Below are 72,089 nucleotides of genomic sequence, written 5' to 3'. Positions count from 1 at the left end.
AAGAAAAGAGAATCCAAGTATATATTAAAATACATTGCTTTACATAAAAATTATTCTTTGATTCTGCTGATGTTCTTTATCAGGATCTATGCAAACTAAATATTTTTAAAGTATTTATACATGAAGATTAAATATTTCTCAAGTACAGTTTATAAAATAAAATAAAAAAAGCACCGCACCTTCCTCTTGCTGTTCCTTTCATACTCTAAATTTATAGCTAATTTTCACGAGTTATAAAGTTCTGGATTACACATCCCCCACCCATGACACCTCCCAGCTTTTAAAAGAGATTAACAATTTATTATAGCAATTTAGCAAAAGTACTGCTGTTTCCTGTCAGAATTTACTGGCATCTTTGCTCACAAACGGGACGTAAAATATGTCAATGTGACCCTTTTCAGTATCCTTGATGCGTGACATTCAGTGCACACTTCCTTTCTTCTGAGCTTATGTGCATGTTTGGTAGATCGGACAAACCTGGAAGAGCCTTCAGTTATAACAAAATTTTCCAATTTGTGGAAAACAAATTCCTATTAGGAGAATAGTAGTGAGAAAAAAAACAGAAAAACTTCATAGAGACAATTTTTATGACCTGTGAAAAGATAACAAATGTTAAACCATATTTGATAATCACAACTGACTTTAAGCCAAGTAATTGATAATTATAGTAAAAGTATACAACAGAATTTAGGAGAGTGCTTCCTCAAAGAAAAGTGACTTGTTTGCTATCATTATGTAGGGCACTTCCTATTTCTTTCACTAGGTCCTCCAAGAATACCAATAGGGCATTCTTTCCATCCCCCTCACTCACCTTTGTTTCCCATGCAAAGATGTGGACCCCAGTGGGAATTAATACCTAAGACCAACAATGTCTTAACAGTGTGTTCACAGTACTATAAATGAAAACTCTTCCAAAGAATATTAACATCTGTGCCCATTAACTTTTTATCATGATTTGCATGATCTGATAGGATTTAGAAGCCCAGTGGCTGCTGCTGCTTTTGTCCCTCTGCTTAATAACCTCACATGACATTAGCATCAATGGTTTTCACTATTTACATGCCAGTAAAACTCATATCAGGAAGTTTATGCTCTCAAGAAAATATTGTATCAAATAAGTGTTGATATATTGGGAAATAATTTTAAAGTAATGAGAAAGTTATCTTAACCATTTTGAAAGCAAATATTTTTACAGTCATTAATATTTATCTGAAAAGTTTAAAGTATACTTTATTAAAAGAGTGGTATAATATTTTTCTTTTATTATTTATTTGTGTAATTTAATTTCAGACTTGAAAAACTCAAACTAATATAGAGCAAATTTAGTTACAAATATGAGAAGAATCCTAGCTTGTTTGAGGGAAGCATTTATACAACAGAAATGCATGTCTCAGTATATATATATATATATATACACACACACATATAAATATATATTTATACAAACACTAACCAATACATATAAGGGTGTGTCTTGAAACGTAATTCTCTGAGAGACTGATTTAATTAAATAATATATTAAGTTTTGACTGTCCTAAATTGTCTATTAGGTAAGAATTTTCCAAACATTACTTATATTATCAGAGACCGGTTTAATTTACAATTTGTAATTATTTTACTTTTAAATGTAACAAAATTCAAACCTTATCTATACAATTTCAAATGTTATAAAAGGCACACGGTGTATTACAAGAGGAGCCAATCATTCTGTTTCTAGGTTGGAAGTATTTATTTTTCTTACTAAGACTTGGATTCTCATTAAATAATACCTTTTATACAGAAGGGTCATGCCCTGACCACAGCAAGCACACACCCACACTGTGAAGCCCTGTGCACTCTCAGCCGTCTTCCTCATTCCCACTGGGCTGTGTTTTTTGTATTCGGTAACACCACAACAGTGAGCATAGGAAGTACATTGTTTATGCTCTTCCTTTGTTCTCACATAATGTATCGAAAGTGACTTTAGTTTTTAAAATATAATTTCATGCTATCTTTTATCTATATTCCTACAGAATATGCTTGGTCCATATACTTGTGTTATTGAAGGCAGAACAGGTTAAACTTCTTTTAGGACTAAATATATGTGACCACTACTTTTCAAGCACTATTTTTCTTAAGTCATTTTTCTTGGCTAGAAGCTATCTAACTTACATTAGGATCATTCCTTTTCAACTAACCACGTTTATTTCTAGTGAAAAATTAAATATTTGTGTTCTGTTTTCTAGAATTAGCGGGATTATAAAATGTGTATTTTCAAAAAATGTTACAAGAAATTGAAAATATCCTTAAGTTAGTACTTTAACAAAAACATTTTGTCCAAATGTCATGGAATAGGTATTAAATCCCATCAATATTAAACTTTAGGAAATATTTGAAGCCTTCGACATTGAAATGTAAACCAGGAGAGCTAAACTAATGACTAAGCAACAGAATTGAACCTAAAATCAATCAATCAATTAATCAATAAACAAACTAAATAAACAATAGATCAATTTAACCAATAGATACAGATAACTAACTCCTGATTCAAAAATCAGCAAATCGAAATCAATAATTTATGGTACGAAAATAAGTAAAACTTATTATGCTTGAATGAAATTATAAGTTGAGAGTAGGAAATTTAAATTAATTAAAGACCTTTTATGAGGAAACTGTACTGCTAACATTGCAGTATTTTGCAAGCTGTTCAATGGAACACAAGGTATTGTAAAAACAGTTGTTAATGTGTTTTATAATTTTATCACTGACGTGGACTCTTAAAGAAAAATGAAGAATGGCTTTAAAAAGCATTTGGAATAGTTGGTTAGGTATTGCGAAAGAAAAATAAGTTTAGATTCTCTATGATATTTACACAATATAAAAAAACTAGAAAAATCATTGGTCTTTCTTTTGTTCCTTTGAAAAAAAGAAGCAAATGTTTAAATCCCATGAATTTTATTTTAAAATTTAGGAAATCCTCAGTTTCCCACATTAAAATTTACATTAGCATAGGGCGCCTGGGTGGCTCAGTTGGTTAAGTCTGCCTTCGGCTCAGGCCCTGGTGTCAGGGTCCTGGGATCGAGCCCCATGTCAGGCTCTCTGCTCAGTGGGAAGTCTGCTTCTCCCTCTCACTCCCCCTTTGTGTTCTCCCTCTCTCTCAAATAAATTAAAAAATTCTTTTTAAAAAATTTACATTAGCAGAGATAATCTAATTAAAAACAGCAAAATCAAAACTAAAAGAGTCTTTAGGCCACTCTTTTCCCTTGAATAAAATGTTTTATTTTTAAAAGTTTTAATACACATTCAAAGAAAAAAAATATTTTAAGTGATGCACTTATTTGAAAATATTTACTGAGTGCTTACCATCCACCAAGTGAATTCTAGCTCCTGGAGATAAAGTAGTGAAAAGTTGTCCACTTTCTTGAAGCATAATTCTAACATGGGAGGAAATAATTAAACAAAATAAATAAGAAAGAATAGTATGATTAACAAAGATCAAATAATTAATAGGGGTCAGGATCCCACAGGGTCTTGTGAGTCAAAATAGGGACTTTGGGTTTTACTGGAGTGAAAATCCACCAACTGAGCCACCCAGGCATCCTTAAATAAGTAAATCTTAAAAAAAAGGTAAAATTATATTGTAACTTTAGTCAAAAATTATATGTTTTTTTTAAAGTATAAATAATCTGTAGTATTTAAACCTATTTCTGACTCTATAATTGGGATTTAAAAGCAACATTTAGTTACCTTAGAACATTAATATTTTATAAAATAGTTTTTCTAATTTTCTGAAGTATTGATGAAAGTTAATTCCTACAGAGATTTTTCTTTTAACATTCTAGGAAGCTATTGTTCCTCAACAAATACAACATAGGGACATTTTAAGGGTTATAAACATGTCACAGACTTTATATTGGACATTAGAAAATCCGAATGCTATGATTCATATAAAATAATAAATTCTTAGTTATATAAAGATAAAATTATTTTATACTACGCTTTATGAAAGTGATAATATTACAAAAAGAAAATACAGTTGTGCCTTCTCTTTGACACAACGCCATTCATTAACATAGGATATTTGCTATACAGTTTTATCTTTCTACTCATTATCTACTGGCTGCTTGTAATTTATTTCCCCTGACATTTTCTACAAGTCACATCTCTTTTCCTCCATTAAAATGCATTTGTTACTGTATATTAAATGCATAATAATGGAAGAGCAAATCAGTATTGCATATCACAGAAGCTAGCAACTTATACTCTGCATAATATTCCTCAAACCAAAAGGAAAATTGCTTCTCTCAATATTAATATTGATAATGACCAATGTTGGTTAATTGAATGTCATGTGTTAGGTACCATACTAGAACTCATTCTATTTCTTTTTCCTCTTAATAACTTTATGAGACTGTCCACTGTATTTATTTTGTGTATATTTCTTTTCATTTGAACAAAATATTTTAATTTGGTTTACCAACTAAAACATTGAAATATTATCAATCCTCAAGACTGTATTTTAGTGACCTACAATATAGATGTCCTTTATGAAGTAACTTAAATAGTTCATATGAGCTTTCTTTTCCCTAGCTTAACAAAAGTTGCTTGTTTCCAAATTGATGACATCTTAGGATCAAATAACAAATAGCACAGCAGTAAAATTATTTAATGCATCTTCATAGTTAATATTATCAGACTAAGATGGATGCAGTTTCTTAAAGAGAAGGATCTTGTTTGCAATGAATTATAGAATATGGAAAGAATTTTTCACTTGATTTTGAATGCAGATTTGCTGGTTTCAGAGTCACATTTCTTAAAAACATTATATTCCAAAAAAAAGTATAGGCAGAACCATACTTAAGCAATCTATGTATAATTATATATATTATACATTTCAGTTATATATGTACATGTACATAATATATATATATGCACGTACATATATATATAATTGAAAAGAAGGTTGCTCAATTTTAATTTTTTTCTTTTTATTTAAATTCAATTAGCTGTTATGCCTGGCTGGCTCAGTCAGTTAAAGGTCTGCCTTCGGCTCAGATCATGATCCCAGGGTTCTGGGGTCGAGTCCCCCCATCAGGGTCCCTGCTCAGCGGGAAGCCTGCTTCTCCCTCTGCCCACCCCTCCCCCGGCTCGTGCTCCCTCTCTCTCTCTGACGAACAAACAAATAAATAAATAAATCTTAAAAGAAATTCAATTAGCCAACTTCTGTTATTTTTTTTTTTTGCTAACACAGCAATGAGCTATTATTAATGGAATAATTACCTAGAAGTCATAAAACAAAAAGCATTGTTTATTACCAAGGTGTTAGAAAATTCAGTCAGAAAAATTGGGTCAATGATGATTTAAATTTGACAATAAGTTTAAAGGACTTTGTAAACTATAAAAATCATATAAATGAGGGGTTTGAATAAATATATTACAGTTCTTGATAGTTCAATGGTCAGAAATGTAGGGTTTCAGCACACTGTCAAGAAGTAGTCTTTTAAGCTGGCATCTCTTATGGACCCTCTCGCACAAATGCTCCTCACGTGAACACAGACCTACCGATTTGTTGAGACTGAGTCCCCTGCAAGGCTCTGGCTTGATTCGTTGACAGATTTGCCTTAGAACTTTAGAACCAAAGTGATTATAAATAAGGGTGAAAAATAAGGTCAAACAAGAAGAAACAACTAAGAAAACAAGAAAAAACTCAGTGAAGCTATTTGATAATGAATGGATAATTGTTAAGGTTTTTTTCACATCTGCTGGTAATTCTATATCCACAGAGAAAACTTTAAAAAGGGGTATATAGGGGCATCTGGGTGGTGCAGTCGTTAAGCGTCTGCCTTCGGCTCAGGGCGTGATCCTGGCGTTCTGGGATCAAGCCCCACATCAGGCTCCTCCGCTAGGAGCCTGCTTCTTCCTCTCCCACTCCCCCTGCTTGTGTTCCCTCTCTCGCTGGCTGTCTCTCTGTGTCAAATAGATAAATAAAATCTTAAAAAAAAAAGGGGGGGGTATATATTTTATATATATGAGGTTCTTGAAGCTGGTACTTATAGCCAAGGACTTTGTTTTCAACATAAGTGCTTTTTAGGCAGTTTATTTTCTATTAGAGTTGACCCTTAAACAGCATGGATTTGAACTATACAGGTCCAATACAGTACGGTAGTATAAATGTATGTTTTCTTTCTTATGATTTTCTGAATAACAGTTTCTTTCCTCTAGCTTACTTTGTTATAAGAATGCAGTGTATAATACATATACAAAATCTGTGTTAATCTACTATGTTATCAGTAAGGCTTCTAGTCAACAGTAGGCTACTTGTAGCTAAGTTTTGGGGAAGTCAAGAGTTACGGGAGGCTTTTCAACTGTTTGGTGGGGAAGGTGGGTTGGCTCCCCTAAGACCTATGCTGTTTAAGAGTCAACTATAGTTTTGTGGTAGGCAGCTCTGCTATGGAATAAAATAATGTAGTAATAATAAAATTATCCCTTCTTGAAAAATGGCTCTATTCTTGCCTATTTAACTTTATGCAGCAAAATGAAGTTCACTGCTCTTTCCCATTAAATTAATGCTGGGGGCGCCTGGGTGGCTCAGTCATTAAGCGTCTGCCTTCAGCTCAGGGCGTGATCCCGGCTTCTGGGATCGAACCCCACATCAGGCTCCTCCGCTAGGAGCCTGCTTCTTCCTCTCCCGCTCCCCCTGCTTGTGTTCCCTCTCTCGCTGGCTGTCTCTCTCTCTGTCGAATAAATAAATAAAATCTTTAAAAAAATTAATGCTGGCACTGTATTATTATTATTAATGCTGTGAAAATTTGTATTTTGGCTTTCTTTTTTTTTAAGATTTATTTATTTATTTTAGAAAGAGAGAGAGAAAGCACAAGTGGGGGCAGGGGCAGACAGAGAGAGGGAATCTCAAGTAGACTGCCTGCTGAGCCTGGAGCCAACACAGGCCTGATCTCACAACCCCGTGACCATGACTGGAGCCAAATTATTATTATTATTGGCTTTCTTAGAAACGTTTGTGCTTATAATTTAGATACAACCAAATAAACGTACAGAATATGCCACTTCCATGGGGCGCCTGGGTGGCACAGCGGTTGGGCGTCTGCCTTCGGCTCAGGGCGTGATCCCGGCGTTATGGGATCGAGCCCCACGTCAGGCTCCTCTGCTATTAGCCTGCTTCTTCCTCTCCCACTCCCCCTGCTTGTGTTCCCTCTCTCGCTGGCTGTCTCTATCAAATAAATAAATAAAATCTTTAAAAAAAAAAAAAAAAGAATATGCCACTTCCTTTCCCTTTTGTTGTCTTCTTACCAGACCATGATTAGTTTCTCTTCTCTCCAATTCCTTTCTTTTGTTTACTCTTTTTTGCATTTCTGCACATTTCCAACATTAGTATTGTGAAGATCAAATATGCAGCTAAACTACATAAATAGGAATAATTAAAATATAGTTGAATATTTTTACAAACACTATCTCTTTAATTAATTTTGTAATTATCTTATATATCATCAAGTGTCTTTCAGATACACAACAAAAAACCAATGGTGTGCTAGGCTTTCTGTCTAATTGCATTAGAATCATACAAAATTCTTGTAATAAATACAAATAAATTGGCACAAATCCAGACTTAAGAAATCAAAATTTCCAAAAGAAGAAAAAACCAAGAATATGCATCGAAAATGTCTCCCTCGGGTGATTCTGATATGACATGTGAGACAAGTTTAGAATACACAGGAAAATTACCTCACTTTCCTCAAAATAATTATGGGAAATGTTGCAAAAAGAGCAATTATAAAGAGTCTGGGGGCGCCAGGGTGGTACATTCTGTTAAGTCACTGACTGTTGGCTTTGGCTAAGGTCATGATCTCAGGGTCATGAGATCAAGTCATGTGTCAGGCTCTCCGCTCAGCGCGGAGTCTGCTTTCTCCTTCCCTTGCCCCTACCACTCATGCTCTCTGTCTCTCAAATAAATAAACAAATCTTTTTTAAAAAAATGAAAAGTCTGAATGTTTGGCTGACAAAAGTGGTAGAATATGGTAAGATTCTGCCTAATACAAGAAAACATATCAATTTATTAAGGTAGGCAGGTGTTTCAAACCAACCTCACTGTAGTTGCTGAGCTTCATTTTCATAGGAGAAATAATAATATGGTCACTGCAGTGATTGACAATGAGTAGACTTCTCTCATTTGTCACCTTTCCCTAAGTTACATTTTACAGTTCAGTTCTGCTAAGTAGTCTTCCCTGATCACATTCATGATGTATTCTGGATTTTGTGTTTTTTGTTTCGTTTTGTTTTACTTTCTGTCTGGAATGCCATTTTCAAATTTCTTAGCCTGCTAAGTCATTCTTGTCACTAAGGACCCAGATTGAGTTACTTCTCTTACAATATTGCTTGACTAGCTAAGCTTGCCTATTAATGCCTAATGCTGTATCTGCTTTGACCATTATACTTATTACATAATATTGAAGCTACGGTTTGCATATCTCTTTCAATGCAAAATATGCTCCTCAAGGTATAAGTGGTATGATTTTCCTCGCTTAAGTTGTAGCATATTGTCTCATGTGTGATAAGCTTCAATAAACACTTGCCTAATCATTGAATGACACAAGATAACAGGCACAATTAATTTTCATAGACGAGACTACTGATAGATTAAAGAGACCAAAGAGACCTAGGTGACAGTAATTTGAGTGCCAAGAAAATATTATTACCATAGTGAACATTGTTGTCAAATACTAATAGATTATCCATCAATCTTAATTATTGCAATTGTTTATTTGGTTAGTGTGAAGTCATTCATCATTAAACGTAAAATATTTCCTAGTCAATGCTGCAAACAAAGAAAATGCAATAAATGCATTCTTTGCCACTATTTTTATTGTCTTTATGCATATTTTTCTTTTGCTATAAGGTTTTATGTGTCAAGTGACCAGATAAACTTTAATTTTGCATTGCTTCTATATTCGTTTTCTCAATGTGATTTGAGATTTGCCTCATTGATGAGATTTGGGAATTGCTTTAGTTGAATCAGTAACACATTTACATACTATCTCTAGGGGCAGAAAAATTCTACATATGGTTAATCACATATGTTGTGGTGATTTTAGTAGCTTCAGTCTCAGATCTTGTCCTTAGTGTGTGAGCGTAAACCATGAAGTAAATTTATTAGTTAAGATACATAATGATAAGATTGTATAGTCCTAAACTTCGTTCAGTAAGCTTAAAGGTAAAACAATCAAAATACAATTTATCTTATATTTCACAAACAGAATAGACTTCCAAAACTAACATTTATTGTATCATTAGCTTCTCTGAAAACCTCCATTATCTGCAGATCTGTATTTGATATCCATGGCTATGCAGGCAACTTGTCTTCAATTTAACAAAATTATATTCCTTGTTTACAAAAATGCCCTGATCTAGTGCGATTAGTTTCTGTGCCTCTTCCCATACCCACTCTATTTATATTTATTCCTGCCTACAAATCTTGGCTCCCTTGCTTTTCTGTCATGCCCCTAACTTCTTTGATGATACAAATACACAAATAAATTTATGCTGTCTTAATTTCCATCATTCCCAAAATGGCTCTACCTATGAAATGCCAAGATTTTTTTTTTTAAAAGAAAGGACAGGAAAGTTTTCATGAAGTATGATAAATGTTTAAGTGGATATTGAATGTTCCTACAGTCCATGCAAAATCACAACAAATACTTTAGAAATTATGATGGATGTAGATTGCTTATTTTAAAGTGTATTTTTATTGCTATAAGTTCTGGGATTAAATGTTGTAAGAGTAATCTGTGCTGTTTACAGAAAATTTAGATATCCAGAAAATCAGAGGGAAAAAAATGCCATACACATTGTATTGCTATAAGATACTCAGTGCTGTGGCACAATTCATCCCAGCATTATTGTCATGATTTTTTTTTTTTTTAGGATTTTATTTATTTATTTGACAGAGAGAGAGGAAGTGAGAGAAAGCACAAGCAGGGGGAGCAGCAGGCAGAGGGAGAGGCAGGCTCCCACTGAGCAAGAAGCCCGATATGGAACTGGATCCCAGGACCCTGGGATCATGGCCTGAGCTGAAGGCAAGCACTCAACTGACTGAGCCACCCAGGTATCCTGCCATGGATTTTTTTTTAACCTAATATTGACTTTATACTACATATCACATTGCATATACAATGTAGTATTATAGTATTTATTTCTAAATTTTGACAAATTTGTGTGTATGTGTTATATAAGTTTAAATAATGTGGATGAGAGAGAGGAGAGATTGATTTATATAATGCAGGCTTTTTTCACTTTTCATTTGATCAATAAATTTATGCCCCTGAGTAAATATAGATGAAAGATATTATTCTAGATTTCCTTCAGACAGTCTCCTGTTCCATGTGCCTATCATTGAATATGATTCTAATGTTAAACTACATGTATTTATTATGAAACATGTCCTTAAAGGAGAAATCATTTACACTTGATGTTCAATCAAATAAACAGCAATCTGTTCTAATGCTAGAGGAACAGCAGACTGTGTTGGACTCTTATGAAATGATATGTGTGAATACAGTACTTTAGGGGCTATTTAATTTTTTAAGGGGATATGTGAGTACATATCATTTGAATTTTATGTTATGAATCTAGGATTTAACCCTTATAAACCATATGTTTTCATTGTATTGAATGTTTGAAATATTATTTTGTGTGTGTAAAAATATTTCGAAGTCACCATAGAAAGTTGAAGACTACATTGTCTTTTAAAGATAATGAATATTATATAATAAAATGATATTAAAAATGAAATTGTTGGTGTAGTTCTTTCCAGTATCTGTTGTATATTACACATTTGACTTTTTTTTTTTTTTGGGCAAACAATTTGCTGTATCTACCCTAGGTTCTGTGTCAAGAATGGAATTCAAGGAGTGAATAAAACAGACATGGTTTCAGACCTCAAGAAATCCACATTAGGTCATCTATCTGTATATTTAACAATGATAACTCAAAATAAAGATTTCATAAGAAGTTTATAAAGGATGACATAAGTAATAGAATTATGGGAAATAAATCATTATTACCAACCTGCTTTGTAGTTGCCACAAAAGTTTGGTGTCTATCCCAAATAGGTTTCCTTAGAGTTCAAAACATTCATGGTTTTCCATCCTAGTGCATGGTAGCAGTAGACATCTACCAACTGCTGAGATATTTATGATTTTGAATTTAATTAGTTTCTCACAGCAGTTTTTGAAGATGATTACAGCTATTTTCATTTTTAAAAATTAGTAAAATTTAGAAGTGCTTAAGTAACCTGCTAAATGCCATTCAGTTAGTTAATTACAAAACAAGCGGTTAAGTTACAATCCTCTGAACCCAAATTCAAACTTGCCTTATTACAGTGCAACGGCAGCACTTTTTGAGGAAAGACACTTCTACTCTCTTATTAGTACTATGTATAAAGTATTTATTTCCTCTAGAAATAATGCATGAATAAAAACATAAATATGTGGGTAATTAGCTTCATTACTTGAAGAAATTAATGAGGCCACAGGCTAATTGTGTACAGATCGCTAGTCTTTGAGTGCCAATAATAATATTCTTCCTAAGTCACAGAGAAGATCTATTTAAAAAAAAGAAAGTATATGAACGAGAAAAATAATTGTCACTTGGTTTAATGAGTATCATCAGAAGCAATGAAAAGGATACATTTATAATTAAAGTTGAGAAATATAATGGTTTAAATGTATGATAACAAATAACACATTACCTTGTTAGTTAAATAAAAATTGTTACAAAATTTTAAATAGAAGAAAAAATACCTAGGGATAATAATGTGCTTAAACAGCTTTGTGGCAAGTATAGAAAGTATGGTATAATAGAAAAGGAGTCATCTAAGCATTTTTAAACAATTTAGTACCATTTCATTTATCTTTACATATTTAAAAGTGTAAGTGGATTTCTCATATTAGGAAACATCCTTTAATGAAACCCAGATTAGAATATTACATTACCAGAGAAGAACTCTTATTGTAAAAAAGAAACTGGAAGATAACTCCAAAAGACGTAAAAACTATTTTATCTTCATACCTACTAACACTTTGCTCATTAACATTAAAAAATGTTGAAGATATTTAAAATGATCTTTAAATGATTAATGACATTTGAGGTATTTCTTTTTCCTTTGAAAACAATATTTAAATCTTAATTCCAAAAAAGTAAACTTTACAAGCAATATTAACAACATGTAAAGTGTAATTAAAGTATTAAAAATGTATTAAAATATAGAGCTTGGGAAAAAGTGAGGAAACATTCAGCTGCACAAAACAGCACATGCAAAATTAAGAAAGCTGCTAAGAATGTTTAAAGTACATTTTCAACTAGAGTCTGATGCCTGCCATAAATAAAGTCCTTCTCATTAAAACACAAACTGTTCATGGAAAAAAAAATACATGTTATATTAGGGAATAATCAACATAATTTTTCTTCTTGAGTACTTGTGCTTGGAAATTTTATTGTCTCTCCTTTTATGTCCATATGCCCTTGATAATTTCTTTTATAGTTTTTTTCCTCTAAACTGATTTCCCTAGGGAAGTACAGGTTGTTACACCACGGGTATCATTCACTATCAAAGCCATACAGCACAGTGAATGTTACATATAGAATATAATTGGAGTCTTAAGAACATCAGATATTAGTAAATAAATAAATAAAGGCTCAAATATGTTTTCTATGAAGTGAAATCATTACTATGATTTTTTTAATATGCTGATGAAAATGTCTTGTCCTCTTACCATACTAAAAGCCATGTCTGGTGGCCACAGACAAACAAGTTTTAAAAGTAAGGAAAAGAAAACTCAGAGCAGAACAGTCTGAATTCATTTCACAGACAAGAGAGTGCATAAACTATCGTTCAGATTCTACCCTGGCACGTTCAAGGAGTTAGTGTGCAAGTATTCCAGAGGTGTGACTAACCATATTCTCTTTCCTTTTCCCAGCTACAAAACCTGAGGTAGTTTTGGACTCATCCTCACAACCGTGGATAATAGTGCACGAATAGGAGATGTCCTAAAAATTTGTCCCTACAGTATAAAGGAAGAGATTTATATTAGTCCTCTGAGTGATTTTAGACTGGGCCTTACCAGTTAAGAGACAGTTAAGACCCACTGAACGTTATTCATGTTGACTATCTTCATTATCAAATTACAAGATTGTTGCTTCATTTTAAGCTTGAAGGCAGGCTTAGTCTGATTATAAAGTCCTAAAATTTTCAGCATTAACATCACAGAAAGTCCTGTATCTACCTCTGTTTCATGTTTATTGCAGAAAATTTCTTTCCAGGAAATTATGGCAGGGATTTGTACAGCAAAGTATCCAGAGAGCTTTAAAATGGCAATTACAGCTTTCACGACACAGGCGAACAATGGCACTGCCACGTTTACATCAGCTGTTCTAATGTCTTCTTTGTGATATTGTGTTTGTCTTCCAATTTCACCATCTGCCTCCTGGTTTTAGTTAGGTCTTTTCTCGTACAGCTCTATGATATGATTTTGACATGATTTCTCATACAGCTCTATGATAGGATTTTGATGTCCGTACGTAATAACGAATATGATTCCTAACAGTTCTTTCCACAATCTTTTTCAACATAAGTCTTTCAAAATTCAACATCTACTAATGTGTGTCCTTCTGGCATGGTATGTGCAGCTGAAGGAAAGTTCCAGTTGATGGATTTCATTTTAGCACAATATCCTTAAATGCTACTGAAATTGACAAGATGTGAGAGTAGAGGCAAGCACAGTAAATTGGGCAAACATAGGCAAAACACAAAATACCGGGTTTTTCTTCAGCCCCTTACAATTAATTGTAGAATTATTTTTCCTTTTGTCATTTTAGTTTTGACAAGCTAGAACTCTAAAATGTTGGAGATGAATAGAAGATGACTGATAGGGGCGCCTGGGTGGCACAGCGGTTAAGCGTCTGCCTTCGGCTCAGGGCGTGATCCCGGCGTTGTGGGATCGAGCCCCACATCAGGCTCCTCTGCTATGAGCCTGCTTCTTCCTCTCCCACTCCCCCTGCTTGTGTTCCCTCTCTCGCTGGCTGTCTCTGTCTCTGTCAAATAAATAAATAAAATCTTTAAAAAAAAAAAAAAAAGAAGATGACTGATAGCTCAAATAATCAGTTGAGTTGAACTTAACTTCTGAAATTGTTTAAAGTCCATTTAGATAGTTATAATTATTACCATGCCAAGAGGAACCAGAAGCCCACATCTGTTTATTACAGGCGGTTTGGGGGAAATTTTAGTCTCTGTGTGTGATAGTTCCTTGTGGAGAAATAGGAAGTGATAATAGTCCCCAGAAAAAGGTCATGAGGAAGCATTGAATATCATTCATTCTATTTTTTTTAAGAATTTATTTATTTATTTGACAGAGAGGGCACAAGCAGGGGAAACAGGCAGAGGGAGAGGGAGAAGCCGGCTCCCCGCTGTGCAGGGAGCCTGATGCAGGACTTGATCCCAGGATCCTGGGATCGTGACCTGAGCCAAAGACAGATGCTTAACCTCCTGAGCCACCCAGGCATCCCTCATTTGTTCTATTTTGAAATTAAGAAAATAGTTTGAAATTCTATAGCAAGGAGCCAAAAGAATTGACTGAAATGGTAATTTTAAGAGAGTGACATGCCTAAATTTTGTTATTGTCATTGATGAGGGATTGGATGCCAGATCTTCTAGTGCTGATTCTGGAATGAGTACCCTCATTTCCTTGGAAACAAGTTTCTAGATTGAGAATGTCATTTACCTTCTGCAACTGAATTCTGACTCTTTGCTTGGGAGTTTACTTCTTCCTTTTAATCTTGAATCGCCCCTTTACTACAGGTATCAATCAGGCTTATTTTATTCATTTAGTAAACTTCATTTAATGTGTATCATATACCATGCCTTGTTATAGGACCTGGGGTATAAGTGAAAAATGAAGACAAAGGTTCCGCCCTCAGGAAGCTTTCATCAAAGTGACAGATGATAGAAAGAAAAAAAGGAAAACAGCCATGTTATGTCAGTGGTGCTAAGTGCTGTGAAGTAGAATAAATTCATAAAAGGGAGAAAGGATGTGGTAGGGGTTGCAGTTTGACACACAGTGATCAGGAAAGTCCTGCCTATCTGGTGTGAAAATATTTGAACAAGCACCTGAGGGACATGAGAATGGTATTAATTATGACATTTACAGAAGCACATTTCAGGCAGAAGGAGAGAAAAGTGAAGGAATGGTGGGAGGGTGTTTGGTGTATGTAAAGAACAATGAGGAGGTTAGTGGGGTGGAATGGAACGGGTTGTGTACGAGGAGATTAAGTTATAGATGTCCTGGGGGAAGACTCATAAGAGGTCATGTCATGTAGGATTATTCCCATTTTTGGTCTCCTTAGATGCCTTTTCACATTTATAACCGAGGATTCTTGTCATGATGGTCTCTTCAGTTTTTAGAACTCCAAACTCTGCTTGCTCCTCTCAATAATTTAGTTTTCTGAAACTAAAGTCTCATTCTCTCATTCATCATGCATGTCTTAATTGTTGTTAGATTAAATGAAAACTTTTCTTTGCAAGAGGAGGGATTATATTGAAATGAGAAAAGGTATAACATAGTTATGTAAATTTATTTTATTAATTATTAACAAATTATGAGGAGGGAGGAGGGATAGCCTACTCAAATAAAAAGTAGTTAAAACTAGGGGCACCTGGGTGGCTCGGTCAAGTAGCCAGCTCTTGGTTTTGGCTCAGGTCATGATCTCAGGGTCCTAGGACTGAGTCCCTCAGTGGGATCCATGCTCAGTGGAGAATCTGCTTCAGGATTCCCTCTCTCCTTCTGCCCCTCCTCCTACTCGGTGCCACTCTCTCTTTCTCTCTCTAAAATAAATAAATCTTTAAAAAATATAAAAGTAGTTAAAACTATGAAACTGAAGACTGAGACAAGAGATAGTTTAGAGTGCTTAATGCAGGACATCCACTAAGGAATAAAGAGAAACTGAAAATCTTCCCAAGTGATAGTACCTCAAGGAAATCTCAAAGCATAACATTTGAGGAGGCCATGAATTTCCACACGCATTTTGTTTAATTATAGCTAACAGTTTTCAATCTGGTAAGAAAAGCGGAGTAACCAGTGAGTGAACATGCAATCAGTTCTGAGAATAGGCTCTAGTGTAGCCAAGATGTTGAAATATCGAGTGGGGTATGAAGAAATGGGCGGATTGTAATCTCAGTATAGAGAGAGTGATGTTTGTTGAAACCTGGATATTATACAATATGCAGATAGTTTCTGCAAATTATCTGCAGAAGTCTAGGCAGCAGAAATCAACTTGTCAAAACTACCCCATCATCAGTATCATTTGCTTGGGTTGAACATTCTCAGTATTAGGCACTTTAAATAGGAAACAGGCCTATTTAATACACACAAAGGAATGTTACAGAGGTAGCCAGAAACAAATTCAGATATTAGAATTTGAATACAACATTGTGAGTTTAATGTCTAAGAAATAACAGTGATGATAATAGAGCTAAAATGACAAGCAGAAGAATGTTTATAGTACTAAAGTAATAAAGAACAATGTCAAGGGCCAATGGTTCATCAATAAAGTTATCTAGGGGTGCCTACATGGCTCAGTCAGTGGAGCATGCGACTCTTGATCTCTGGGTTGTGAGTTCGAGTCCCATGCCTGATGTAGAGATTACTTAAAAATAAAACATTGGAAAAAAGATATCTAGAAGTCAGAGTCACTTTTCTCATTTCTTAATGAATTCAGTTAGCAAGGTTGATATTTATATGGCTAAATGTTTTTACGTCTGTTATTTTCACTCATTTAAGTTTTATAACAGTGTGGATTCATGTATAATACTATGTTTTGAAAAGGCACATTTCCTTAAAAAGAAGATCAATTTTAATAATTTAAATATTGAATATGAACATAGTAAATCTTCCCCAATTTCCCTAGACTATTAGGATCTCTTCCTCTTTCTTCTATTACTGTCAATGGGAGAAGAGAGAGAGAGAGAGTATTCATTGCATATTCTACATATGTTATACATAATTTACTATGTGAGTATGTCTTTCCCTAGAACATGCTCTCTTTAAAGAAAGAATGCATTTGATATACACAGATATACATATACATATATATTCAAACAACACAATTACCATCCTACTTTATATTTCATATTCTGAGTGATGCTTTCTTAATGGTTTTAAGGCACACAGGTCTCTTTGTTGGCCTTTTTTTCTTTCAGTTTCTCACAGTACCAAGAGATGCATAGCTTGAGATTCAATGATCTAATTACAGGCACTCATCAATAATTTCAAAGTAATATAAGTATTTTGTAATACTATCATGACCTTGGTGACAGGGTTACATGTCATTGCTAATGTTATTACACATACTTAGGCCAAGTGTATTAACACCCATGAAGAGGATGGAGTTCTTAAAGTACTCTTATATATTAAGAAAGAGGGAGCCTAGAGCAGAGGTATGAGTCATAATAACATTTAAGAAACAAAGAAAGAAGAAGGTGAATAAGAAGTAAAGTAAGAGAAAAATCAGAGTATTTAGTGAGACGGAAGAAAGAAGAGTTATAATTTAGCTGGAAGAGAACTGTCAGATGTATGAAACATTGATGAGAGTCAAGCAAGATGAAATCTGAAAGCTCCTATTCAATTTAATGTCATGGAAGTCACTGGGATTTTAAGAGAACTCCTTTGGTGGATTGGTAAGAGTTGTAACAATGATTGCAATGTGTTGTGTAATGAATGGAAGATAAGGAAAAGGAGAGGTTTTGTTTAAGCACAAAACCTGATAAATAGTTTGTGAAGGGATAGAATGGGTAATATCCAAGCAAGAAATGTTTTGTCCATTAACAAAGATATCAATATCTAAGTAAGAATGGATAGATTTAAAGATTTGGAGATTGAATTTGTTACTGGATCATGGATTTTAAATTTTTATATGAAGTAGGAGATTAGGTCATATACTCAGAGTGATAGAGGCTGGGAGATTAGAGATTTGAGATGTAGAGGAGTTTTGAAATAGTAATTTTAGAAATTTGAAGAAAATGATGACTAGGGAAAAAAAGAATTGTGGAGGAATATTGAGAGCCCAGTGTGAATCTGCCCAGTTATATGATACTGTCTGGAAACGCTAAGCATCTTGGGTCAAATTTGAAAGGACTATCCATTATTGCTTGGAACATAGGGACTATAAGGGTCATTTCTATTGCTTATAACATAAGGCATAAAAATAGCACTTATGGTCACTTAATCCCTTATCATTGTCCCTAATGCAATTTTACACTTGAATGATCTTGAGAGAATAGCTGTTCTTTCACTAGAGTATGATGCTTTCCTAATGAACACCTGTGCATGATATAATAAATGATTCATTGAATTGCCCACACCAGAAATCAAATTCTGATCTATGGGAACTATTTCACAATCAACCAACCTCTACTAAAATATGTATTGTTGCCTGTCTTATGGAACTAAAATAAAACAAAAAAAAAAAAAGAAAACTGATTTTTTTTCCTTTTAGTGAAGTACTGAGAACTAACATGAATATTCAGTATGAGAAATATACTGCCATTTTATTGTTTGTCCCTTCTTTGGTTGTCATGGAGATCTAGATAAGGTTGGTATATAATTAAACAAATATTTGTGTATATATATTTTAGACATAGAAGTAGTAAAAGAAGTAAGAATGACAAAATGTCATCAAGGTATACTTGGAAAGTAATATAATCCTTCTCTTTATGCAAATGGTTCTTAATTTTTAATTTATATAAGAATCACTTTCAGAGTATTTTAGGAATACAGAAACTTCGACTCCAGTTACTTGGGAGAAGAGGAAGAGGAATCTGCATTTTAAATTATCACACCAGTTTGTACTGATGCAGTAGTACAGAAATTATACTTAGAGAAACAGAATGTCAAAGAGCTATTTAAAATATTTTATGGTATGCCATACTTTATTATTTTATTTTTATTATGTTTTAAGTTATATGAACTATATTTGGGTAATGTATTAAGTCAGAAAGTACAGAAACAGTGATTTCTTTCTATTCCACCCAAACCTCTCTCAAAACCTTTCTTGGATAAACAGTGTTAATAATCTGATATGTATCTTTTAGTATTATTATCTATACACACACATATACCAATCATATTTTACAAAAATGACTATGCTTACACACATTCTCGTATGATATCTATCATGAAAAAGCCGTAAACATATGGCAATCTATGCAGATAGAGACAGGACACCAACAGCTCAATGACTCTCATGATAATAGAAATATGTGGAAATGCAAATGGAAGACAAAGAAACACATGTCTACCCAGACATCTAGTAAATTCTATTCTCACCACTGGTCTTTCAGCAGGAACTGAAAAATTAAGAGGGTAATCTGCAGCCTGTAACTCACCAGGAGTGCTAAGGGACAGATAATTGATAGACAGGTTTTCCAAATATTCAAGATGGAATCACCCTTATTGGACAAGGCACTGCACTATTACCTGTCTACTAGAAATAATATTCAAAATGATCAAGACAGGTGAAAAAGAGAAAAGAAAGAGACTGTCCAGATGAAATGGGAGGTGGGTAATAACGGAGGACTATCTCAACAAGTATTAGACCATGTTTGAACGCATAATGAAAACAAAAGACATTTCTAGACCTGTGAAACTAGAAAAGCTATTCAGGAAAGGCTAATGACCCGACACTAAAAGTATAGCAAAGATTTATTGTATTTCAAATGGCTAATGAAAAAAAATCATAGTTGCATCTCTTATTAGTGACAAGTCACTTCTTTCTCGCTGTTTTCAAGAAGCTCTCTTTGCCATTGACTTTTGAAAATTTGAATATAATGTATTTGAATGTGGAACTCTTTGAGACCCTCCTAGTGGGAGTTTTTCCAGTTTCTTGGATGTTTATATTCATGTCTTTCATGACGTTTACGGAAGTTTTTAGCCATTATTTCTTCAAATATTCTGTCTTTCCTTGTTCTCTCCCTTCTCCTTCTGAGACTCCCACAACGTATATGATGGTGCCCCAAAGATCTCTTAATTCATATTTCAGTTTTGCTCAGACATCACTTTTTTTTTTTTTTTTAACTTTCTCCACATCTTCCTTTAGCTCTTTGAGCATCTTTAAAACAGTTGTTTTAAAGTCTTTATGAAATAGATTGGGCATCAAGTCCGTATTATGGACAATTTCTGTTGACTTATTTTTTCTTTCTGAATGGGCCATACTTTTTCTTTGTGTACCTTGTGATTTTTTTTTTGTTTAAAATTGGACATTTAAATCTAATAATATGGTAACTCTAAAAATTAGCTTATTCTTCTTTCCCGGGGTTTACTGGTTTTTGTTGCTGCTGTTTTGTTTTGTTTTTTATTCTTGTAGTCTGATTCTGTGCCTAGCATCAGTCAGTGTAAACTTAAGATTTCCTCAGGTCTTTTCTGACCTTGTACCTTACCCTGGGCATGTGTGGTTACTTTCTAATTTTCCTTATACATGAAGTTTATTTTGAATGTCCTAGTCTTTAAAATGTCTGATGCCCAAAAAAAGATAAAAAGAGGGTGAAAAAGTGGGGGACAGAGGGTGGAAGAAAAAGCACACTGGCCCTTTAAGTCTGGGGGAAATTCCATAACAATGACTGTGACCTCTTTGGTTGCACTTTGAACAGAAGCATCAATCAAGAATCAGAGCACAGTTTCCTGGTATTTGGAGGACAGAGTTCATTTTGCTCACCTTGGCTCCAGCAAACCCTATTGTTCTGGGAACCTACATGCAGCTATCTGCAAAGGTTCTGCACCAGGCAAGAATGGGTAGTTGCTACTGAAATTGACCATAATTTATCATCAAGTTTTCCTCTAGAAGTTGCAAGCCTTTAGTAGATTCCACAGTTCCAAAACAATTACTCAGATTCTACCAGTTCAATTTTTGTCTAGATAAGGAAGGATGTTCCTGGTGCTTCCCATTCTGGCACCTTTCCAGAATCCTCTGGGATAATATGAATTTATGTTTTGTTTTGATTATATATATATATATATATATATATATATATATATATATATATGTATATATATGTATATATATCACACTTTATACACTATGTATAAAATCTATATATACCCTAAATATAAACGTGTAAAATATGTACTTCTTATGTTTTACACACATAAAACCTCAGAAATATTTAACATCTGTAATTAGATCTATTAGAATATTTAAGGACTTATAGAAACGTTTTTACTAAATACATACTTTTCACTATAATAATCCACATTATTTTGTTATTAAAACATACAAAACATTTGTATTATGTTCACTAATTTATTCTTCACAATCTGAGAAGTATACACAGAAAGCTTTAATGTCTTCATCTTTAAAGTGAAGATATCAGAATGCAAGGTTTTACAGATGAGGACCAGGGCCTCAGAAAGTCAAAGTACTTCGAGGCCACTGAAAATTAACTGGCAGTCATAAGTTTGACATGACAAGAGAAAGTTGATATTCTTACGCCATGTGTCAGGCTTGCCCTCTCTCCCTCCTCTGGCTGTAGTGGAATATGGCAGCACCAGTTTGTTTATGCCTTCTCATTTAAGAAGAATTTGACACAGATGTAGTCCATTGGTGATCACTGCAAAAGGTAAAAGATAAGACCAAAAATTTTGACTTGTTATAAATATTTCTACTTTCACATATATAAAAATTATTTATTCAGAGTCATGTAATTTAAATATTTGCAAGTAATAAGGCTACCCTTTCATTTTCAAAATATATTTGTTTTCTAGTTACCTTTAATATTTTCAAAATCCTTAAGAACCATAAGATTTCTCAACTATCAAAAATGATGTCACTTTAAAATCCCCTGTGGATTTATTTTTATTTGTAATCAGTATGATCAAATTTTATCTCCATTTAAAAATACCGAAGCATTCATTCATTTCCATCACTCAAATTGATTTGTTTTAATACAGAAGTGTCCTATTTATTTGAAATCTAGTAAGTGACTTATCTCAATATTATATATGTAATATGAAGATAGATGAGAGAATCTTTCTTTAAGTTTTGTATTGCTACTAGTGTCAACTACATTGTTGTAAAACATCTTACATTTCACAATAATATAATTATTGTTAAACATTATTGTAAAACATCATAAAAATGAACTCAAATGTTTGGACATATGTTTACATATTGTGAATGAAATATGCCATAAAAATTTAATATCAGTAAAAACTTTGTAAATATAACTCTACCAAAGGTTTTCTCAAACATCCTCTCTAAGAAATGCCTGGTAAAATGTAAATTGTTCATATTTATAATATTTAACCAATAGTCTTTCTTTCTGGGAACTGTAACAAAATTTGATGCAAATATCAATAAAAACAGCTTATGAACCAGTTATAATAATTGAAGTGATTGTGAAGACCTTCCATTTGTCAATATCTATATAGAAATGAAGACACAGTAACTCTGTTTGCTAAGAGGACATCATTTTTAGTAATGATAGTATTTATTATATTTTAGAGAATTTAAAATCCACACAATATGATTATCAATGAAAGGTACTGCCTATTGATTGGTCTTAACCCCAATGAGATATAAAATAGCAAATGGTCTTAATATTTTTAAAGATGATTTATATTAGGATATTGCTTACTTAATATGCTCTAGGCAAAGAATAATTTTTTTGGCCTTTGTATTATTATGTGTCTTAAAGATTATAAAACTTGCCATGGATAAATAAATTAAGAAATTAAAATACTTAAGGGGCACCTGGGTGGCTCAGTCTGTTAAGTGTCTGCCTTTGGCTCAGGTCATGATCCCAGGGTCCTGGCATGGAGCCCCGAGCAGGGTTCCCTGCTCAGGGGGCGGGGGGAGGAGAGACTGCTTCTTCGTCTTCCTCTGCCCCTCCTCTTGCTCACGTTCCCTCTCTCTCTCACACTCTCTCTCTCTGTTAAATAAATAAATAAAATCTTTTTTAAAAAAAGAAAGTAAAGTATTTAAAAGATATTCAAAGTGAAAAAGTTTAAAAGGGTAAGATATTTGATAAGAGAAGACAAAATCAACATTATAATATTATTTTAGGGGCTTAAATTCTTTCCAATATGAGTCCAGTTTTATAAAATTGACATTTTAGACTGGAGGGTATAGGTGAGTTTCCATTATTCTCTCCAGTTGCCACAAACAGTGTTACTTTTTCTGAATTACAGTATTTCTTCATTTTCATTCAATTTGCTATGGAAGATGCAAAAACCAAAATTATAACCATTCCCAAATCTCTGTGTACTAATAATTTCCTCCTTAAATGCCTCATTAATATGATGAAGTGCATCTTTTAGGTTATAAGGTTTCCAATAAATGTGCATTGTATTTCCTTTCTATGTATACCTTTACTTTGTATTCCTAATTGAATTTCTGGCATAAAAATCCAGCCTCCTGCTATTTCATCTCTGTTTCTAGAAAGTAGATTATTTTGAGATTTCCATAACCCTTTATACAGAGTTGCAAAGGTTGAATAGCACTTACATCTTTAAAAAGGAAGATAGTCTGCGTAGAGTGATGAGTGTGTATAAGGGCCTGGGTGCAGATATTATATAACAAGCTTCCTTGACATCAGATTAGCACCTGGTAGAGTGACTGGCATATTGCGATGTTCAAAATTATTTGTTTAATAAATAAATGATTTGGGGAATAGTGCTTAAATTTCAAGTATGGCAACTTTCAAAGGTGTGCCTAGAAAGATAAACAAGAAATCAGTCTTTGAAGACCTGAAACTTGCACCAATGTTTATAGCAGTGTGTTTACAATAGCCAAATTATGGAAAGAGCTCAAGTGACCATTGATTAAAGAATGGATAGGATGTAGTGTGTATACACACACACACACACACACACACACACACACACTCAACCATTAGAAAGAATGAAATCTTGCCATTGCAATGACATGGATGTATTATGCTAAGCAAAATAAGTCAGTTAGGGAAAGATAAACACATATGATTTCACTTATATGTGAAATTTAAGAAACGACAAATGAGCAAAGGGAAAAAAGAGAGAGAGAGGCAAACCAAGAAACAAACTCTTAACTATAGAGAACAAGCTGATGGTGACCAGAGAGGAGATGGGTGAGGGGGGATGGGTGAAATAGGTAATAGAAATTAAGGGGTGCACTCATGATGAGGACTGGGTGGTGTATGGAGGTGTTGAATCATTATATTGTACACCTGAAACTAACATTACACTGTATGTTAACTAAATGGAATTTAAATAAAAACAAAAACAAACAAACAAAAACCTCTTCATGTCACACCAAGATTTTTTTTTCCCCATCTGTGAAAATGAGGGACTATTAAGGATGGTCAGTAATAGCAGGAAAAAAAAAGGGGGGTTAACATAACTTGGTAGAACAGAAATTTCAAGTAAAAATAGGTTAAAAGAAACAGAAATGGAGCAACTTAGGAAATTTAAGAAAACTAAGGCAAAATAAGTCAGAAACCAGAGACAGAGAAATTCAAATCGCTATTTCATTGAGGGAAGGCTCATGTACTTGACTTAAGAAGTTTGGCCAAGCTTCTTCACATATCATTTGTCCATATTCTGAAGGAATAAGAGGAGCAAGGAAGGTGTTCTTTGCCCTGGGACTAAGATCTTCTGAGACTTCCTTCTTTGTATCATCAGAGGTTAAGAAAGTTCCCTAAACATCAATCCCTTTTTGAACTCTAACCTTCATAACTGCATACCATCATCTTCCTTGCAGTCCCCATTATGCCACTTTTCCCTGTGTGTGCAGATCTCTATAAAGGACCCATAATGTCAAGTGACTCATCATTTTCAACACTAATTCACATAAAGCTTTGAGCAACCCCTGATTAGTTTCTTTCTCCCAACGCCACCACATTCTGAAACCTTCCACTCTGGAAGCTAAGGGCCCGTTATCAGGCAAATTTTGCATAACTCCAAATCGCCTCTAAATGTTTATTTCAGCTACCTGTTATAATAGAAATCTGCCTATCCATTGAGGCCACTGGTCTTCCTGTATGTTCTATAAGTGAGTGTTCTTTTCTTCCATATATGAAAGTATTAACCTTCTTTGCCACTGTTGTTTTCCCACCATTTTCCTTAGCTTTCCTTAATCTCATGCCATCTTATTTTATCACCTATTTACCGTATTACTCCTATAATAGCACAATGATTTTGTTTTGCAAAAGTTACCTCTCTTACATTTTCACCAACGTTTATCTTATTCCAGTTCTGGGGCTTGTCTCCAAGCATAACCCATACCGATGGCCCGGGCACTGATTCAAAAATAGCCAAGTAACCAATCAGAGTCCATATGATTGACCTGGATTGGAATTTTAAAGACAGAGATGCATATTGTCTTCCCCAGGTCATGGTGGTTAAGGACAGGAGATCTGTAGCTCCAATAATCATTTACCGTCATGTGGGAAACTGGCTTGTGGGAAAGATGGAAGCATAGGTACTGAAATTTCCTATCAAGCCAAGCCTAAAATAGAACCTACATCTTTTTTTAAAGTGCATAATATAGATTTTTCAATTTTTGCTTAAAACTATTTGGTTTAAGATTTTTGTTACTTGTAACAAAGATTCTTAATTTTGATATGGTTATGACAGGAAGGAAAACCATTCTGTGAAGCTAGAGGGAGCACGTAGTCCAAAGCCTTTTTGTTTGTGGACTTAGTCTGCTTTGTTTCCTTAGGGTAGGATATAGTTGGCATAAGTGAAAATGAGAAAATAGAGAAAGGATGAACATGCAGAAGATTGATGGGATTCTTAATATAGTTGAGTATACAAGGGAGTAAATAGAAAGAATGGAAAGGAAGGAGCTAAGATATCACTTTGGTCTGAATCATTCATATCCTTTTTGGCCCTATTTTTATTATGAATATTTCAAGCTCATTGAACAGAATCCATGCCTACCTATTGAGTTGTGTGCAGTGCCAAGCGCATTTTCTATGCTCAATAAATGTTAAACCATAATATCACTGAAGAAAGGCATGAAATAAGGAAGAACACTCTAGGAGGAAAACTAAGCATTTGTAGTACTACTATAAGTTAACTCCTTCTTTTGAATAATTTCTCTATTATTTTCCACTTTTCTTGTTAGGTAAATAGTATCTTCATTCATCAAATATATATTCAATGTCAGGGAGCTACCCCTCTAAGAGGCAGGATGATACAAATAGGTCTCTAAAATCAATCTAGGAAATTAAACATATGAAATGCCTTTCACAGTTCCATGGACTAGTGAATAATACATTCATAAGTGTAGACAGATGTTGAATTACATAGTCATTTAGAGTAGGAACAATAACACTTTTGCCTGGAGTGCTTAAAAATGGGTTTTTGGAATAAGCAAGATTTAAGCTAGCTAGAGCTTGAAGGGTAGGGTAGAATTTAGAGAGGGAAAAATATGGGGGAAAGAATCAGTTTTACATAAAAGGGTAATGGTGTGATAAAAGAATAGTAGTGGAAAATAGTAGTGGAAATGAAAAAATAGTAGTGGAAAATAGTAGTGGAAATGAACATTTTATGTATCAAGTAGTATAGTTTGACTGAAGTAAATTCTCTATGTAGGAGAAAATATGGAAGGTAAGCTTGGGAGGTTGGTATTTTCTAGGGCTTTGAATTCAATGTTGTAGTATTAACATTTTCTTTGACACTAGGATCCATTAAAAATTCTGAGAGGAAAAGCTATAAGGGAAATGTGGTTTTAGAAATTAAAAAATGAGACTGGTTCAGCCATAAAAAAGAATGAAATCTTGCCATTTGCAATGACATGGATGGAGCTGGAGAGTATTATGCTAAGCAAAATAAGTCAGTCAGAGAAAGAAAAATACCATATGATTTCACTCATATTTAAGAAACAAAACAAACAAGCAAAGGAAAAGAAAAGAGAGAAAAAAACCACAAAACAGACTCTTAACTATAGAGAACAAACTGATGGAGACCAGAGGGGAGGTAGGTGAGGGGGGGATGGGTGAAATAGGTGATGGGGATTAAGAAGTGCACTTCTAATGAGCACTGAGCGTTGTATGGAGGTGTTGAATCACTACATTGCACACCTGAAACTAATATTACACTGTATGTTAACTATGCTGGAATTAAAATAAAATAAAAAATGTCCACAAAATGAAATTGATTGTTAAGTTCAGGATAAATGGGAGAGGGTTAGGTTAGATGCAATGAAACTTCCGTTATGGTCATAGTCTAGACATGAGGAAGTAGGATTAAAATAAACTGTAGAGTTGGTGAGAATCAAAAGAAACTGCAGATTTGACATAGGCAAACATATGTGGAGGATAAAGGACTGAGCACTTGGTGATTGCTTTGATAGGGTCTGTGGGGTGGGACGGGAAATGGAGATGACCCTCATAAAATGGTAGTCCTCTTAAGATATTATTTTAGCACAAGTACTCAACAAATTAGCTTTTCAATTTCTACATTTTTAACCCATTACAAATGAATATTGACTAACAATTACATACCTTATTTAAAGGACAGACCTTTTAAAGAAATGTTTGGACTAAGGCTTAAGGGAAAGGAAAAGCAAGAAAAGAAAAGTCAGAAACTCTCAATACCTTTCACATATCTATGATTTTGAAACTTAGGAGATCAGTTTCATATTCAGGTAGGTTTATTTTCATACAGTTACAAAACAGGGAAACATAGTAGTGGAAACATACTAAATCATCTCTGTAGTTTTCAGCACAATAGTGCAGTACACTAAACTTTTAAAAGCCATTTTGTATATTAAAAAATAACCTGACAACTCTGTACATTAAAGGGAGAAAAAAGGAATTTATATCATACAATTTCAGAAAAAATTTATCAGTTTTGATGAATAACCTCTGAGGAGAATGAGGCTGTCATAGGTGTACTATAAAACATTTGGTTTCAATAAGAATGATTGCAACCTGGAAATAAATATAGCACTTGGTTTATTATCATAGAGAAAAAATAAAGGAAAGTTCTTCAGTTAATTGGGACTGAATAATATTAAAGATTTATATGTAGCTATTATAGACAGAGCCTGGAGCAATATTTTGCTACTAAGTTAAAATTAAATTATACTGGAGGCAATAGAATGTTTAACAAATTGAACAAAACAATACAATGTTCTTTGGTCTCTGTGGTCACGACCACTAAACATTAAACATTTCAAGAAACCACTTCTCCATAACCATTTTCTTTTAAATTTTACTTGGAACAACTGTATTCTGAAGGGAAATCTAGTGTAGGTTCTATGCTATAGGAAAACAATTTAATCAGTGATACAAATACATTAAACAGAGAATGATACTGCATACAATAGAAATATTTCTTCCTTGGAAAAGTGTACTATTTAAGCTAATGAGATGTACATTTTTTACTTATACTTGCATTTATTTTTACATTTATTCCTAATATGATCATGATTCAAGTGAATACCATGATGAGGTTTGTGAGCTGCAAACAACATTTTTTTTTCATGTTGGTTTTCAAAACAGCAGTAATGTGATTAAAAAAAAAAAACAACACGTACACACACTGGTCAAAAGTAACAGAGGTGTAGAGTCAGTCTTTAACTTCCCATCTTCCCTTGGACAACTACTAGAACTATCCCAAGCTTTCTTCCATTACTTTAGGACAGGGTAAATCTTATATTTTTCATTGGGTTAAGATTAATTTCAGAAAATATCCATATGTACTAATTAAGATGGTATTTTTGCATATAAAGTGACTCAATAAATATTCTTATTATTACCATACTGAAATTAACAAATTTTAAAAATAAAAGAGAATGGTTTATAATTATAAAAGCAAAAAATCTCCCAAAGAATAAATCCACAAGGACCACACCTTAAATTAGTAATACTCCCTTAGGAGACATATGTACTTATTTTAATAATTGGATTCAAAAGAAAGTGATTTTGAATTAAAATAATGTATCTTATTAAAATCTTATTTTATATGTAAATATTTTGATTATATAGTATAGTAAATATACTAAATATAAAATATTTATAGTATATTTCATATTAAAGTACTATGCTGAGTATTAGTTTATTTTAATCTATTAATTCACTTTGAGACATGTATATCAAATATAATATAAACCTTTTTTAATGAAAATAAGAAAACATAATCAATTTAAAAATTAAGAAATTATATTCATCTTTCAATGTAGTATCTCTACTTACAACTTCCTCACTAGAATCAGAATTTAGTTTTATGTCAAGTAATTTATTTTTAATTTTTTAATTTTAATTTTAATTTTTTTAGATTTATTTATTTTGAGAGAGATAGAGAGCGTGCACGCCGAAGTGGGGGGAGGGGTGGGGCAGAGGGAGAGGGACGAGGGAAAGGGAGAATCTCTAGTGGACTCCCTGTTAAGCTTGGAGCCTGGGGAGGGGCTTGATCCCATGACCTTGAGATCATGACCTGAGCCAAAATCAAGAGTCCAGTGTTCAACCAAGCTACCCAGTGCCCCTCAAGTAATACTTGAAAATTTATTCTTACCCTCAATTAGTATATAGACATTGCTCACTTATGATAACTGAATAAAAAATGTGTTGTCTTTATATGTATGTTTGTACCTTCCATGTTCACCTCGAGATGTATTCTCCATCCTTCATCTTGCTCTGTACAGTGAGAAGCTGATGCTTGTGGATTGAAACACTACTTCCCCCTGCCTTTGGTTCAAGTTCAGTTGAGCCAGTAGGAGTCAGCAGCCAGGAATTGGGGGTGAGAGAAGAATGTATTTGACCCAAGAAATCAATATTAAGATAAATGTTAGTCCTGGCATTAGGTTCTTCTCTGTTTTATTTTGTTTTGTATTTTTTTCTCAAGGTTTATTATTGCCTATGCTGCTTTTGTTGTAACAAAGTTTTCAGTTCCACATCAGTTTCACTGGAGCACATTCCCTTCCACATGAAATGATGCTGATTTTGATTTATGGTACACTCTCATTCTTAGTGATGGAGAAAATTAGCATAGTCAAGATGGATATTTTCTCAGCATGAGATACGACTTTGCATATTTCTGTTCCATTTTTATACAAGAAGGCTCTGCAGAGTTGTTTTAATTTTTATAAACAGAGGAAAGGCTGAGGAACCTTATTACAATTCAGCCTCGGAAATGTTACACGTTACTTTAAACAACACCTCATCTCCACAATCTCACATCACTTTTAGCAACCTATGCCCCGTACTGTACAATAATTGTGGACATAAATGTGAAAACCATATTCTCATAGTTCTGAAGAAGATTAAATGCCATAAGATATGTGGGCCATTTGAAACAGTTTCAGACATAGTATATGCTATATAAAATGCTTGTTATATTTATTAATAGAGCATACTTGAAAATATTCAAACAATGTATATTTTGCAAACTATTTCTCTAAACTTTGCAACCCCTGTATTTGGTAATTAAAAGCACACATACTATAATTAATGAGTTAAAGAAGAAATCATAATATAAAAAACCTACTTAGAACTAATGGATAAAGGAATCACTACACATTAAAAAAAGTTGTGATACAGTAACTGTGTTAAATAAAGGGAAATTTGTAATATTAAATTCTCATATTAGGAAAGTTATAAGAGAGAAACTAATATCTTGAATGTCAAATTTAAATATTTGCAAAATGAATCATAATATATATAGATACTTATTAACTATGGATTCATTCAAAATATATCAGGCTATTACTCAAAAAATAAGTAATTTTATACTAATATATGATGTGCAACAATACAAGCAGAATTTGATCTAGCTGGTAAAATTGTATGATTCTCTTTTTTGCACTAATTGTGGAGTTCTTGCTGGGGTGATCAAAATTTTATTTTGCTAGGCACATTTTCACCTTCTCCAATATTTTTTTTTATATATATTGTCAGTAAAAGCCTTTCTTTTCTGCTTCAGGTTATTATGTAGCTGCATTTTATGCTCTGTTTAAAATGGCATGACTAATAAAAATCAGCAATTTATTGACAAAACAAATGACTACTGTATACACTGTAAGCAGAGTTAATAAAATGCTTTATTGATAGAATTTATTTATCCCATCTGAGTAAGGTATAAGGGTAAAAATCTTTCCTTGAAACCTGCCAATATTGCAAAATTTAGATCACTTGGGAGAAATCAAACACAATCAAATCACTTTCTAAACTGTTTTCATGGCTTTTATGTCCTGGAAATAATTGAAATAAGATTATTATAAGGGAACAAAGAGATTAGTTATAAGGGGAAGTGTATATGGCTAGAAGAGTTTAAACAAAGCTTTGCTTTGACTTTTTATTTCTTGTGAATTTTTATTCATTCATTCATTCCCAAATTATCTATTGAGCCAGGATAAGTGGCATTGACCCTGTCAACCTAAGGCTTGTGAAGAAATTCCAGAAAAGAGACATATACTGAAGACACTACAATTGGTTGTAATACAGTAACTAGGATATATGTGCACGTGTACACACACATGAATACGACATGGTGAAGCTGATAGGTTAATACATTTTAGCTCTGCCTCTAAAAATCACTGACTGCATTAAATAGACTTGTTCAAAGTTGAAAAATAATTTAACAAATAAATAGGAGAGTATTTTATTTTTATGTGAGATAGACTTATGAATTTTATTTTGGTGGTAATTTCAAAGATTATACTCCTGGACAATTATATTTAAGTTTTATAATAAGAGAGTGAGGCCATAAAGAAATACCTTAATTTTTTCCTACCAGAGTACCTCAAATGGGAAAGGAGTTTAATTATGTAAGTCTTCCTTTTCTACAATGGGTCTGGGATCACAGCCGTGAGGTCTGCTGTTATTGTTGTTTTAGAATTGAATGTGCTTTCTCTTAAATGTCCATGTAATGTTTATGTTATGCACAAGACAGTTTTGTTTGGGAATAAGATAATTTCATTTTACTTACTTCTTGCCATATTCTTTGAGTAATATTTTATTCCATATTATTCCCATAGTCCTTGAGTAAGCATCTGAGTGGAGAATGACCCAATATGTTTGTCCTTCAATTCAGTATTCTCACATTGTGGAAATTGGACATGTCATGTGAATTGGACTGAATTTTACCCATGATTAATCCTTCCAGTACAATATATCTACTTGTTGGTTTTCTCTATGGTTATATCAGTGTTTTCTGATTCTTATTATGTCTGTTCACACTAAATCTTTAATTTTTTTTTTTTTAATCAGAGAGAGAGAGAGAGCACAAGCAAGGGGAGTGGCAGGCGGAGGGAGAAACAGGCTTCCCACTGAGCAAGGACCGTGATGCTGAACATGATCCCAGGACCTTAGAGTCATACCTGAGCTGAAGGCAGCCACTTAACTGGCTGAGCCACCCAGGCTTTCCTAGACTAAATCTTTATTGAAATTTTGGACTAATATTTAGTTTCATCTTTCCATTTACTTTCTCTTCCACTTCAATATTCAGCCTATACTTAATTCAGTATCTCTCTTTTTTTTTTTTTTTTTTTTAGTGCTAACTTTAGAATTTACAGTAACCACTGTGATATTTTACCTTATTAGACCCATCCTATTTGGGATATTATAAATATTATTCATTTCAAATAGTGTGTCAAATCTATTGCCATTATTTATCCCCAAATTTAATTATCTTTTTGTACATCTTTATCAAAATCATTGGAAGAAATATCTATTGAGTTTGCTAAATAACTATTTGGTTCTACTGTATGCCGCTAAGAGCTTTTTCTCCAGGATGGCATTAAAATAATAATCAATATTCTTTGCCTCAATTATACATATAGGTCTACATACACTAAATTTAATAACGCCTTAGTCTACTTTTTCCACTTTGTTAAAAATAATATTATGAAAAGTTTAGTTATCTCATTTTCTGAAAGTGATCATCTGAGAGTAAATTTATCAAGGGAGAAAATTTTACATTGCATGCCTTATTCTTAGCAAAGCCATCTTAACCTCTGGGAATCAATTTCCTTTCTAAGTGCTCCCTCATCATTTGTCACAAGTAAGTGAAAAATTATTTTCTGTTTAAACATAGCAAGCTTTGTATTGTATTATAACTTAACAAAGTCTAACTTTTAAAATATTTTGAACAATTCTATTTCAAATTTGCAAGTGTAGTGACAATCTCAAATTTTGACATGTTTTGAAACTAGCTAGTTTTAATGAAAATGACAATCACTTCCAAGTCATTTATTGTAACTGTTCCGATCTGAAAGTAGGCATAGAGTAGTGCCAGATGTCAACACCTTTCATTTATTTTCAGAACAATAAACACAATTTTGAAAAGTCATAAATATAGCAGGCTAGGAAGAAATCTAAGAGAACAACATAAGTTTTTGGAGCACTGATTAGTTTCAAACATAAACTAACTTTCCTGTTTGTTTGGTTTTTTTCTTCCCCTCCCCCTACCCAGGAATTTACATATTAGAAGCTACCCCAAGAGGCTTTCTGAACTCCTAGGGTTCTATGGATACTTGTGGTGGCAGCTTTACCATTAAGTGCCATTTAATGTTATAACGTTTAATTTTGAAAGAGGACTTACTTTAGAGAAGAAAAGACAGGAAATTATTTTTCCAAAAATATTCACCTTAATTAACTTGAGATTAAATCTTCTCTACACCTTTTCTTATATATATATCAATATTCTGTATACAAAAGTGTTGCTTTCTACTTTCTCCCCTCCACTATTCTTTCTGTTCTTTCCCATCTTTTTCAGTAGGTAGATTGGATGAACTATTCTTTTTTCTAAGTGAGGTGGTCTTATGGGATACAAAGGTTGAAGAAAAATATTTTTATTCCTCCAACAAGAAGTTATGAAAGTTAGTGAAACTTTGATTAGACATTCACTAATTTTGTCTTTTCTAATCATGACAACAACCTAAAATAGTTCTTATTGTACTGTAACCTAGATCCCCTCTTGAATATAACATCTTGGATAGAGTAGCATTAGTCACTATAAACATTTCCTCACTCACTCTCAAACACACACATGGCACATCAGCCTTAACACATTCATTTGCATACATTTGTACATGTATTTATCTTCCTGCTCTGACTTGCATTATTAATGTTTTGAATCTGGAAAGAGATCGGGGTAACATAAACAGAATATTTCAAACAGACACTCAACAAAAATTGAAGATATTCAAGGAAAAACAGATAATAGGCGTAATGAACATATGAATATTATATCAGTTATAGGAAGCAGAATAGGGATATTGTAGCTTGTAATTTCATAGGAGCAGCATTTTGGGATGTTGATGAGCTTAAGATAAGTTCATAATTGTAGAAACCTAAAAGAGTAGAAATGATTATCATTGCTGTTGAGAAAAAGAAATTACTATATTCTGGTGTTGATTAAGGCATCTAATATTTGGTTTAAAATTTCTTTTGAGGTAGATTTGCACTGTATCGGTTTAGGAAACATTTCCTAGAATTCTCTTCTTTGCATAGTCTCAGGTTATCATGGGGGAATAGGTCACAAGGGACAGTTTGTGTAAGAATCTCAGGGCACAAGAGAAGCAGCAGCTGCCTTCCCTTTGCACTAGAAGGTGTGTACAGGGCATGAGGGGCTGTTGCAGCTCACACATGATGTCATTATTTATCTCCTGGCTCACGTTGTTGTTGTGGGAAGCAATAGGGCCCACAGCAATTCCATCTCTTGAATTCCCTGCTTCAATTTCTTGAATCCTGATCCAGCTTCATGATGAAAGGCTCCATGTTGTGTTGGAGGATACTTCCATTGGAAGGAGGAGGCTTGGCAGCAGTGAGGTTCAGATTTAATTCCTTCTTGTGGGCTCCACCCTTATGGGTTGTGGAATTTTCTTGCTTTCCACACTTATGTCCATGTGCCTTATCAATTGCATGTTCTGCACTGAAACAATAACCTCACAAAAAATGTGTATTTAGCCCTATAATTATGCTGGAAAGAATCTATGGCATAGGTCTTACCTATTTGTATATATGTGTGTACACAAGGATTTCGGTTGACTGTGTGTCCCTAGGTTTACAATCCCTGAAATTCCAAATAAACACTTTTGGTTGCAACAAGCCTCATTATCTTCTTGGTCAACACATGCCACTTCAAAATTCAATGTGAGAAATTTTAGTTTTCTAGCTCTACTTTTTTTTTTCTGATTATCTAATTTATTAACATTTGACAATTTAACTCACAGTATTTTATTCTGTTGACCTCTGTTGCTCCCAGTTATAAAGCTTCCCCCATTTCTTACAGCACTACTTCAGTGATGGTATATCATTGCTTCATCTGACAGAGGTCTCACTAGGTTTTTCAAGTTAATGAAGTGTCCTATCAAGTAATTCATTTACATTGGGTAACTAAGGATCTCTATGGTGTGTGCTATTTTTATATAATCTTATTTTAGAATTGTTTCTATGTAACAATGACTTCTTTGCTGTTGTCGATTTCCCTCTACACTGCCACAGTAATTCCAGTGTTTCCAGCCTTGTTGGTCTAGTTTCACCTTTAAAATATTTGCGTGCGTGCGTGTGTGTGTGTGTGTGTGTGTGTGTGTGTATGTTTGATGACACCTATATTCTGAAATTTCATCTGACACTATTTCTGAAATTTCATCACCTTGACTTTTTCATCTCTTTTTCTATGACCTCTTGTTAATTAATCTATTCATGTATGTGTTAAGGCTTCAAACAGGGGTAAAAACTACATTAACAAATTGCAAGTGTGGTTTATCACTGGCTATTGTTTAAACCCATAATATAATTGGCTGTAGATAATGCAGGAAGGCACAGCACAGTGCTCACAGCAAAACAGCCTGATGGGTTGTTCTGTTTAATTCGAATGCTTAAACATAAGTTTTATTACTCCATCCTATGCATGTATCCCCCTGCAAACAGCAAGTAATTAACATTACTTTAGATCAATTTGTTTCAGATATCAAGGCAATAATATATGCATTCAATTCTAGTTCAGATATCAGGGAGAACTTCAGATAACCTCTTGCATGCAACCAAAGGGACTGTATCAGTTTGTTTCATCTTCCCAATCACTTGTGAAGAGCTAGTTACATACAAGTAGAGAGAAACTTTGTTACAAACAAATGGGACAATCAAAAGAGGCACTGGTTGTGGCTATTTTAAAAAAGGAGTCATTTCAAAGATTGTATCCATGCCTCTGAACAGAGGAAATTTCAGGAAGAGAATTTGGTAATGGTACTATGACTGCTATAAATATTGTTTCCAGCTAGCTTGTATGGAGTTATTAACATGAGATAGGCAGAATGCTTTATATTATATGTGTTAGCTCTTTTAATATAGGTAAAATTCTAAATGAACTCTAAGAGTACAACAAATTAAATGCAGTAAAATTCTATTTGAATGAATTGGTAAAATGGTATCCTCAGATCAGGAATAAAAGACCCCAAGTTTTCTAAGTATGTTTACCAAATTTTGTAATTTATTTTTAAACTTTCCTTGGATGTTGGGTTTTTGTTTTGGGTTTTTTTTGGGGGGGGTATTTTAATTTATTTTTTAGACAACTGATTATTTATTTAAATGGCTGATTTAAGCATCTGCAAAGGTGACTTCAACCTCCACTTCTGGCTCAATATTGATGGAAGTAATTTGCTTAACAATCTCAGAAGGACTGTGCAAATCAATGAGTCGCTTGTGGATCCTCATCTGAAAACGATCCCAAGTCTTTGAAACTTCACAACCGGCTTTTCTTACAGTTTTCTCAGAATCTTGGTAGGCATCTGCACTGGCCCTTCTACTTTGAGATTCTTTTCCTTTATGTCTCTGAGTAAATCAGCACATCCTTTCTCCAAAGATTTTATGCTGTGGCCAGTTAGAGTAATTCTAATTTGGCGAATCACCACCTCTGGTTCCACGATGTCTTCCGAGTGTCTTCGAAAGCGGTGGCCATGGTCGCTGCCTGCTCTACTTGCTCCTTGGGGAGAGCAAACAGAGGGGGGTGAGGAGCAGTAGTGGGCTGTCCGGAGCTCTGCTGTGGCTGCCCCTGAGTCCTCCTCAAAGATCTTTTAGTCATTTTTACATGAATATTTTTCTTTTTAGAGAACGAATACCTTCTTAGTACTGACCCCTAGTTTGATAGGAGGGAGAAAAAAGATTTTTTTAAATTAAATAATGTGACGGCGTCTAGGTGGCTCAGTCAGTTAGCTTGGGACTCTTGGTTTTGGCTCAGATCATGATCTTGGAGTCCTGGGATCAATCCCCACGTTGATTTCTGTGCTCACTGTGGAGTCTGTTGGAGATTCTCTCTCTCATTCTTTCCCTCTGCTCCGCCCCCTGCTCTCCTGCTCTCTCTCTCTAAAATCTTTTTGAAAAAAATTAATTAACTGGTTAATTAATTGATTGAATCATGTCTTTACTTTCACCTTGTATTTTAATTTTTATTATTTTTAAACAATATTTTATTTATTTATTTGACAGAGAAAGACAGCCAGCAAGAGAGGGAACACAAGCAGGGAGAGTGGGAGAGGGAGAAGCAGGCTCCCTGCAGAGGAGCCTGATGCAGGTCTTGATCCCAGGACCCCAGGATCATGACCTGAACTGAAGGCAGACACTTAATGACTGAGCCACCCAGGCGCCCCTACTTTCACCTTGTATTTTTAAAAGAACCTTAGCTACATATTCTTATGGCATTCATAATACAATGTACGGAATTTAGTGTGGGTGGTATTATTATCCCTATTTGATATACAAGATAAATGAGAGACAAAAATTTTTGATTGGTCCAAAATCACATAGTAACTTTGTGATCTATACACTAGCCACCATCTGAGACTCAAGCATTTAGAAAGTTCATGTAGAGGCACTTCACTAATCCTGTTTTCTGTTTTTCTTATATCCCATGGAAAATTCTGATAAATTCTAAATTGAAAGGGAAATAATTTTTTTTGTGCTATGTGATCTATCAATTTAGTAAACAACTAACAAATATTATATGCAAAATATGGAAATTTCATCAGATTAAAGTACATCAAAGAGACATTATTTTCATATTTTGGATATAAATCAGTATTTTGAAATCTGCTATTTTTAGAAAACTTAAAAATTTTGCATTAATTTTTCATGTGAAATTCTGACAAGTAGTGTGCTTTATCTTTCAAAGGTATTTGTAAAAGATTGTAAAAGAAAGTATTTCCTGTATAATTGTGTTCTTTGTGGTCATACAGGCATGGGTGGGTTTGATTTAAAAATTTTACATCATACTTTTTAATGTATTTATTAATTGTTATACTTGGGTTATAACCCATCACTTACTAATCTAATTTTTCCCATGTAAGAAGATTCTTAAATAATAAAAGTAAAATTAGTGTCACTCTTCACTATTCATGAATCATAACACTTTGTTGTGCAAAAAAACCCCAAAACAACACATAGATAGGTATGTGATAGTTAATGTCTATACCTGGGAAGAAGAGAAATAATGGAATCTATAGAATCTATAGAAATAATGGCAATTGCAGTTCACAGTACATCAATTGATCAATGTTTAGTTTTGTTTAGGTTCATTTTGTTTTATTTTGCTTTATATATGTTAGCCACATTGTTTGCGTTAGTGACAAAATGTTAGCTTTCTGGAACTTCAGTCAGAACTTCTAAGAACACCCTAATAATTAGTTCAAGTGTTCACAGAATTAACTAGATTTTAATTTGTATTTTAATGGTTAGGAAAAATGTATAATAGAAATAATCTTTGTTATGTCTATTCATTTAGTTGCAATTTAACTTTACCTATATTTAAGCTTATTGATGTTCTTTAGTGTAAGGACAATATCTTACTCTGGATTAGTAGATCCAAAGTGCCTATAAACAGTATTTATTTGAAACATATTGACAATTAATAAAAGCAAGGTATTAATTTGCTAATAGCTCATTCTCCTGGGGGCAGTATTTTCCAATCAAAGAATCTTATTTACACCAATGGACATTTACATGTATGCTAGGTTGTTTTATGTTAATTAATTATATTAATTAATATTCCAATTATCTTTGGAATTTTCCCATATGAGAGTCTCTGGAATAATTAACTATCATATCTTTTGATCTAAAGTTCCTTTTTTATTATAATTTATGATTTTTTTACTCTTCTTTGTTCAGTTGACTGAAAATAAAATAAATGCATTCAAATTGATATTCATGCTTCATTTAAATTGAGAGTGTACTTAAATTTAATTTCCCATAATACCGAACATTGTTTAATACAAAATTCAAAGAATCAAAGCAATCCTAATGTTGCCATTTTTTTTGCATTTTCCTTCAACTTAAAATTATATTTATCTTATTTTTTGAAATATATAACTCTTGTTAAATATTATCTCCTAACTCAAAACAAAGTAAAGCAATAAAGAAAACATTAAAGAGAAGTTGTTTCTTATTAAATTAAGTATATTTATAAATAAGATCAACCATGTAAGGTGGGAAATAATAATTTAGGTAAATCTTTGGTGATGTATGTGTCTATATGTGTAAGAATCTTGTCCAAGAAGGACAAGATATGTTGATGTCTAAGATCCATTTATTTTTTATTCGTAAAATGGAAAAAAAAAGGTTTATCAATTAACAAACATTGCCTAATAAACTGAAAAACAAAAATATGTTGATATTAATTACCTATATTTTATCAACATTTTAAATACTTTTTATTTGTACTTATTCACTAAAATCTGAATATGCTGGCAAAAAATCTCCTAAATTTTAAGCTTATTTATAGAAAATTATGATCTGAATTCCATATTCCCACAATCATGAACAGATGTTGGTATTTTCCCCCTCAGAGGTGAAAATTATGCATGATGATATATAAAATAGGAAAAAAAAAGATTTATGTGGTTTGGTTAAATCAATGAGTCAAAAAATGCAGACTACGTAGAAAATACTTAAAGAATTAATGCCCCATTCATAGAAGTACTCTTTAAAATAATCAATAACTTTTGAGAGATGAGCAGATTACACCTAAAGTATATTTTTAAATCTTGGCAACTGCCATGAAAAGGAGTATTGAGAAACAGAAGTGGATTAAGCATTCTGTGAACTACTGGAAACGTTAGCCCTGAATCTAACTCCAACTGTCTAGGAAAATGGAAAAGAGGAGATGTTGGGGTGATATGATTAACTTCATATATTTGAATGTCTGTCATGCTGAAAATTATTAGAGCATTTATTTTGATCTCAAGGTAGGTCTGTCTGAGAACAAGGGTGACAGTGTCTTTGGTGCTTGAAATGCAAACAAAGGCCGTTGACCTTCATTCAGTGATCTTCAGTACCTTTTAAATGTGAGAGAGCAATGTGGCATAGAGAGTGCAGGCATACCTCAGAGATACTGGAAGTTTGGTTCCAGACCAGTGCAATAATGCCAGTCAAAGGAATTTTTTGGTTTCATAGTGCATATAAAACTTATGTTTACATGATGTTGTAGTGTATTGTGTACAATAGTATTGCATCTAAAATAACAATGTGCATAATTTAATTAAAAATATTACTAAGAAGTGCTAACCATCATTTGAGCTTTCAGCGAGTCATAATCATTAATCATAGATCATCGTAACAAATGCAGTGATAATGAAAAAGTTCAAAATATTGTGAGAATTACCAAAATTACCATGAAATGGTATGAAGAGACATGAAGTGACCAGATGCTGTTGGAAAAATGTTACCGGTGGGATTGCTGGATGTACGATTTGCCACAAACCTTCAACTTGTAAAAACACAATTATCTGCAAAACGCAATAAAGCAAAGCACAATAAAACGAGGTATGCCTGTATGTTACATTTTGTGTCTGAAAATTCAGATCATAGACATAATAAATATGTGGATTTAGGAAAGTTATTTATGTGTCTGAGGATCATTACCTTGTATAACAATAAGTGGCTTATTCATAGGTTATTAGGATTAAATAATGTAAGTGAAATGGCTGACACATAACAGTTTCTTAGTCAAGTTCTTATATTTACACAATTCAACACTTCAATAGGTGTATGATATTAATGAAAGGTGAGCTTTAATATTTTAAGAAAATAATTTTATTACAGTTAAAATTATTACTTGAAGTACATTCTTATATTCCCCAAATATCATTGCAATATGAATTTAGAAGGTTGACATGTAAAGAATTACAAGCCTCTCTAGTTGAACAAATTTTCTATAAATTTGCTCATTCATGCAAGAAAATATATCACACCAATCAGATTTCAGATATAATAATGAAAAAGCAAAATTGTGCTGTGAGTTTTGAACATCTCTTTAATTCGACAGCAGTTACCTGACTAGAGATGAAATAGACAGAATTATTTACAACTGCAGAAATTGCTGCTGGGTTGAAATTGACATTGAAGAAACTTACCCTTTGGCAATCTCCCTTGGCAATAGTGCCACCATGTCACTGTAAATAACCCTGCTGGGATCAGTTATCATGACCCCAAGGGACCCTGTTGTCTATAATATCACAAAAAAGTAATGAGAGGAAAGATTTTCTGCTAGAACATGAGTCATTTCTAAGCATTAAACTAACAAAGCTTGAACTAAGTCAGATGAGAAATACGCTGTGGGAAATTGCATGGAAGCTTGCACATCAGCAAAATGTCTTGGCAGGAAATGGCTGGACATATAGAAGTACAATCACTGTCTTATTTATTTGCCACTCTTGGGAACACTAATATGAAAGTGACTAATATGATATAATAGTTCCCAGAACCAATTAATTAATCATAGCATGCCATTAATAGATACATTCCTTGGGGGGGAGTATTTCATGCTCAGGGAAATTAAACTACTTTATAATGATAAAGTTTTCCCAGTCAAAAGTACTTCAAATTTACATTCTCACACTGTTAACGAGGTGGGGATTTCCTAAATGAAGGAATTATTTTCGTATGGACAAATAGTGATTTCTGGAGAAAATTAACTTAAGTGCCCATGAGGAGTAAAATTAGAGATAGGTTCTTTTTGGTCTTTTTCTTAATTGAGGCTATTTAAAGCATTTTTTCCATTTTTGAAAACCAATTGTGATCAATTCAACTTTCCTTTAAAATGCAGTCCAATATCTGCTTTTCATTTCAAACAAAAGGGACAGAGGCCCAGTTTAATTGAAAAGTTTGATATTTGGTTAGCTAGTTTATAACTATTGCAAAAATGTTAGCCATTTTTTTTTTAAGTTACACTGGTCCCTTAAAATAAGGCAAAAGCTTTCAAGAGCTCGACTTTGTTCCTATTATTGCAAATTTCAATTGTTTCACTGATAGTAATATTAAATATCTAAGCAAGTGCACAAAGTACACCAAGTTTATTTTCTTTATTTCTTCCTCCCTGAAACATATGTCCTTATGAAACAACCATTTTTCACTATCCCCAGTGCAATGCATCACCTACTTAAACAGTGTCCAACACTCTCAACCTCATTCATGAAAACAATATTGAAGTTAAAGTTTTCTTAGTTTGTAGTTTGCACACACTTTTTCGTTAAAAGGAGAAGTTATTTTTTAATGTTTATCTTTCTGTAGGACTCAGTCTACAGATTACCAAGGGTCTACTCTAGTCCTCAATTATACCATATGGTATATAGTTATTTTTTTATGGCATTTCTCCTTCTTATTTACCTCTGGATATTAACCTCTGAGCTGATTATCTAGGTCAGTGATTATTCCCCATAATCTATAGCCTCAGTGGTCATTACTTACAACCTTTAAATATGTAATAGGAAATACTGTTTCTCTTAGACTTTCTCTTCTAACCACTTAGAAACTATTTTTCCTCTCCCACGCCTGTCACACTAATGGGCAGGATAGTTCCTGTGATCAGAGGCAAACATGTTATGCACACAGGTGGCATGATAATGCTAAACCATTACCAGGAAAAAATTCTCAGAGTGAAGAAAAGAGAGACTTCAGAGTATGGGAATGAAACTGGTTTGGGGTGCATATTATGAATTTCTCATCAGAAACTGGTGGTGCTCAAGAACTGAATCTTTTCCATCCAAACTCTATTCTCCTTAAGGCAATGGCTAGTGTAGGGGAAGAAAAATAATTTTCCTTCCATTGTTGTAAGTTCTTAGTTGAGACTCCCCTTTAATAGAAGACAATAGTTGAGATTCCCCTTTAATAGAAGACAAACTAACAGAGAAAAATGAGGAAGTTTAATGACATATTTATAACAAGGGGGGAAGAAAACAAAACAAAAAATCTTAATATGTTGGACTCCATGTTGCTTCTATTTCCCTTATAGAAATAGAAGGGAAAATTAGAAAATTCTGCTTGACCCTGCATGTAGACATATTCATCATCAAAGGGATTTTGCATATAGTTAAGATTTGCAAAAACCACTCTACCCAAAACCTACCTCACAGAGGAGATAGGAAAGTAGCCAGAGAAGTCATTATCCCAATTCCTTCAAGATTGAAGAATGATCATAACTCAGATGGGTTTAAAACCACGCCCCATAGGATTAATGAATTTAAAACTAGCAGAAAATTTAAAACTTGTGTTTCAGAGAACTGTTTCTGCCTAATCAGCTCTTGTATCTTTTCAAACTCCACTAACAAATCCACTAGCTGTCTCTGTGGAAGCTTGGATTCAAAGTCAGCTTAAATGGTTCCAGTCCATGAACAAGGAAGGCCCTGCATTACTTACCTGAGATAATGAGCCCAAGACCCCACCCAGTTTAGACCAGGTCTCAGAGCATTCTCATAGCCTTTTCTCCTTGTCCTAAAATAATCCTGAGGTCAGGATTATAAAATGTCTTTTTTCATTTTATGTCTAAGAACTGTGGTCCTGGAAGCTGTAGTTATCTATAAAAATGGCATAATCTTACTAAAGACAGCTAGAATTCCAACAGCCATTATGGGGAATGTTCCATTTAAATAAGGTTATTTTTAAAATGCACTTGAATTCAAGGATTCCCAAATTAAAGAAACAGAATGGGATACCTATTTTAATTGGCATGCAAAAGCCTCCAAAATTTTTCAAAATTTCAAAATAGATTTATTGAAAGATTCATTGCAAAAAATTAATAAAGAGATAACTTAATAAAAAGAGATAAAAATTACCAAAACCAAGAAATTATAAAGCTGACATAAGATGGACTTAACTCTCATGGCTCCCCTCTATCCTTTGAGTACTCATTCTGGTAATCTTTTTGTTGCAGGATTTCTTTTCCTTTAGTGCCCTTTGTTCTTGGCCATGCTGCTTCAAAGAATGAAGAGGTAGACCAAACCAAGAATGGTGGGCAGTTCAAAGCAAAGTTTATTGGGCGATAAAGCTTATTGAGCAATAGTATAAAGCTCCTGAAAAGGGAAGGGACCTTAGAGGGTTACCACCGGAGTTTCTAAGTCTAGGGGGTTTTATGGGCTTGTTCCTGGGCTGTTTTAATCTGATTAACCCTCTCTGAGCCTGTCACCCAATCAGGTTTTTGTCACCTACCTATTAGAGAAGGATGAGAAAGGGTGGAGGGCTCCTTCCAGGGTACTGTAAAATCATTTTAAAGGTGGTTTCCTCTTAGGGCAGGAACCCCTTGTCCCTGACTGTCTTTCTTTCCAACAATCCTTCATTACGTTGAATTGCCTTCCACTCTAAAGAGACTCCTAAGCATTGTCCTTTTAAAATAAAACGACGAGAGGCTACAGTCCATTCTTTACAGGTACTTTCACTCATTGGTCAAAGGCCAAACTAAGGGCCATAGTTTAAAATTTCTTAAACCCAGTGAGGATCCTCAAAAGTTATTGTAGATAGATTACCTCCTGAAGCTAGTAGAGAGAGGGAAATAAAATTTTACATTGTCCCTTCCTTTCCACATCCAAACCAATTGGTTATTGATCCCTTCTTGCTCAGGGATAGCTACTACCTTCTTGCTTGTCTCATTTTTCCATCCTAAGAATTTGGCTTGGCTTTTTGCCTGCCTGGAACATGCAGGTTGTCAATTTTTTCTTTTGGATCTCTTTGGGAGTTCGTCTAGATCTGGAGAAAGATAAGATATTTTGTACTTTTTTTTTTTTTTTTTGGAGGATGTCTCTTGGGTCCATGTGGTTGTTTAAAACTGCCAGAAGTATTTACAGTTTGTTCCAGTTAAAACCTGACAGGATATTTTTAAAAAATTTAATAACTTAATGATCAAAACTTGGCCAAATTGGAAGGTGATATTCAGAACCTGATAAGAATGTTTTTAGGCTTTCTGTCCTAAGTTAAATGTACCCAGAGGGAAAGAAAAATATTCTAACATAAGTGAATGGGTGTATCAGTCCTTTGGTATAAATAAGGTGGAAATTCTTTGAGAAATCAAAGACAGCTGTTCTTGTTTTACAAATCACAGGATCAGAAGTGTAGCTTCAGAAACAAATCAAAGTCCACCAATTCTTTTTACCAATCCCAAAACCTTCTCTATTTATCTCAAAAGGCTTTAGATATTGGCCTTACATAATCAAAATCCTTCTTGGAGGAACTTGGACTTTTTATCTGTGACCTTGAGATGTAAATATTCCATAGGGTTTTGTCCAGAACTCTTATCTAGTCCATCTCTTCAACATGCAAACTTCAGGGGGGTAATTGTTAGTAGAAGGAGAATAAAAGGAGGAAAGGTTATTTGAAAAATCCAACTGCTTTTATAAAATAGTGAGTTTTGCATTATACCCATTTCATGGCAGAAACATAAAAGATGGGAATTCCAAAGTTTCTCTTTGTATCTGTCTCTGTGTTCAAGTGTGTCTATGATTATGTGTATTGTGTGTGTGGTATTTCCTATGTCCAGGTGATATTGCCAGTTATTTTTGCAAAAGAGGTATATTTAATTGTAAAGAAAATTAAGTTCTTATATAAATTAAATTCTCAGAAATGTAATAGAAATTTAATTCAAATGAATTTCATGTTCATGGGATCTGGGAAAATATTCGGTATTAAAGCTAGTTTAAGCTTGTTGATTTAATTAAAACAGGCATGTCTTTAGAGTTATCAGCAGTAATACTTTCATTCTACCTAGGCTTACTGAAGGTCAAATGAGGTCATGTTATCTCTTATAGAATTTGTCAAAAAAGATAAGATGATAACTATTTAATGTCTCATGAAATTTTAATGACCAACTTAATAATTAAGAAGTGAATTAAATAGATGTGTATAAGATAAAAGTTTATAAAGAAACTTTTCAGCAATATTTATGTCTGAAGTAGTTTCCCTAAATCTTTTTGGTAACTTAAAACTTTAGAGTTTTGCTAAGTTACACTAGTTGATGGATAGTCATTAAATATCTAGATCATTTCCAAATAAGAAAAAATACTGAAATAGTCATTACTGAACATAGGTTTTTTTTCACTTTCAACTTCTTATTATAGGGAAACTAAAAGATATTTGACTGCTTTAGTGCTACATTGAAAAATTGAAAAAGGCATATGTTCTAGAATTTATGAACTGTATTCATAAATTTGTCAATCTAAAGAATGCTGTATAACACCTCACAATTGCTTATTTAATTTTCATTAAAAATTACAGTTTCTAAGTGTTAAGAATTCTAATTAATTATGAAACTAAAGCTTTTAAAATAATAAGGGAAACATCTCTATATGCAAAGTATATAAAATGTATGTTTTGTTAAGGAAATGAAAAGTTGTCAAAGGTTTGTGGAATAGGAATCTTTGGAAAGGATTTGTGTGTGTGTGTGTTCAGGACTAGCTAAGGTGGGAATAAATTTGAGTAAGTGGAAGAGTTTTAATATCAAAAGTAAGATGGTACAAAACTAAAATTTGATTTTTTCTTTGTTTGTAGGAAGCATCTTTCAAATGACAGCCGTCTGGCTGTGGTCAAGATATCACTTGTAGACCAAATTTTCTCTGCTTCATGGCTCTCTCACAATTTGCCATTTTGGCATGTGGATTATTTTGAACTAAATACATCTGAGACCCCAAGGACTCAAGAGAAACTTTTCTTCCTCTCTTAACCACCACATAGAAGAATCTAAATTGAAGTTCTTTCACTGAATCAGGGTTAAGAGAAGTAAGTATTATTTGAGTGACTCATCTGTATGGTAGAGCAAACATCTAATTATCAAACATCTGCTCTTCTTTCTGCCCCGTGAAGTGCATTCCTTTCCTCTGATGCCCGAAACCCCTACCCTCTTCTTCTTAGTTCAGGATGACATATATATCTCATTTTTCCTGACTGTTTTTGGAATTGTCAAGTCAATGTGGATTCCCTGTATGTAAGCCTATTAAATTTGATTTCCTCCTGTTATTCTGTCTCATGTCAATTTGATTCCTGGTCTAGCGAGAAGAACCTTTGAGGCAACAAGAGTTCTTGCTCCCCAGTAGTAGTTTATCCATTATATAAGGACACACATTAGGAAATTAACATATATGGCAACAGGATAGATTTTATTTTTATGTATTATTTTACATAATAATTATCAGAATATTACAAAATATAAAGCATGGTGTAATGATAGGGTAGATTCTACAACTGAAATGCTTAAACCTATGGAAAAATAAAAACCCTTTATCAGACAAAATGTTTATGCATTTCAAAGGCTGCTTATATTAAAAGGGCATAATTGTCTTTCTTAGGAATAGTTGTATTTCCAGGGCTATCTCTGTTTACTTCAGCAATTAACCCTGGAGGAAATCTTAATACTTCTCTTCAATACTCAAAAGAATGTTCCAAAGAAAAATTGAGATGTGAAATTTTGCTGAAGGTTTTACCATGTGGGGAGATTTCACAGCATATAGTTGTGTGGCAATTTATACCCAAATACCATTTTACTATTTCTTCCCCCCAAATGTCTTCTTCTCCTATGCTTCCTTTGTCCATGTTTTTCCTGGCCTCCCATGTGAAGAATCTGTAATACTGGCGAAGGGAATTTAGGAATGCGATAAACTAGTGTTGGAATCCTGTAACTGTCACTTACTCTGAGTCGGTTGTTTAACCTCCGTTAACTCTGGTAATAAAACCTACCCCACAAGGTTAAGATGAGGATTAAATAATATGTTCGTAAGGTGTTTGGCACAACATCTAGCTCGCTGTATTGATTGTAACAATGGTGACAAAGATGGCCGAAGACAAACAGAGAGGAAATCTTTTCACATAATCCACATTATTCTTACAATAAATAGAATGTAATATACAATGTAATTAGAAATGGGATTAATACAGGCTTACCTTCCAATCAATTTGCCCATTCCTAAGTTCCTCTGCTCATACAGACAGTTTTATAAAAAAGGACTCCAAATCCTGGCTCAAGTGTCTTTTCTTCTGGGTCATCATTCTCCTGAGGTTGTTCTCATATTTCTTTTTCACTAACATCCTAGAGAATACACTAGCCTTCTGATTATGTTTTAACTTGATTTATCTGTCAAGGTGCTTTTGGTCAGTACATTAACCAGCAAGAGATTTCAGGGACTATTTATATCCATGCTCACTTATTAGTAGATGTGGTTATGACAAATGGTTTTCCATCTATAGACTCATGCAGGATCCCTAGATGCTTCAGGTTTATTTTTAATGCTTATTCTACAAATTTGTGTATAATATTCTGCAAACATTTTTGACTGTCATAAGAAAGTGCAAATAAGTTAGCATAAATCAAAATTTAAAGATTTCTTAACCTGCCTCCAAGCTTTACATGAAAATATTCCTTGACTTTTTAGGCATTTAAGTAGATATTTTTAAGTGAAGTTTATGAGGGCTTTTTAATGCTGTAAGGTCCTTTAGGTATAAAAAATAAATAATAAACGTTCATCAATTGCCAACAGAGAATATTCTCCTTGTTGTTAGGTAGTCCAAGAAAAAATATCAAATACTTCTGTTATATTAAAAATCATTGTAAATGCCCAAGAGGATATAATATAGTAAGTATATTTTTTAAGTCACTATAGACTATTTCATTGAAGTGAATCTTGCAGTTCTAATCTAAAGGACATTTCAGAATAATCTATCTTTGTCGTATGTCAGGTACTGATTTCGTTTCTGGCATTAGAGAGTAAACACAATAATCAAAAATCCCTAAGTTCATGGAATTTATATGCTAGAAAATTAAGAGACAATACACAATCTATATGTAAAATATATAGTATACCAGATCATTCATAGGCAAAAAATCAGCAAAGAAAAGAAATTGGGAGCACTTAGAGAAGTTAGTTGAAACCTTTAGTAATATAGTTAGGTAAGGCAACACTTTAAAGACATTTGAGTAAAATGATGAAGAAGGTAAACTCGTGACCGATTTGGCTATCTGCAGAAAGAACATTTCATTTATAGAAGAAAGTACAAGACAGGGAGTCTTCTCAGTTTGAAAAAATATCACCAAACAAAAACAATAACAAGAAGTAAATAAATAAACAAAACCAAGGGAGAGCTTGGAATGGAACAAATGAGCAGAAAATTTTGAGTCAGGGCAGTTAGGTAATGGAATATGGACTACATTAGATTGTGAAAGGTCTATGGGTCTTTGGATGGATGTTAGATTTTACTTTGAGTGAGGTGGGAACCAAATGGAGGATACTGAGCAAAGGAATGCCCCATTACTCTCCTCTCTTTGTTTATAACTGATTGAGATGAGTCAGTGTGAAAGTGATGAGATATGAGATAAATCCAAGTTAGGGATGATGGTGGCTTGGAACATGGGGTAAATGTAGATGTAGAGAGAAAAAAAATTAGACTTAGGGCAATTTTGGATTAACAGGATTTCTCAAAAGTTTGACTGTTTTTTACTAAAGAAGAAGGATCATGATGACTGAGGTTTTTAGAAGGAACAACTGGAAAGACAGAGCTAAAAGGGAATGCTTTGGGTGAAGATTTTTGCAGCTGAGGACATACTATATTTGAGATGTTCATTATATGTCTAATTGGAGATGCTGAGTAGGCATTTGGGTATATAAATCTGGGAGAATTGTGTCTGGAGATTAAAAATTAAAAATCATTGCCACATTAATTTTTTCCAGACATGTTATCTGCTTGGTTGAAGGCAAGAATTAGACCAAGAGTTAGATTTCACTAATACTCCAGTTTCTGCAGTAGAGATCCATAAAGCAAGGGAAATATAAATAAGTTGAAGTTGCATACTATCTAGTAATTTCAGTGGTTGACCGTTAACATTAATATGTGTGAGGAAGAGAAGAGAGTTGGTGGATTCTGGACAATAAAAGATAGAAAGAGTAGATCATTGTTCATGTTAGAGCTAACAGTTTGTTGGATCCAGGGAGGTGAGGAGAAATATAAAAAGTGGTAAGCAGGGAGAGGGCTATAAGAAACTGAAATTGGGGAGAGGTCAAATTGAGTATCTCTTATAATACTTGTTTATTTATTTTATTTATTTTTTAAAGACTTTTTATTTATTTGTGAGAGAGAGCTAGAAAGAGAGAGAGCTGAGCAGGGAGGAGCAGTAGAGAGAGATAGGGAGAAGCAGACTCCCTGCTGGAGAAGGGAGCCCAATGCCGGACTCAACCCCAGGACCCTGGGTTCATGATCTGAGCCACAGTCAGACACTTAACTCACTGAGCTGCCCAGGAGCCCAATTCTTGTTTTGTTTTGTTTTTAAATTATGTAAACAAAATTTTAAACTATATTTCATATTTATGTAGGCATCAATATCAAATATTCAAAATAAAAATACTTATATAACGTACATTTTTATAATATAAAAAACAAATAGAAAGTCTTTTAAAAATAGAAAAATAGTCCTATTTTTCTAGATACACTGGTTTGGGGACTAATGGAGATACGAGCATAACAAATTGAACATGATTATTATCAAACAGCAATACATTAACTAAATAAAATTGAAAAAAATATATTTGATATTGTCAATCATATTATAAACAATTAAAGAAACATAATTAAATTATAAATAATTATTATTTTTAAAAGATTTTATTAATTTACTTGAGACAGAGACAGAGAGAGCACAAGTGGGGAAGAGGGTCAGAGGGAGAGGGAGAAGCAGACTTTCTGTTGAGCGGGGAGCCCAATGTGGGGCTTGATCCCAGGACCCTGAGATCATGACCTGAGCCAAAAGCAGATGCTCAACTGACTGAACTACCCACGTGCCCAAGTTATAAGTAATTACGCCTACATTTACAGAAAATAATTTCATAACCAGACTTTATCACTTATATTTGCATGACATTTAAATAGTTTTTGAACATTTACCTAACAATTATCTTCCCACAAAGATTTTTAAGATTGATAGAACAGAGACTTACAAATGAGAAAACTGAGAAACAATTTAGATTTCCCAGAGTCATTCAACTTCAATTGGTGTTCTCCATAATTGGAGGAATTAGTAAATTTAGTACTGGCAAGAGCGTAAGATACTTTTATTTAAAGTCCTGAATTTACAGAGAAAAAACTGAGACACAGAATGGTTAGTCACTTACTCAGATTGCTTCCTGACCACACTTAACCTCAGGAAACTTGCCTTTATAAAGTCAATTTTTCAATGGAAATGTTGTATGGGAATTCTCATTACGATATTGGTTTATTTTGGAGAAGAGCAACGTTGGATCCACTAATACAAGTGTATCAATAAATTTGCCTCAAATTTTATTTTTTCTCCCTCATTTAGTTATGTTTAAAGACAACTGAGGGGGATGATGAGTTGAGGGGGAAGATTAAATGAGTGGACACAATTTGAGTCTGTGTCTCTAGTATGGAAGAATGAATGTTTTATCTTGACAGTTTTGTTAAGACCCTATAAACATAAAAGTGAAAAGGTAGTAATAAAAATAAAGATAAAAGATAAAAAGAAATTTTGTTTTAATCATTAAAGCAAACTAATTTGAAATACATGATCTATCTAATTAACACACATTCTTCTTTCCCAAAATGTTTGAACAATCTTTGATTTTTGCCCTTTTTGATTGTTTCTGCAATAACACCAAATCAGGTGAGTTTGCTTTTTATTTGCATAATGTTGTATCTAGAAAGGAAATTCAATGAATATTGAAGATTTAGGGGCTAGTCGATATTTATAATCAACTTTTTCATCACTAAGATGCTATTTATTATATACTAACCAACTTATGCAAAACTTTTTGCTTCACATAAAACAAAATGCAATAATTATCTTGTAGGGTATGTTTTTCATTCTAGTTTAATGAGTCTGCTGTCATGCCACTATAACTTCAAGAAAAATAAGGGCTTGAAAACATTTTGAAAGGGCTCTAAATGTATGTATGATTATTTAAGATTAGTGATGAGAAAGCAAGCACACAACTGAAATTCCTTCAATTAGTAAATATACGGGTATAAATACAGACAGAGTTGGAGGAGATTGATTGATGGATTGATTGATTGATTTGCTGGTCACATTATTTCTTTAGCATTGTTACTTTTATTTCTAATGACCCTGTTCCAATAAATGACCTCTGGGCATTCCTATAGACTGCTGACCATTCTGTGCTCTCAGATATTCTGCCATGTTCATACAACATTAGATTAAGTGGGTCTACTCTACATAAAAGTAAAAATATATATAAAATAAAACTACTTTTTCTTTTCATCAATGAGCTTAAAAGATATTAAAGCAAGAACAGTAACTTCTCAAATCACAAATTTTGCCATTGAATAAGTAAAAAAGCCAATTAGTATAAAACTCTATCTGGGGGAAAAAATGAAATGCCTAATTTAGCTATCTTCAAAGGACATTTTTCAACAGGTTTCTAATTAATCACTGCAAACTTCTCATTAATGAGTTCCTATTTCAGTTCAAGGGAGGTAGTAGAACCTACTTAAGTACAGAAATAATTATAGTTGAGAGTCTAAAATGGAATATTCTGCAAGAATTTTGTTACTATTGTAATTGCTATTATGGCAAACTGTCAGTTAACAATATATAACAATACATTGATTTTTACTTTTTGACTCAGACTCTCGTAAAATATTAATAATGTATTATATTATGCATCAATTCTATCAAATACTTGTTTTTTTAAAAAAGCTAAGCTTATATAACTAATCTCAGATATTGAGAAGAAGCTCTTTATTTTCCAAATAAAACATAATTAGGATTTACAAACCTTATCTAATGACTCAAAGTTTCAGTAATTAACTGAGCACAGTATGTGGACCTAGCCTTATACTAAAATGGAAGGGTTAGAACAAAAAATAAGAATTAACTCCTATCACTTTTTTATAGGCTTATGAATATTTTACAAAACATAATAAGATTTCCTAACTTAGGGTAAATGGTATCTGTACTTGCTCAAGTTTCACAGATATTATTATAAGAAAAGTACTATAAAACAATTCAGTTTAAAAAAATCTAAGAATGTCATTCGTTTTAGGAATATTTTGTTTCTGTCAGTGTACAACATATATATACAATTTAGCCATTCTCAATTATAATTTAAATCATTTAAAATTATATAAACAATAGATTTTTTATATTGAGGTAAAATTAATATACAACCTTATGTAAGTTTCACGTATTCAATATAACCCAATATTTGTATAAACTATAAAGTGATCATCACCTTTAAATATAATTACCATTCATTACCAGACAATAGATGCCTTTTAACTTCCACATATAAGTGAAATCATATGGTATTTGTCTCTCTTCTTTTGACTTATTTCACTTAATGTAACATCGTCAAGGTCAATATAAAGAATGGTTATTTAGGGAGGCAGAACTGTATAATATTTGTATTCCAAACAAGGCATAGTTTACATCAAATAGGCAAATCTTAAGAAAATAATAGAAGAAATACAGTACACCAAGTACTACTAATACTTGAATTATTTGAGATTTTTCTTGCTTCTTGAGGTAGGCCTGTGTTGCTATATATTTCCATGTTAGGATTGCTTTCCTGCATCCCAAAACTTTTGCACAGTTGTGTTTTCATTTTCATTTGTTTCCCTGATTTTTAAAAATTTCTTCTTTGATTTTCTGGCTAATCCATTCATTGTTTAATAGCATGTTGTTTAATCTCAATGTACTTGTGGTCTTTCTAGATTTTTTCTTGTGGTTGACTTCGAGTTTCATAGCACTGCAGTCAGGAAAGGTACATGGTATGACTTCAATCTTTTTGTATTTATTGAGACCTGTTTTGTGACCTAATATGTAATCTATTCTGGAGAATGTCCCATGAGCACTTGAAAAGAATGTGTATTCTGCTGTTTTAGGATGGAATGTTCTAAATATATCTGGTAAGTCCATTTTGTCCAGTGTGTCATTCAAAGCCATTGTGTCCTTGTTGATTTATGTTTAGACGATCTGTACATTGGTATAAGTGGGGTGTTAAAGTCCCCTATTATTATTATGCTATTATCAATGAGTTCTTTTATGTTTGTTACTACTTGTTTTATGTATTTTGGTATTCATTTGTTGGGTGAATCAATATTTATAATGTGATGTCTTCTTGTGGATTGTTCCATTTATTATGATATAGCGCCCTTCTTTGTCTTTTGTAACAGTCTTTGTTTTGAAGTCTAGTTTGTCTAAAATAAGTACTGCTACTCCAGATTTCTTTTGATGGCCATTTACATGATAGATGTTTTTCCATCCCCTCACTTTCAATCTTCAGGTGTCTTTATGTCTAAAATGAGTTTCTTGTAGGCAGCATATAGATGGGTTGTGTTTTTATCCATTTTGACATCCTATGTCATTTGATTGGAGTGTTTTGTCTATTTACATTCAAAGTAATTATTGACAAATATGTATTTATTGTCAATTTATTACCTGTTTTGTACATTTTATTTATTGTTTTTGGAGATTTTCTCTGACCCTTCTTGTCTTTGTCACTTGTGGTCTCTCCTTTCCACTCAAACAATCTCCTTTGATATTTCTTGCAGGACTGGTTTAGTGGTCATGAACTCCTTTAGTTTTTGTTTGTCTGGGAAATTCTTTATCTCTTCTATTCTGAATGATAGCTTTGCTGGTTAAAGTATTCTTGGCTACAGATTTTTACCATTCAGCACTTTGAATATATCATGCCATTCTCTTCTGGCCAGCCAAGTTTCTGTTGGGATATCTCCAGCTAGCCTTATGGGTTTTCCCTTTTAAGTTAATGACTTTTTTTGTTTTGCTGCTTTTAAGAATTTTCTTTGTCATTATATTTTGCAAATTTCATTACAATATGTCTTGATGTTGGCCTGCTTTTGTTGATTTTGTTGGGAGTTCTCTGTGCCTCCTGGATCTAGATGTCTGCTTCCTTCCCCAGATTAGGGAAGTTTTCAGCTATTATTTCTTCAAATAAATTTTCTGCCCCCTTTTCTCTCTCTTTTCCTCTTCTGGGACTGCTATAAAACAAATGTTATTACATTTGATAGAGTCCCTGAGTTCCCTAAGTCTATTCTCATTACGCATGATTCTTCTTTCTCTCTTTGTTCAGCTTCATTGCCGCCCATTACTTTGTCTTCTATATCATTAATTTATTCCTCTGCTTCTTCCAGCCTACTTTTCATTGCATCAAGTGTGTTTCTAATCTCATTTATTGCACTTTTTATCTCTGATTGATTCTTTTTTTAACTCCTTTAAGGGTCTCACTGATGTTTTCTTTTTTCTTTTTTTAAAATATTTTATTTATTTTGCTTAAGAGAGAGAGGGAGAGAGCACAAGCAGGTGGAGCAGCAGAGGGAGAGAGAGAAGCAGACTCCCTGCTGAGCAGGGAACCCAATCCCTCTGGGACTCAGATCCGGGACTCACAGGGATCATGACCTGAGCCAAAGGCAGATGCTTAGCTGACTGAGCCACCCAGGCGCCCCTCACCGATTTTTTCTATTCTTTTCTCAAACTCAGTGAGTATCCTTCTTATCATTGCTTTAAATTCTCCAAACACATGTTCCTTACAGCTGCTTTGCTTAGATCTCTGGCCACGGCCTTACCTTGTTCTTTCATTTGGGATACTTCCTTCTGTCTTCTCATTTTATCTGTCTCTGCCTTCCCCGCTTTGTTAGAAAACCCAGTTATGCTGCCTGCTTCTTCTTCAATGTGACCTCTTCTCTCCCTTTAGCTGTAGAGTTTGTTCTGCCAGTCTTCAGATTGATTTCTGGGGTATTTAGAATAATTTGGTAGTTATCTACTTGTGTTCATGGGACAAGGTGAGCCTAGGATCCTCCTACCCTGCTACCATCTTCCTGCTCCTCTGTAATGTGGCTACTCCTACTTACTATCTTCCAAAGATAACATCTATGAGATTCTCCTGAAGTATCTGCATTGGATAATGCCCAGTGCCCCTACCAAATGCAACAAAAAATATTAAATTGAGACTACACAAACTTCTACATTTAAACTCACACAAAAACTCAGCCCTACGATCACCTTGATTTCAGGCTTGTGATATTCTGAGAAGATAAACCAGCCATACCATGTTGGACTCCTGACACACAGAAATTGTTAGATAATCAATTTGTGTGGTTCAGTAGCTAAGTTTGTGGTAATTTGTTCAGCAGTACCAAAAATGCATAATATATAAAAATACTGTTAGTCTAGATATAGATGGTAACGGATGAATCATTTTCCACAGTACATACTTTTTAAATTAAAATTTTTGCATTGTGTTAATTTTTAGTACTCTTTAGAAGTATAATAATTTACTCATAATAACTCAGAATTGTAATTTTCAGGAAATTTACTTTCGTTAATTCTGGAAGATATTTCTAGTGGATATTTTCTTCTTTTTATTTAGGTGTAATTAATATAGAGTGTTACATTGGTTTCAGGTGTCTAGTGGATATTTTCTAGGTTATTGAAGGCCATCATATAATATATTTAAATTGGGTATTTATTCTCTATGTACCATAAAATTTAATTATTTAGGAATAGTAAAAAAGAAAAAGGGAAAACACCTGTGTGTGTGTATGCGCAGGTGCTCTTGTGCACTCATGTGGTTACTATTGTAACACCCAGGCCCGGTATTAGGGATTGTTGCCTGTGGTTGCATTATAATGCAGTACCTCCTGGGAAACCTCAGGATCACTATGTTGTAAGACTGTTCTCCATATTTCTCTCACATTTCTGCCTGTTTTGAGAACAGATGCAGTAATTGTCCTTTCACTTCATACTGCATTTGAAGGACATGGGCATAGCAGACAACCTTGGAAGACCAAGATCATTTCTTCTGCTACAGCAAAGATCAGGTTTGTTTACCGTCCAGTATAAAAAAGATAATATCTCTGTATGGGAAAAGATTGGACAGTTTTGCTTGCAGGCCAGGTTGAAAGATTTAGAATTCTTAAGTTCAGAATTCTTTTCCTGCAACAAAACCCAATGCACGTGAAAGCATCCACTGGCTGTTGGGACACCGTCCTGTGAGAACTGAATTTTGGAAAACTGACACCAGAACAAGATGATATTCTGCTTATTGCTGTTGCTGTGAGTAAGAAATCACCCTTTGTGTCTGACCCAGAGTCTTGTGTCTTCTGTTAGCATCCATGAGATGGAAATCTTTTAGGTCCTAGACCAATTTCACCCTTGGTGGGGGTTTCTCACACCAAAAAGCAACTCTCTGGGCACTAACTGGGAGTCTTATGATTTAACTCAATTATGACACTATCTACTGAGAGATGGTATTAGAGCCCATTGGTTAAAAAGTTCAGTCCTAGGGGCACCTGGGTGGCTCAGTTGTTAAGCGTCTGCCTTCGGCTCAGAGCGTGATCCTGGCATTTGGGATTGAGCCCCACATCGGGCTCCTCTGCCAGGAGCCTGCTTCTCCCTCTCCCACTCCCCCTGCTTGTGTTCCCTCTATCACTGGCTGTCTCTCTCTCTCTGTCAAATATATAAATAAAATCTTTAAAAAAAAAAAAGTTCAGTCCTACAGGACTAACTCTACTTCAGATGCTAGTCACAAGCCCACGCTGTTACCTGTGCTTCTCACCATTGGCTATAAATAAGTTTCCCATGACCTCCTCCTTCACCCAATTAATTTGCTAGAGTGGCTCACAGAACTCAGAGATACATTTTGCTTGCTATATTACCAGTTTATTATTAAATGGTATAATTTAGGAATAGCTAGATGGAAGAGATGCGTAGGGCAAGGTATGGAGAAAATGCACATAGCTTCCATGCTGAGGGCATCATTCTCCCAACACCTGCATTTGTTCAACCAATAAGATCTTTTTGAGTTTTTATGGAGGATTCATTACATAGATGTGATTAGTGACATCATTGGCCATTGATTCCATCTCTAGCCCCTCTCCCCTCCATGGACGTTTGGGGTGGTGGGAGGACTGAAAGTTCTAACCCTCTAACTGCAATCTTGGTTCTCTTTAACAACCAGCTCTTGGGCTCAGGTGTTTTCCAAAAGTCACCTATTTAACATAACAAAAGACACCTTAATTTTTCTCATCATTTAGGAGTTTCCAAGGGTTTCAGGAGTTCTGTGTCAGAAGTGGGGATGATCAGCTATGTATTTCTTACTATAAATCACAATATCACAGAGAGTAGACCAGCTTGCTGGCATAAAAGTAGGATAAAATCAGACAGGTCTTCCTAGTTACGGAAGTTTTGGCAAAGAGGTTGGATTGTTAACAAAGACATACATTTCTTTTTTTTTTTTTTTTAATAATGATATTTTATTATAATATGTTAGTCACCATACAGTACATCCCCGGTTTTCGATGTAAGGCTCGATGATTCATTAGTTGTGTATAACACCCAGTGCACCATGCAATATGTGCCCTCCTTACTACCCATCACCGGTCTATCCCATTCCCCCACCCCCCTCCCCTCTGTAGCCCTCAGTTTGTTTCTCATAGTCCATAGTCTCTCATGTTTCATTCCCCCTTCTGATTACCCCCCTTTTCTTTATCCCTTTCTTCCCCTACTGATCATTCTAGTTCTTATGTTCCATAGATGAGAGAAATCATATGATAGTTGTCTTTCTCTGCTTGACTTATTTCACTAAGCATTATCTCCTCCAGTGCCGTCCATGTTGTAGCAAATGTTGAGAACTCGTTCTTTCTGATTGCTGAGTAATATTCCATTGTATATATGGACCACAACTTCTTAATCCAGTCATCTGTTGCAGGGCATCTCGGCTCCTTCCACGATTTAGCTATTGTGGACATTGCTGCTATGAACATTGGGGTGCATATGGCCCTTCTCTTCACTACGTCTGTATCTTGGGGGTAAACACCCAGTAGTGCAATGGCTGGATCATAGGGTAGCTCAATTTTTAACTTTTTAAGGGACCTCCACACGGTTTTCCAGAGTGGCTGTACCAACTTGCATTCCCACCAACAATGTAGGAGGGATCCCCTTTCTCCACATCCTCTCCAACAATTGTTGTTTCTTGCCTTGTCTATTTTTGCCATTCTAACTGGCGTAAGGTGGTATCTCAGTGTGGTTTTGATTTGAATTTCCTTGATGGCTAATGATTTTGAACATTTTTTCATGTGTCTGTTAGCCATTTGTATGTCTTCATTGGAAAAGTGTCTGTTCATTTCTTCTGCCCATTTTTTGATTTGTTTATTTGTTTCTCGTGTATTGAGTTTGAGAAGTTCTTTGTAGATCTTGGATACCATTCCTTTATCTGTAGTGTCATTTGCAAATATCTTCTCCCATTCCGTGGGCTACCTCTTAGTTTTTCTGACTGTTTCCTTGGCTGTGCAGAAACTTTTAATCTTGATGAAGTCCCATAAATTCATTTTATCTTTTGTTTCTCTTGCCTTTGGGGATGTGTCATGAAAAAGGTTGCTTTGGCTGATGTCGTAGAGGTTGCTGCCTATGTTCTCCTCTAGTATTTTGATGGATTCCTGTCTCACATCGAGGTCTTTCATCCATTTGGAGTTTATTTTTGTGTATGGTGTGAGAGAGTGGTCAAGTTTCATTCTTTTGCATGTAGCTGTCCAATTTTCCCAGCACCATTTATTGAAGAGACTGTCTTTTTCCCACCAGATGTTTTTTCCTGCTTTATCAAATATTAGTTGCCCAAAGAGCTGAGGGTCCATTTCTGGGCTCTCTATTCTGTTCCATTGGTCTATGTGTCTGTTTTTGTGCCAGTACCATGCTGTCTTTGTGATCACAGCTTTGTAGTACAGCTCGAAATCCGGCATTGTGATGCCCCCAGCTTTGTTTTTCCTTTTCAACAGATCCTTGGAGATTCGGGGTCTTTTCTGGTTCCATAGAAATTTAAGGACTATTTGTTCCAGTTCTTTGAAAAACGTTCTCGGTATTTTGATCGGGATAGCATTGAAAGTGTAGATTGCTCTGGGTAGCATGGACATTTTAACTATGTTAATTCTTCCGATCCATGAGCATGGAATATCTTTCCATCTTTTTATGTCTTCCTCAATGTCTTTTAAGAGTGATTTATAGTTTCTAGAATAAAGGTCCTTTACGTCTCTGGTTAAGTTAATTCCAAGGTAACGTATGGTTTTTGGTGCTATTGTAAATGGGATGGATTCCCTAATTTCTCTTTCTTCGTTCTCGTTATTTGTGTACAGAAATGCAACTGATTTCTGAGCTTGATTTTGTATCCCGCCACGTTACTGAATTGCTCTATAACTTCTAATAGTTTGGGAGTGATTCTTTTGGGTTTTCCATATAGAGTATCATGTCATCTGCGAAGAGAGACATTTTGACGTCTTCTTTGCCGATTTGAATACCTTTGATCCCTTTTTGTTGTCTGATTGCTGTTGCAAGGACTTCTAGTACTATGTTGAATAATAGTGGTGAGAGTGGGCATCCTTGTCGTGTTCCTGATCTTAAGGGAAAGGCTTCGAGCTTTTCCCCATTGAGAATAATATTTGCAGTAGGCTTTTCATAGATGGCTTTTATGAGATTGAGAAATGTACTTTCTATTCCTACACTCTGAAGGGTTTTAATCAGGAAAGGATGCTGTATTTTGTCAAATGCTTTTTCAGCATCGATTGAGAGGATCATATGGTTCTTGAGTCTTTTCTTGTTGATATGATGTATCACACTGATTGATTTGCGAATATTGAACCACGCTTGCATCCCAGGTATGAATCCCACTTGATCGTGATGGATAATCCTTTTAATGAACTGTTGGATTCTATTAGCAAGTACCTTGTTGAGGATTTTGGCGTCCATATTCATTAAGGAAATCGGTCTGTAATTCTCCTTTTTGAGGGGGTCTTTGCCTGGTTTGGGGATCAAGGTAATATTGGCCTCATAGAATGAGTTTGGTAGCTTTCCTTCTGTTTCTATTTTTTGAAATAGCTTTAGGAGAATAGGTATTATTTCTTCTTTGAATGTTTGGTAGAATTCCCCAGGAAAACCGTCCGGGCCTGGAGTTTTGTTATTTGGAAGGTTGTTTATCACTGACTCAATTTCTTCATAATTAATTGGCCTGTTTAAGAAATCAATTTCTTCCTGTTTCAATCTTGGTAGTTTATAGGTTTCCAGGAAGGATTCCATCTCTTCCAGATTGCTTAGTTTATTGGCATATAGCTGTTGATAAAAATTTCTAATAATCCTTCCAATTTCAATGGTGTTCGTCATGACCTCTCCTTTTTCATTCATAATTTTAATAATCTGGGTCCTTTCTCTTTTCTTTTGGATAAGTCTTGCCAGTGGTCTGTCAATTTTATAGATTCTCTCCAATAACCAGCTTCTAGTCCTGTTGATCTGCTCTACTGTACTTCTGGTTTCTGCTTGATTGATTTCAGCTTTAATTTTGGTCAACTGCTTTCTTGTGCGTGGATTAGGCCTGTCCCTCTGTTGCTGTTCCAGCTTCTTGAGGTGAGAATATAAAAACTGCATTTTAGATTTTTCTATTCTTTTGAGTGAGGCTTGGATGGCTATGTATTTCCCCCTTAGGACTGCCTTTGCAGTATCCCATAGGTTTTGGACTGTTGTATTTTCATTCTCATTGGTCTCCATAAATTGTTTAATTTGATTTTTGATTCCCTGGTTTATCAAGTCATTCCTGAGCAGGATGGTTCTTAGTCTCCAAGTGTTTGAGTTTCTTCCAAATTTTTCCTTGTGGTTGAGTTCCAATTTCAGAGCGTTGTGGTCTGAGAATATGCAGGGGATAATTTCAATCTTTTGGTATCGGCTGAGACCTGTTTTGTGTCCCAGAACATAGTCTATTCTTGAAAATGTTCCATGGGCATTAGAATAGAATGAGTATTCTTTGGTTCTGGGGTGTAGTGTTCTATATATATCTAAGAGGTCCAACTCGTCGAGTATGGCATTCAAAGCCTTTGATTCTTTGCTTAGTTTTTGCCAGGGTGTTCTGTCTATTTCTGAGAGTGGAGTGTTGAGGTCCCCTACTATTAATGTATTTTTATCTATATGTCTCTTTATTCTGGTTAAGAGTTGGCTTGTATCTTGCTGCTCCCCTGTTGGGGGCATATATATTTATAATTGTCATATCCACTTGTTGAATACTTCCCTTAAGAATAATATAGTGCCCCTCTGCGTCTCTAACTATAGTCTGTAGTTTAAAATCCAATTTATCTGATAAGAGAATTGCTACCCCAGCTTTCTTTTGAGGTCCATTTGCGTGAAAGATGGTACTCCATCCCCTTACTCTCAGTCTGAATGCATCTTTGGGTTCGAAATGAGTCTCTTGTAGACAGCAAATGGATGGGTCATTTCTTTTTATCCAGTCTGCAACCCTGTGGTGTTTAAAGCAAGAATTTAAACCATTAATGTTAAGACTGAGTACTGAGAGATATGCTTTTAATTCTGCCATGTTGTCAGTAAAGTCTTTGTTTGTATTGGCTGTGACTTTCTGTTTTGTATCACTCTTGGGGCCTTTTTACTTTTATAGAACCCCCCGTAATACCTCCTGTAGGGCCGGTTTCGTGGTTACGAAATTGGCTAGTGACTGTCGATTCTGAAATGTCTTTATTTCTCCATCAATTCTGAATGACAGCCTTGCTGGATAAAGGATCCTTGGCTGCATGTTTTTCTCTGAAAGAGCTTTAAAAATGCTCCCCCAACCCTTTCTCTCATTCCAGGTCTGTGTAGACAGGTCTGACGTAATTCTGATGCCTTTGCCTTGGGACGTGAGAAATTTCTTTGCCCTGGCCGCTTTCAATACTGTATCCTTGGATCTCATATTTGCGAAATGCACTATGACGTGACGTGGTGTATGTCTGTCATGGTTGAGCTTGGGAGGGGTCCTCTCTGCCTCTTGGACACGAATTTTTGTTTCCCTTGCTAGATTAGGGAAGTTTTCAGCTACAATTTGTTCAAATATCTCTTCTAGACCTCTGTTTTTCTCCACCCCCTCGGGGATGCTGATGATTCTAACATTGGATCATTTCGTTGAGTCAGTAATCTCCCGTAGCCAACATTCGTGGGCGTGGATTTTTTTAAGACCATCTTCTATTTTTATTTTTTCCTCTATTAACCCATCCTCCAAATCACTAACCCTTTCCTCTGCTTCGGTGACCCTGGCCGTCAGAGCCTCTAGTTTTGCCTGCATTTGGCTCATAGAATTTTTAATTTCTGTCAAATTCGCTCTCATTTCCGCCCTTAGGGATTATATATTCTCAGTAACATTTTCCTGAATACTTTTTTCAAGTCTACTCATTATCTTTTTTTTTTTTTTTTAAAGATTTTATTTATTTATGTGACAGAGAGACAGGCAGCGAGAAAGGGAACACAAGCAGGGGGAGTGGGAGAGGAAGAAACAGGCTCATAGCAGAGGAGCCCGATGTGGGGCTCGATCCCAGACCGCCGGGATCACGCCCTGAGCCGAAGGCAGACGCTTTAACGACTGCGCTACCCAGGCGCCCCTCAAGTCTACTCATTATCTTGACCATTGTTACTCTGAATTCTATTTCTGATAATTTGGTTACATCCATATCCGTTACTTCTGTGGCAGAGGCCACTGACCCACTGTCTTTTCTTTGCTGGGGGGGGGGCTTCTCCTTCTTGTCATTCTAATGAGGGGAGGTTGCAGGGTTGTCCAGAGCCCAAAATTATTGACTGGGTCCCAGGCCGTGCCCCTTGTTTTATAGGGATCTTAGAGATGTGGGCTTCTTCTTTAAAGATTTTATTTATTTACTTATCTGAGAGAGGGAGACAGACAGTCAGCAAGAACGGAACAGAAGCAGGGGAGTGAGAGAGGAAGAAGCAGTCTCCCAGCGGAGGAGCTGGGATCACGCCCTAAGCCGGAGACAGGCGCTCAATGACTGCGCCACCCAGGCGCCTCGGGTTGTGGGCTTCTTGATTTTTCAGCCTGCCTTCTGTGTTCTGGGGGAGGGGCCTGCCGCGCCGATACTCAGGCAACCCTGTTTGGTTAGAGTCTCCGTGTCCCCTGCGAGGGGGGATGGGGATGGGCACTCCCTGAGCCGGTATTTCCAGGCTTTTGTTCTCTGGCGGCTTTCCCTGGCGGCCGGCTATGCCTCTTCTGAGGGTCAGAGCAGCAGAGGCTGCATTGTCACAGAACAGAGGGATTGTGGCCCGTTCTCCACTGATGTTCTGGCCACTTTAACTCTATTACTGTTGGTGCTGCTCAACCCTGCAGTGTCCCGGGATGTGCGCACCAACTCGGCGTCCCTGTCCTCACTTCCAGGGCCCGCGCATCTCTGTCCTTTGTGTTTCTAATGCCGCCAGCCACCGGCCAGCGCGTCTCTGTCCTTTGTGTTTCTAATGCCGCCAGCCACCGGCCTCCCCGCCCGCTCCCGGGTCTCCCGGTCTCAGTCTATGCCCAGTGAGCACACCTCGATTCCAGAGTTTCGGGAGAAGCCTGGTGGCGCGCGCACCCGGTTCAGGGTCTCAGTCTGCTGTTTCGAGGGTGCCGACCGCGAGTCCGCCCGCTCCCCCGTGCAGGTGGCCCGCCAGCCACCAGCCGCCAGCTGCCCCGTGCGCGCTCCGGAAGTTCCCGGTCTCAGTCTGGATCCCCTGAGCACACCGGGATTCCGGTGTTCCGGGAGATGCCTGGTGGCGCGCTTGTTCACGGCTCACCGGTCTCAGTCAGCTCTCTCGCGGGTGCCCTCTGTGAGTCCGCCCGCTCCCCCGTGCAGGTGGCTGCCGCTTCCCGGCGCCCAAACGCGGCGGCTCCCTCCCCCTTCCGTTTATCTTCTGATATCTGTGCACGGTTTACAGCTCCCCTCTTCGTACCTCAATACTCAGCGCTGGAAATGTTCATTTGTAGAGTTCCAGATGCATCATCCTGCGTCTCAGGCTGATTCCATGGTTATTTAGGCTGGTCTGGTACCTATCCAGCTCGACTCAGGGGACCGGCTGAAAAAGGGGTCCCCTACTCCTCCGCCATCTTAACTCGGGACTCCCCTCAAGACATACATTTCTTAAAGAAAAGGGATGAGGGTTTTCTGGGCCTTTTAGGAGATAGGAGATGTCCTGGCATCTTATAGTAAATGCCTCAGCCAAGTTGTGGGTGAGGGAGCGGAGAAGGGGTTTGCCACTGAGCATTTGCCTTACTTGTTAATGACCATTCAGAGCCTGCTCAGTTGAGGTAGGATTGGAACAGGCTTCTTACATGATGCAATGATGCTTTGGATTTTCCCCAGTCTCCTCTGGGCAGGAAGAGGAAGGAATGTCATCATAACAGGGCAGCAAATCTTATCATTCAGGCCAAAAAGCAATGTAGCTGTAGCTGAGTCATGAGGTCCCAAAACTAAAATTAAGTGTCAGTGATAATGATATAGAGATTTAGGTGGATGGAAAGCTTCACAAATTTGTTCAGGTGAATCACGAAAAACCACTAATTTCCTCAAAAAAGACAGTAAATTCGGTAGAGCTGTTCTCTCCCTTAATGTCCCCAAGTTCCTTCCTCTCCCTCTACCATAACCTTAGTGCTGCATGGAGAAATATGAGCAAAAATGGAATTCTTTTCCCCACAGGGGATCAAAAGTGATGCACACCTAAGTCGGGGAAATCTGCATAGGAGAGAGATTCAAATGTGCGTGATTTTGCTGCAACAGGAGCCCGAGTCACAGGCTAGCCTGGTTCTGTGGCATAATTATGTCATACTGAATTTAACGAATGAAGTTTGAGTAAGGTTTTCAGTGGAAAAGGGAAGCTAACGTGACTTTCTTGGTGGGGTCCTCTGGGCCAACTTAATGTCCTGTCTTTGTCATTTCTAAGATTTAATTAAAAGTAAAGTAAAAAAATTATATTATATATTTGTATACCTTGGGCCATAATTTTAAATAGATATACTCCACATGGAAGAGCCAAATGTGGAACACGTTAGTGACACAAACTTCCCTCCCATTTGTCGCCAGTGGGTTTTAAAGATTTAGTAAGAATGCCTGTACCCTCTGATGTCCAAAGCTTTCATCATATAATGTTCTGTCTATTGGCAGTTCAAAAACCTCCATCTCAATGGCCCTGACTGATATTACTACCTCTCCTCCAGCAGAAATGGCTAAAAAGCCCCAACAAAATGCCAAGACTGCTCACCGAACAAAATTGTTTTGAACTACATGAGTGGTTTCACAACAAATAATCTCTCTGAATGTCAAGGAAAAACTGTTCTTTTTCTTCCAAAACAGAAAATAAGGCTTATGCCTTACTGGATTCTTTGGGCATTGGCATACGTGGGCATGCCAGGTGTTAGGGACCACGAGTGCCTCAATTTGACAATATAACATTCAAAGCTGCGTCTTTAGATCAAGATCCAAATCAATAGGCTCTGTTGGCATTTAACCAGAAAAAAAAATTACCTCAAATCAACATACTCTGCTACCTTTATTGTTAGAGTAGGCAGTTAGGCTTTAACTGGATGCCTGGAGGCCAGCAAAAGGGAAGTCATGACCTGCCATGGGGCAAGTTAGAAAACTGCCCTGGCAGCATTCCCAACACAAAAGCCACAGGAAGCCTGATCAAACCAGGCAGGCCCAAGACAAAGAAGGCCAGAGATTTTGCCGAAGGAGGGCGAAAGGTGAAACACTGTTCCCAAGAACTCTCTCCCCCAAGTAGGCAATATTCCATCCCCTAGTTAACAACCATCAATAAAAGATAGAAACCCAAACCCCACGGTGTGCAAGTCTCTCTTGAGCCTGCCCACTCTCATGTGTCAAGAGTATACATTTATTTATTTATTTATTTATTTATTTATTTATTTATTTATTTGAGAGAGATAGCAAGACCATGAGCAGGAGGTGGGAGAGGGAGAAGCAGGCTCCCGGCTGAGCAGGGACCCTGATGCAGGGCTCAATCCTAGGACCCTGGGATCATCACCTGAACCAAAGGCAGACGCTTAATCCACTGAACCACCAGGGCCCCCCGAGTGTCCTCTCACTTTAATAAACTCTCCCACTTGCACCACTGGACCATTGTGTCTGCCTTCTCCTTGAATTCCTTCTCGGGAGAGACAAAGAGCCATCAAGAATGGCCTGGGGATGGTCTGGGTGAAGGTCTGAGGGCCTGGGAGTCTCCCCAGTCCTTCTGGCCACCTTATTGACAATTACTCTTATTTTAACTTGAAAGATTTTAATGGTTGTAAAATACATTTATTTCTTTCAACAAATATTTAGTTCACTATGAACCAGGCAGTGTTTTATGTAATACCCAGTATTATTGTTTTGATTTAATCTTTTTACATATTAAGGAAAAACATGAGAATATAAATCAGAAGATGGGTTCAAACTGTAGAGTTTTCAGGCAAGCTCCTTAATCTTTCTGGGTCTCTTTTCACAGTCATTTAAATGGTATCAGGTATGTAGAACTGCTATACAAATTGAAAAGCACTGTAGAGATATTAGCTGAACTATCATTCCAAAAGCATGAAACATTTTGTAGTTACACACACATTTCCATATGTATTGCTGGGCAATCAATTCAAATATGAGATGATGCTTTATCATTTCCAAGGGTATTAGAATATATACTTAAAGATAATCATTTTTTCTCTCTAGTCTCATTATATAGCCAAAAATGTTGGGCAGAAAGTTTCACTTTCCCAGGTTTATGGGCAGGAGACTGATATAGTTAAGTTGCTTTGCCATCTAACATACAGCGCTCTGTGAATCCTGTTCTAGTTTTCCTTCCTGGAATATTTGACCTGAGAAGGGATATAGAAAATTGAACTGCAGTCATTTTGGTGAAGCGAATCTTGCAGGTTAGACTTTTAAACACGTCTTAGCAGAGTAATTTATGTCACAATAAATTTGCTTCACTGCTTTAAAAAATAAATCAACGTATAGTCCATGGTGTTCTATTCCATACTAAAGATAAAATGCTATGAAATGGAATTCAAACAGTTCTGTTTTGTCTTTTTTTTTTTTTTAACTTCAAGGTTGTTCAGAATGTCATGCTGCTGCTTGTAGCCAATGGATTGCAGACTTCTGTTTTACCCTTCTAAAATAGGGAAGATTGTTCTCACACTATGGATGCTTCAGGAACCACATACAGTATTGTAGTTGTATTTACTTCCTGAAGACGACGGAAGTTTATTAGTTTGGATAAATGTAGAGGCAATGAGGATAGTCGAAAATGACATGATTCTATCTGTAAATTTTTTTTTCTCAAGACTAACTATGAAGAATAAAAATAAAATTTTTTAAGATATTAAATGGCCAATTTCAATGCCTTGTGACAATACTTTGGCACATAGTTTATATAAAAGCAATGCATGCTATAAAATTTTAAATAATTTGTCATTTTTACCCCAAATATGTACTTTGCAAAAAGAGATCCAATTTTTTCATTGTACTCCTTCCAGAATTATTCCATCTATCTTGATTTCAAACTGTTTTCCTTCTGAATTCATTAGAAAGAAAAAGTACCAGTGGGATAGGCTAAGTACAACCTTAAACAGATATGTGGTCAAATTTTATTTATTTTTATTAGAACAGATTATTCATATTTTTACAATGATGGATGTGGTGAAACAGAGTTGAGTTGGTCTTAAGATGTGTCATGTAGATGACGTAACTTACACAAAGTAAAAAGCTGCATTTAATATTAAGCAATTCCAATGAAAGAATGTATTTTTATGGATATATAGAAAAATATTGCTCCTGTAGAGAAAAGAGTATTACTATAATAGTACATAGTTTTACTAAATTAGTAAGACAGTAATGAAGTAAAACTGGGTAAATGTAATTTATTTAATTTTTTGTTAAATACAATTAAATGTAATTAGAGATCTGTCATAGACTTTGTAAAATATGATTTTATCATACTAGTGAATATGTCAAAAATACTGGCAACTGTTTAGTTTAGGACTGATTATTTTAGTCCTTCCAAATATGACATTTTAAAATGTGAAAGTTTCTTTTGAGCTCAAAGTGTACGCTTTTAAAGGAACAGAGTTCGAATAATGGGAAACAATCCATCATGAATAGATTAATAATATTAAAAAAGAATTTAAAACGTTTGGTGAGAAATAGAAGTTTTCCACATTTATATAGTGATGGTGGTCACCTACTCTAATGCATGCTGACTCTAACACATTGTATGGTTTGGGATACCACGGTTTGGGATACCACAGAACAGAACATTTATAAAACTATAAAGTATGTCCTCTCAGTGCACTATCACTCAGACTCCGTATAAAATCAATTTGAACTGAAGCAGGATACAATTTCATATGATAAAAAGCCTTGTAATGAACTGGGTGTGCAAGGAATTATAGTCAAAAGACATAGTGTTCCCTCTCCACCTAGAAAATAACTTTTGGAGAATGTCTTTGTAATTCATGAAAAACATATCCTGCAAATAATCCGTGGGTGCTATAGTATTAGATAATTTTTTTATCTTCATTCACATTTTTTTTTAAAGATTTTATTTATTTATTCGACAGGATAGAGACAGCCAGCGAGAGAGGGAACACAAGCAGGGGGAGTGGGAGAGGAAGAAGCAGGCTCATAGCGGAGGAGCCTGATGTGGGGCTCGATCCCATAACGCCGGGATCACGCCCTGAGCCGAAGGCAGACGCTTAGCCGCTGTGCCACCCAGGCGCCCCTTCATTCACATTTTTGAAATCAAACTTATTAGGCAGTTATATGATACAACAGTCTGAGTACCTTTCCTCTATGGCAGTTAACTTTACACTGTGACTACTAACTCAGAGATAGTCAGGGCTTTATTATGTAGTGGAATAAGCCATACTTTTCAAGAATTCATATACTTGCATAGAAGAACATTGGGTACAGTATTGAAACTATACATTGCACATCTTTCTATGCTTGTATAATAGTGTTCAAATTCACTATCCTTTTATTTCTAGAAAAAAATCGTGACAACAAATCACTTAGAACAGATGTAGGTGTTTTGTTACTGACTCCATAAATATGTAAATCGCAGAGGGGCTTTTATACAATAAGATAAAGGATTGTTGAATGTGAAAAAAATTTCCTTTTTAAGTTTCTCATATTCTAGAAATAAAAATAGTAATTAGAAATTCTTTAAATAATGATTATAAAACAGTTTCTGCTTCAGTAATTATTTTTCTCTCTTATTTTGATAAAGTATGTTAAGTATTGTTTTAAAAGATTTATTTACTTTGAGAAAGAGAGAGAGAGAGAGAGAGAGAGCGCACGTGCAAGCAGGGGGAGGGGGAGAAGGAGAGGTAGTCTCCTTGAGACTCTGGGTGCAGAGCCCAGAGCCAGAGGAAGGGCTCAATCCCAGGACTCTGAAATCACCACTGAGCCAAAATCAAGAGTCAGATGCTTAACTCACTGAGCCACCCAACAGCCCTAGCATGTTCCATATTTTATAAAAATGAAACAAATGGTAAAATTAGCATGTTAGAAAATTTTAGTTACTTATTAATAAAATAAATCTAAGATAATCTAATATTTATTTATTTTTTTATCAAAGATTTTATTTATTTATTTATCTGAGAGAGAGATCATGAGCAGGGGGAGGGACAGAGGGAGAGCAGACTCCCTGCTGAGCAGGGAGCCAGATGTTGTCTCAATCCAGGGACTCTGGGATCATGAAGTGAGCCAAAGGCAGACACTTAACTGACCGAGCCACCCAGGCACCCCTAAAATAATCTAGTATTTTAAATATTGAGAGAAAACTACTTTGATGTTTACACAGTAATTGAAATGAAATTGGTTTGAGCCTACTATCTGTCATTTGCTTATACAAATGGCAAGAGCTACTGTCAGACTTAATATTAACTATCTCATTTTTGTATTTTTTGGACACAGAAAAATATATTTCAGAATGTGTCCTATATCTTCCATTTGTAACTTGTCACAGTGTCTTGCTTATATATGAATGCCGTTAGAGAACAAAGATTTTTTTAATATTCCAATAGATGTAAGAGATTACTATGTATCTAGCTTTTATTGTTAATAACAAAATGTTTGCTTTATAATATACATGTTTAATACTAATAAAAATGAGAACTTAAATAGTATTTACTATTTGCTGGACATTGTCAATATATTTTTTGATTTTTATCTCATTTTAATTTAACAAAACTTCTACTTCTTACTCTACTGGTATATTTCAAAAAATTTGGTCATGGATTGTCTATAACTGCTGCTTCATCTTCTGAGAGATTAACTTTTTTTTTCTAGCGTAAAATAATATTACATGCAATATGTCTCTTCAAAGATATCATATTTTTTAAAAGATTTTATTTATTTATTTGAGAGAGAGAGAGAGTGCACGTGAGCGCTCAAGTGGCAGCGGAGGGGCAGAGAGAGGGAGAAGCAGAATGCCCACTAAGCAGGAAGCCAGACCCAAGTCTGGATCCTAGAAGCCTGAGATCATGACATGAGCCAAAGGCAGCCATTTAACTGACTGAGACACCCAAAGACATATTTTTGGCATTACTTTATTCTTTTTTCTCCCTTCATCACAAATCTTAGGTCACGTGTAATTGTAGTAATTATACAATTTTCCATTGAGGACAGCAATACACTTCAGTCCTTAATTTACCTTTCTTCCCCTTCAAGAAACAAAGTAAATCAAGTATTTAAAAAACTGTGTACTTTAATTCCTTGTGAATTTGCTAGGATTAATGTGCTTACAAAGTGGATCAACTAATTTGAAGTAAATTTAAACTAGCTGCTTATCAGAGTTTGTTGCCACACCCATATATCAGGCATTTTAACAAAAAACTAGCATGCAGTAATCCGAGGGAAAAAAAAAAAAGTGAGAATTTCAAGCACCCTAGCAGAATTTTTTCAAAAGTATTGAATATTCTGTGTCATGGTTGTCTTGGAGAAGTGTTATCCTTGAAAACAAACACCAAGTAAATAGCTTAAGCCACTTAACGCTCCTACCTTAGATAAAAACACAAACAAA

The 72,089-nt window shown here is 34.9% G+C and overlaps 1 pseudogene; it reads right to left on the bottom strand.

Annotated features, from left to right (window-relative positions):
- Positions 1-36,559: 36,559 nt before the first annotated feature.
- On the bottom strand, positions 36,560-37,043 carry LOC148110633 (small ribosomal subunit protein uS10 pseudogene; annotated as a pseudogene).
- Between the last annotated feature and the right edge of the window lie 35,046 nt (positions 37,044-72,089).

Source organism: Ursus americanus, chromosome 2 (assembly GCF_024610735.1).
Source record: "Ursus americanus isolate L20-20 chromosome 2, mUrsAme1.1.p, whole genome shotgun sequence".
In the NCBI taxonomy this organism is placed as follows: Eukaryota; Metazoa; Chordata; class Mammalia; order Carnivora; family Ursidae; genus Ursus; species Ursus americanus.
The sequence above is the reverse complement of the archived record's forward strand: the minus strand, read 5'-3'. Positions and strand labels throughout refer to the sequence as shown.